Genomic DNA, 72,089 nt, shown 5'->3' with positions numbered 1-72,089 from the left:
ACATTATATGAGAAAATAAAATATCTCATTTAAGCCACCTAAGGAGGAGCCATACACAGGACTATTACCCAGTGTATGATGCCCTACAAGGAATACTCCCCAAGCACTGCTCAGTAGCTCACCTGGAAGGTTCTGCCAAATCTCTTGCCACTGTGGCAAAGAGGACCTTTCCCTTCAGCTTCTAGCTGTCCCTCTCCAGTGTCTTCACTTCATTACCAGCCAGACAAGGGATTCAGGATAAGCAGGAATGAGCAACAAGGTGGAGGACTGAGAGCATGGGGATGTCCTCTTCCTGGACTGTTGTACCTGGCAGGGTCTTGGTACTGAGAAGAGGAAACTGGACTGAGAGCTAATGGGTCAAGGGGATGAGTACTGGGGAGCTGTCTCAGGTGAGCAACAGGAGTGGACCCAACCTACAGGTCCTCCCGCCTCCCCTTCCACTCTTCTCCTCTCCTATAGAGTGAAGCCCCATCTCATACATTGACGGAGTCTGGAAAATGCATCCAAGTAAAAATGGGCAAAACTTAAAAATAGCCTTTCATATTATAAGGTGGGATCCTCTCCCAGAAAGACTATGAAATTCCTAAAGACACTTTGTCCACAAGCCATATTCTCCATTAACACAGTCTTAACAGTAGATGTATTCTTTATGTGTGAAGAGATTTTTAACCCCAACGAAAGTTTTATTGAGGATTTCTTAGGGTACTACTGGTAACTTTTTTTTCAGTACTGGAGATTAAAACCAGGCTTTCATGCATGTTAGGTAAGTGCTTGACCACAGTCCTTTTTTATTTTATTTTGAGACAGGGTCTTGTTAAGCTCCTGAGGCTGGCCTCAAACTTGCAATCCTCCTGCCTCAGCCTCCTGCGTCACTGGGATTACAGTTGTGGGTCATCATGCCTGGTTCTATTGGTAATTTTTTTTTTTCTTTTTTGGTACCAGGGATTAAACATAGGGGTATTCAACCTCTGAACCACATCCTCAGCCCTTTTAAAAATATTTTATTTAGAGACAGGATGTTGCTGAGTTGCTTAGGATCTTGCTAAGTTGCTGAGGCTGGCTTTGAACTCACAATCCTCCTGCCTCAGCCTCCCGAGCCACTGGGATTACAGGCATGCACCGCCACGCCCTGCATCTCCTGGTCATTTTAATCTTTATTTCCATTTTGTTGAATTTATGGGATCTACGCTTCTTATTACAAATATTGTTACTCTCATTTCTCTGTTTACCACTTATGAGAAAGAGAGAGAGAAGAGCAAGGGCAAGTATAATAAAATAAAAAGATGTAAAACAAATATTGCTCAACAAAGATGCAGTGCAGAAATAGATCCACTGGCTGGTGTGCAGGAGCACCATGAGAGGACTTGAAGTAATCATTCACAAAAGTCTGCATTTTTCATATAACAGACATTCATAGGAGTCCAGACCTTGTCTGGAAGAGAGAGATGTGCCCCGTTCATAGGAATGGTGGAAGACACTGCAGGTCCCATCAGGACACCACTTTTCCAGGATGCCCAGCAGTTCTGTCAAACAGTGGCTCCTGTGTGAAGGTGGACCTGGGAAGGTGGACAGGAACATTATGGGGTGGGACTACCCTGGGGAATCCCACGGGAGTAGCTTTGGGATGGGGGTTTGACTGCCTGGTTTCTAATGTTACAGGTGTGGATTGGTGGACTGTGGCAGAAGTGGAATGGACATTAGAGTAGTTCTTCTAGAACTCAGACCTCTTAGCTGCACTGTTCCTGGCTATTAGTAACCCAACTGCTTTTCTGTCTCTCCTCAAAGTTCTATATGCTCCTTAGTCATGCCCTGTAATCAGTGCTGTTGTGCTTTTGGTAACTAGGATTCTGTTGTCTGCAATTTGAAACCCTTATGAGAGAGCTCTCATAAGCTCTCTCATTATATCAGGCAGATATACCTGACTTCAAGTCAGAGTTGGGCATGAGCCCAAGGAAATGTGTTTTGACATTATTCTCCTCAAATTTCAAGTTGGGACAGTCTTCTGTTACCCTGTCTTCTAGTCTTGTTCATAGTTTACTTATTTATTTTTAATTTTTAATTTTATTTTTTCTCATTAGTTGTCCATGACAGTAGAATGCATTTATACATTTTGATAGATCATACATATTTTTCTGATTATACATATTGTAGAATTTTGACCTCTGTTCTGACTACTCTGATATTTCTCAGTCGGAGGGTTTCCTGCACTCCCTGTTTGTTGATCTTCATCCTTGATTTCCTCATTCAGTTCTTTGGAGGTATTCGTTTTGATATTTGCCTGACATACTTCCTTGGCACTTTTGTGGTCCCTCTGCCACCCTCGTCATTTGCATGTTTTCGACAGCTATTACCACAAAAGTGCAGACATCAGGGGAATGAAATACATTTACTTGCATAACTCAAAACAAGAGAACTGAGGACAAGGGCACATTGATCAGAGCCCACAGTATGGAATGCCACCAGAGTTCTTGTTGGTGACAGCATATGATGAATGCTTGCTGTACTGGCTGGTGGGTATTGTGAAAAATCCATGCCAAGTCTGCTCCTCAGTACTGTAGTCTCATGTGAATGCCACTGTCAGTTTTGCCTACAATACTAAGCATGGTACTCTTTCATCACACAAAAGGGCAAATGGTCTGAAATGTGAATGTAGGGAAATTGAATGCAATCTGGAGCTTTTCATGTCAATAGTACTGACTTGATAGTGAGAGAAGCACTTTATTAAGAAAGGCTGTGAAATCCATGGTTTGCAGCCTTGACTGCACATTAGAATCACCTGGATATCTATATCTATATCTATATCTATATATAGATATATATTTTTTAATGGTACTAGGGATTGAACCCGGGGTGTTCTAGTACTGAGCTACATCACCAGCTCTTTTTTATTTGTTTATCTATTTATTTAGCTAAATTCCCCAGGCTGGCCTTAAACTTGTGATCCTTCTGCCTCGTTTCCTAAGTCACTGGGATTACAGGTAAATGACATCATGCCTGACTCACTTGAACTTTTTGTAAAATATCAATATCCATGCTTGAACCTAGAGTAATTGAATCAGAATCTTTGTGGGTGGGGCACTGACAGATTTTGAGTCTGGGTGATCCTAATGAGCCTTCAAGGTTAAGAACCATGGGTAGTTTGTCTACTTTACCCTATTTATCCCTGTGAATATGGATTTTTCTCTTCTCTTCACAGGTGTCCTTTGAGGTTTTAAGCCTAAGTAACCACGGTGTAGGTTTTCCTAGTTAGTAGCATCTGCGGCTAAAGGAAAGCTTCTCATTCACACTGGTTTATTTTTTAATTTTTTTTTTTTTTTTTTTTTGGTACTGGGTATTGAACCCAAGGGTGCTTAACCACTGAACCACATCCCCAGCTTCTTCTTCTTCTTCTTTTTTTTTTTTTTAATTTTAAGACAGGGTTTTGTTAAGTTGCTTAGGTTCGCTAAGTTTCTGAGGCTAGCCTCGAACTTGTGATCCTCTTGCCTCAGCCTCCTGAGTCTCTGGGATTATAGATATGTGCCTCCATGCCTTGAAGCTCTTTCATTCTTAATGGAAACATGGAGAGTCGGCAAGATGAAAAATGAAAATTATGATTCTGTAATTGTTCACATAATAAAAACCAGGGTACGAGCTGGGTGTGGTGGCACATGCCTGTAATTCTAGATACATGGGAGGCTGAGGCAAGAGGATGGCAAATTCAAAGCTAGCCTCAGCTTCTTAGTGAGACCCTGTATCAAAACAAAATTTAAAAAGGGCTGGGGATGTGGCTCAGTGGTAGAGTACTTTGTTTAGTATTTGCAAGTCCCTAGGTTCAATCCCTAGTACCTCAAAACACCAACAAAGAAACACAGAAAAACCCATGATATGAATTGCTTTACAGTCTAGGGCAAAATCTTTTCCTGGGCATGAGAGTGTGAATGAGAGCAGATTTCTCCTCAAATGAGGTCATCCTTGACCACTTCACTTAACAGACTTTGGGGGAATTACCTGGAATGGCGTCTGCTAGCAAAGACCACAAGCCAAAAGTGCCCACAGATGCTGACAGTTCTATGCCTGTGGTTCTCATTCACGTGCTCATGAATCAACGGAGTGGGGAGCTTGCTAAATGCAGAATTCCTAGGCCCACCCACAGTTAGTCGTCATAGTGATTCTCAGGCTTGGCTGTACACTGGAATCCCTGGGCAGCTTTAGCCCCACTCCCAAGGAATTTTGATTATTTGGCTTGGGGTATGGGCTGGGCATGGAGATTTCCCTGAAGTTCCCAGAGTAGTCTACCATGCAGCTGGGGTTGGCAACCTCTGGCAAGAAAAATGTTACTTTGGACTTTTATTCCTGCTCTCCTTTTTCCTCCTGGAGTCTTCCTTGATGATTTTCTTTCACATTTCACATTGGAAATGTCTCTCCTCCTGGCAGAGGAGGAGAGACGTGGAACTCAGGGACCATTTAGTCTGACCCCTTTGGTTTACAGATGAGAAAATCAAGGCCAGAAAGGCCAGGAGAACAGTCCAAGGACAAACAGCCAGAGCAGAGTTAGCTGCAGGATGTGCGGCTGAATCATGTCACCGGTTGGGAAACAGGAGGAATTTTGCCTAAAGCAAAGTGCTATAAAATATAGGAATCTTTAAACCTTCCCATTGGTTTTTAACTTTCTATTGTCTTCTATATTTATAAAGGGATGCTGGGTACCAGAGGGCAATTGCTTATTTATTTTCAGGATACACTATTAAAAACAGATGTGCTTTTGTCCCTGGCTCCACTCTCAGCGGCAGATTGGATTGGGGTTCTGATGGATGGCTGACCTTCCAGGTAAGTATTGTAGCTGTTTATTGTTATTTTAATTTCCTAAATTTCCAGGAATATGTTTACAAGATATTGTGTCTCTTGGGCTTATGTCTTTCAAAGTGGAAGGTGCTCAGATCAGGGCATCCTGGACAATTTCTAGCGATGACTAATAATACATTGAGGAAGAGGTCCTGACATGACCCCTTCCCTGTGTGTATGTATGTGGAGGGGTTGGATAGTTAAGGAATGCTTGTTTCTCTGGGGGGCCCTGCAAGGTGGCGACTGTACATGGCCATCATTAGGCTCAGTAATGTACTGTCAGAGCTTCAGTGCTTCATTTTGTAGAAGAGGGTTCATTTTATGGAGAACAAAACTGATAACAGAAATCCTGCCACATATTTCTGCTGTCAGATTTAAACCACCTGTCAGCATCATCTGAGTGTCCTGTGGGAGTGGGGGACCAATTCTCATTCATTTCTCAGTCCTTTCCCTTGTCCCTCAGATGTTTGTTTTGTGCCTATTAATGTCATAAGGTAAGTGACATACTAGTTTCAGGATTAGACCACTCCAGAGGGAGTTGGAATTTTTTTCTGGTGTCTGGAATCTTTGCCAGGTTGTCCCTGCCAATGGGAAGAGATGATCTAAATGTTATCATGCTGAAATGAATAAGTTCATCGCACCTATCAGAATTTAAAAACATTTGATTTCAGAATTAGATATACAAGGTTTCCAGGATAAGTTCATTATTTCAAACACTTGTTCAATTTTGACTGCTAGTAAAAGGAACCTTAACCTTCTGAAAGGAGAAACTGTAAATCTACAATCAGTTTATACAGAATTGGATAAAAAAAGATGCACAAGAATGTCCAATTTCAATCAAGAAAATAATTAAATGCAATCTTGCATTTGTCACTCTTCATAGTGCAAATGATAACATGATTCTAAAAATTGTTGACCAAAGAAGGTATGCAAATGGCAAATGATCACATGAAAAGAAGCTGAGCATCTTTAAGCTTTGGGGAAATGCATATCTGTGTCAGAGTGAGGAACCACCCACTAGGATAATTGTAATGAAAGTATTGGTGAGGATGTAGAGAAATTAGAGCTCTTATACACTGCTGGTGGGAATGTAAAATAGTGTAGCCACTTTGGAAAATAGTTAGACAGTTCCTCACAAATTTAAACATGGAGTTACCATCCAACCTAGCAATTACACTCTAGGTGGAATTTTATGAATCTATATACCTAAGAGAAATTAAAACCTAGGGATATGCCCAAGAGAATATACTCAAAAGAAAACATCATACAAAAACTCTTGGGCTAGGGAGATAGCTCAGCTGGTAGAGTGCTTGCCTTGCAAGCACAAGGTCCTGAGTTCGATCCCCAGTACCACCACCAAAAAAAAAAAAATCATATGTTCATAGCAACATTATTCATAATAGTTCCAAAGTGAAAATAACCATCCAACAAGATGTGGTATGTCCATAAAATGGAATATTATTTAGCAAAAAAACGGGGTTGCTGGGGTTGTGGCTTAATGGTAGACCGTTTGCCTAGCATGTGTGAGGCACTGGGTTTGATCCTCAGCACCACATAAAAATAAATAAATAAAAAAGTTATTGTGTCCATCTAAAACTAAATAAAAATATTTTTTTTAAAGGGATTAAAACATGCTACATGGTATGTAAAATCAAAGAAGCCAGTTACAAAAGGCCGTATATTATATGATTTTATTTATTTGAAGTGTCTGGACTAGGCTAATCTTTAGGGAAAAAAAGTAGACAGTGGATTTCTGGTGCTGTAGAGGGTTGGGAGAGGACAGAATGGAGGGTGACTACTAATAGATGTGGGTTTTTTGTTTGTTTGTTTTTGGTTTTGGAAGTGAGAAAAACGTTTTAAATTTTATTGTCCTGTTGTTTGTACAGTTCTGAATACATTCAAACACATTGAATTATGGTTTTTTTTTTTTTTTTTTTTGTACCAGAGATTGAATCTAGAGGCGCTTAACCACTAAGCTACATCCCTAGCATCCCCCCTTTTTTTTTTTAAATTTTGAGACAGGGTCTCACTAAGCTGCTTGGTGCCTGGCTAAGTTGCTGCGGTTGACCTTGAACTTGTGATTCTCTTGCTTCAGCCTCCTGAACTGTGAATTATGCATTTTAAATAGTATGGTAAATTATATATCAATGAAGTTATTTTATAAAATAACTGAAAGCCAGGTGCAGTGGTGCTGCCTGAAAGACATGTCTCAAAAGGGCTGGGGATGTGGCTCAGGGGTTAAGCATCTTTGGGTTTAATCCCCATACCCACCCAACCCTCGACTCCCTGCCCCCTCCAAAAAAACAAAAGAAAGAGAAAAGAAAAAATTGCTGCAAACTAGAATTGACAGGTATCGTTGGAGTCCATCTTGGGCAACCCCTTAGACATCTTTAGTTTGTCTTATCACTAGTGAAATTCCAGTAACCAAAAATCCTCAGGCCACTCACCCTGTCCAGAACATTCTTTGTTCAAGGATTGAGATTACTGAGACTTATTCCCTGGGCTGAGCTTTGTAGCATAGTTTGTACTTGGCTTTCCAGGTTCAAACAATGGCAAATGGGTCAGGACAGTAGGGAAATGTCTTCTTTAGAGTAGGTGTTGGTAACTTTTCCCGCATAGAGTCAGAAAATAAATTATTTAACCCTTCTATGATAAGAGGCAAAATCAAGGGTATTGCATCAATTCTGGTGTAACAAGAGAAAACTTCTGCCCTGTCCCATCCTGTCCCATTAGGGATGGCCTGTGATGGGCCATCTCTAGCAGTGGACATGATCAATACCCAGTTTCCCCAGCTGGATATATTCTCAGCACAGAAAACGACTTGCATGATGGAGTGGGTCTTGATGTTGGCCATTGACTGGAGGTGAGGCAGATGTGCCAAGCTGCTGCTCCCTGGACTGAGATCCTATTGCTTAGTCCCTGGTAATTGCCAACAGTGAAGTTCCCAACATGTAGTTCCTGGGCCCTGGGAAGGGACATGACACAGCCACCAACCAGGAAAGCTGGCACTAGGAGCAGAGCCCAGAACCGTGACCAAAATTGCGTGTCTTTTATGGGCTCTTGGAACTTTTGAGTTTATGGGAATTTTTTCATAAACAAAGTTAAAAGTTTTATAACTGTGTTGGTATAAAGACAAATATAATCCAGGCTGGAATGTATTCTTTCTACTTTAAAAATAAATTGAGCTGGGTGTGGTGGTGGACACCCAGTGGCTCAGGAGGCTGAGGCAGGAGGATCACAAGTTCAAGGCCAGCCGCAGCAACTTAGCAAGACCCTGTCTCAAAAAAAAAAAAAAAAAAAAATTAAAATATTTTCATGGGCCAATAAAAGCACTGTGAACCCTAGGCCCTGTGAGTATTGTACATGGATAAATTAGCCCTGACATAAGTGAGGGGGATGTTTAGGCTTGCTCTCTGTGGCCTATGGTGCTGGTGTATTGGAGCAACACCCATAGGCCATAAAAAAATAGGCAGTGGGCTGGATTTGGCTCCTTGGCCATAGTTTGCTGACCCCTGCTCTAGATGACTAAAGTGCAATCAACTGAGAGAATTTCTGATGAGTCACAGAACACCCAAGGAAAGACATGGTCACCGGAAGGGAAGAGACTGGTAACCACTACACAGGGTTAGATCTTCTATCAGGTCCTAACTACCTCCCCAGCCCCATTTTCCCACTAAAGGAAAAGTACATAAAATATAAGTACACAATATAATGAATTATTACAAAGCAAACACTCATCCAGTTCTGATAATAGAACATTGCTAGCACTTCCAATGGCCCCTCTTGTTGCCTTCCTTTATCCTCTCCCTTTATCCATAGGATGTTGCTCAACTGACTCCTGATTCCAGATATCAGTTCTGTTGGATTTTGACCTGGAATAAATGGAATAAAACTGCAGATGCTACTGCTCTCTTTGACATATGACCTCTCTCAGTCCTGGCCATTACTATGCTGTTTCTGAAAAGATTGAATGGAAAGGTCTCTCAGTCATGAGATCTTGGGGCCATCCTTTTGACATGAGATTGATCTTAAAGGGGCTTGGCTGGAGGTAAGGAAGGTCAGTGAACAATTGAGCCAGACAGCCAGGTGCTCTGAGAACAGAGAGATAAAATGTATGTTGATGCTACAACTGCCTAGCAACAAAACGAGATGCCTAGTTATAGGAACGCGTGTGCAAATGGAAAAGTCAGCATGGCACAAAGCTGATCAAGGAAACTACTCTTTTTTTTGGTACCAGGAATTGAACCCAGGGGTGCTTAACCACTGAGCCACATCCCCAGCCATTTTATTTTTTATTCTGAGACACGGTCTCTCTAAGTTTTTTGGGGCTTCGCTAAATTGCTGAGGCTGGCCTTGAACTTGTGATCCTCCTGCCTCAGCCTCCCAAGTTGCTGAGATTACAGGTGGTGCATCACTGCAGTTAACTGAGTCAAACTTTTAAACTATAGCTTCCCTCCCCAGTCCAGGGCTGTCATGTACAACCATGAGATCTTCACACTGCACAACTGTGAGCATCATTCATGCAGAATACAATGTGAATTATGCCCCCATGGAACTACACAGTATGGCAGCTGTGCCAATGTTAACAGAATCAGTTACCTGAATGCAGACAATACTTTAACTTAGCATGTGGTTTAAATATAGAAACCATCATCTGTTATACATATTTGGGCAAAAGGCTCTTCTCAGTTAGTTAAATGTTCTGGTTAATACATTAACTAGAAATCTTCACCCTCTCTGCTTTTTTGGGTCCAACTCCTGATGAAAAAAATTCTGAATTGAACAAGCTAAAAACGACTGAACTGACTGAACTGAACTGACTGTGGATCTTCTCTTGTATGGCCTCCTTTGGGTATGTGGGGAGAAGGCTATAGTGAGTGTGAAGGTGGGCAGTGGTTACCTTCTGAGCCTCAATTCTCTTTACCTGAGATGCATTTATAAAAGGAAAAGATGTTATCATCCCAGGTATATGAAATGTGCAGAATAGGCACATCCATGAGACAGAAAGTAGATTAGAGGTTACTAGGGTCCAGGGTTTTTTCTTGGGGTGATGAAAACCTTCTGGAATTAGATTATTGTGCTAATTGCACAACTCTGGATATACAAAAAACCATGGCACTGTGCATTTTACAAGGGTTAATTTTATGGCATGTGGATTAGAGCTGTAGTTTGGGCTGGGGGTATAGCTCAGTGGTAGAGGACTTGCCTAGCTTGTGTGAGGCCCTGGGTTCAATCCTCAGCATGCAACAAACAAACAAACAAAAAACAAACAAACAAACAAAAAAAACAAAGAGAGAAAGAGAGAGAGAGAAGAGAGAGAGAGAGAGAGAGAGAGAGAGAGAGAGAGAGAGAGAGAGAGAGAGACTGAATCTTTACTGACCTACTGACCATAGGACACCCCTGAAGCTATTTTTTCAAAGAAGGAACACTTCTGAACTTCATGCATGGTTTTCTCTTCCCTTAAAGGCAGATATTGGGCATGATATGCCCTTGGTCCTGGAACAAATTTACCTGTTATAAATCACCCTAAGACTCCCAAGATCAAGTTCTATAATCTTACATTTGCTTGGAATCCAGACTAATGTTCTTGCTCCTGCCATGCTTGGGATGCAGTTTGAGTGGGACCCCTAAAAGTTCATGTGTTGAATATAATCCTCATTGTGAGGTATTAAGATGGTAGAAAATTAATCTAGTGATGGGTATTTCTCAGAGGTGAGGTCTTTAGGAGGTGATTAGGATTAGATAAGGCTGTTAGGATGGAACCCTCATGATGGAATCTTGTGACTTTATAAGAAGAGGAAGGGAACCAGAAGATGCACACACTGACAACCATGGAAACACACACACACACACACACACTCACGGCCGTGTTCCCTGTCTCTGCCATATGCTGTCTTGCACCACCTCAGGACTTTTGCAGCAAGAAGATCATCACCATTTTGACCTTTGACCTTGGATCTTTAGAACCATGAGTCAAAATAAACCTTCTTTATTTTTAACTCAGTCTGTGGCATTGTGGTATTAGCAATAGGAAACAGGTTAATATAGCTCCTAAGATAAATAACTTAGGTTTGAGGGTCTTACTTGAGAAATTTTGAAATATTAATTCCAATTCACAGAAAATGTAAAGACCCATGAGAGCTCACAGCTGTTTTCCTTCAAGGGGGGATATTTTATTTCAAATGACTTCCCTCTTGCTACGTGCTGCCTCACTCATGGAGAGCCCCGAGGTAAGGGCCTACAGATCAAGAGCCTTGAGATTGGCAGGCAGGTTGGAACCCAACACCCATGCCTGTCTTCACCTTCTCTGAGTGATGGTTAAGGGGCTAAGCACCGGCCAAGATTGCAAATCCCTGTCTGGAAGACAGCGTGTTGCTGGGAGCTGTCTGCATCCTGGAAGAATATAACTGAAGAGAGGAAATAGTGAATGGAAAGCTTCTTTTGTGAAGAAGGGACACCCAAGTTCGTCCTAACAAGTATTTACAAGGCCCTGTTCCTCGTAAATAAAGCAGTTGTCCAAATGCTTTTAGAATGAAATATCTCTGCACAGGGATGGATGAGCCAAGGGCCCACGAGTTGAGGTAGATTTTCCTCTCTATCTCTCCAAAGGAAAAGGGTCAAATGCACACATGCAGAGCTGGGCGTGGTGGTGCATGCTTGTAATCCCAGTGGCTCAGGAGGCTGAGGCAGGAGGATTGCAAGTTCAAAGCCAGCTTCAGTAATTTATTGAGGCACTAAGCAACTTAGTGAGACCCTGTCTCAAAATGAAACATAAAAAGGACTGGGGTTGTAACTAAGTGGTTAAGCATCCCTGGTTAAGCTTCACAAAAGAAGCTTTCCACTATTTTCCACTATTTCCCTGGTACTCCCCCCCAAAAAAAATAAATGCACATGTTTCTTATTGGGCCCAGGCACCAAGGGACACAGGCTGGTTGGGAACCTTTCTATCCACTGTGTTTGATTTGAAAGCAAACACTGACAGCAGATTTCATGTGCCAGTTGCTTTTCTGAGCATTTTACATGAACTCATTTAATCCTCACAAAAGCCTACATCATTGCTATAGTTATTATCCTCATCTTATTATATCATTCATTTATTTTTGCAGTACTAAGGATTGAACCCAGGGACACTCTACCACTGAACTGCCTCAGCCCTTTTAATATTTTATTTTGAGATGGGATCTTATTAAGTTGCTGAGGCTGGCCAGGATCTTGTGATCCTCCTGACTCAGCTTCCTAAGTAGTTGGGAGTATAGGCATGTGCCACTGTGCCCAGTTTATTAACCCCATTTTAAATCTGAGGACTGAGGCATGGAGAGGTTATTGTGCCCAGAGTCACACAGCAAGCGAGTGGCAGAGCCAGGACTGGAGCTGACAGTCCACTCTTCTCCTGGCTACATGGTTTATGCTGTTCATGGATGTAAGTGAAAGTTCCTTTGAAAAGGATTGTGACCTAACAGAGCAGCACACTTCCTGGTCACCTAGGCAGAGGTAGCTTAGTGTGTGAAACTGATGTTCTTGATTTGGCTACTTAAAAAAAAAAAAAGCTGAATCACTAAGCAGTAACCTAGCCTTCAAGCACTCTCCACAGGAGAGAATCAAGGCAACCACAGACCAGGGTAGGAATGCAAATAGCTATTTGTCAAAGGCCACACTAGACCTTTGATCTCTGCAAACTCTCTCTCCTCATCCTTTGTGCCTTGCCCAGAAATTAAAACTGGTTTCCTTATTATTTGACAAGCTGGAAGTGTCTAGGTTGGAACAGGCATCTGTTTCTTCAGAGTCCTAGTCTGGAAACTATAGCTTCCAGTATGAGCTTGCAGGATAATCCTTTTATTAGAGGCTTCTAGAATCCCTAATTTTGCTGGAATGTGGTGTCACTGACAACAGGATACAAAAGAATGGGCTGGGTGTGTTGGGGACCATGGCAGAGGCATGGACAACTGCCCACCCTCAGGAACTTTCTCAGTAGTTGTAAGACCTGAGGCATTCTTCTTTGTTGTTTCTGGCTTGGTGCTTGGCTTATGGTAGATGCTCAGTTAAGGCCTGTCAACCTTGTTGTTCTGACAAGACTTAATTTTATGGAGGTATGTGGCAAAACAACACACTTTTTACAAGAACCCTGCTAGTGTGGACAGGAGGCCCCAGGCAGCTTGATGTTCACCTGTGTAAGCTGGTGGTGACAGAAGGATCAGTGACACCTATCTCTGAAGCTTTGCCCACCTGAGCCAGGCTATCCTGCTTCCGGGGCTCATGCTGGCTGAAAGGAGCAGGAAAAAATTCTACTCAGTTCCCCCAGGCCACCCCTAAAACAAATGTCCCTTCAAACACAAGACAGGAACAAAGGACTCGCAGATGCCAGTAGAAATACTGTATTCATTTTTGAGGACTGTGCTACTTTTAAGGCAAGTGTCACATGTACAAAACAGAGATAAACAGTATTTATGACATGTTAGAAAGACAGTGGCAGGGGAGACACTTCAGACAGGGTGCAGTGGGATTTTCTCTGGTAGGTTACTCCAGATCACTGACTCCTCTGTGGACTGAAAAACAGGAGACACGGCACCTTCTTTGTTCTCATCCAACCTCCAAGGGGAGGGTCATCCACATGTCACATGGAAGCAGACTTCTCCAGAACTGTCCTTACTGTTGGGACATGAGTGTACAACCAATGGGCCTCATTGTCCAGCTCTAATCTCTGCGATTTGTAAGGTTCATCTTTAGAAATGGAAAACCAGGAAGCCAAAGATATCTACCTGTAGGTTAGTTCTCTTTCCAAACTCAAACCACTTTGGATTGGAGCTAAAACTAATACACACACACACACACACACACACACACACACACACACACAGAGTGTATATATACATACTAGTATACATACACATGCACATTTATACATGGAATAAAAAAAGGTTTACTGAAACCTGAAAGGTAGTAGATGTTAATTTACTGTGTGGAATCCAACAAGTGTTCCTGACCCTTTGAAAACAGAAGGCATTGGCAACAAGCTCTAGCCACAGGCTAGAAGTTTTGGGGCACCTCTGCTCAGTTCCTGGTCATTCCTGGCTTCATAGGACACTGGAGTGGTTTAGCTGTTTCAAGAGAGCTGACCTTCCTGCTGACCAGGTCATCTCTGCACCCCATAGCTTTCCCCACCCTTTCCACTCAGGCACAGAACCCCTATTTTAAAATGGAGGGGTGCTTATCTCGGTCCATCTGCCTTTCTCATGGTAATGGCAGACGCATCATAAAGGTGTTTACCTGTAAGACCTGGGTGACACAAACAGGAAAGCCAATAGTGAATGAGACTGAGCATTTGTGGACTTTTAATGGCCTGATATATATGGGAGGGGGGTGGACAAACCAGTGCCTGGGCCTGGGGGTCACAGAGAAGTCAGGCACCCAGAAATGTGGTGGGAGGTGGGGAACAAATTCCTCACAGCCTGAAGGATATCAGGAGAGGCTTTGATGTCAGCAAATAACTACACAGAAAACAGGTGGCAGGATATAGGTTCTAGGGCACAGAGCTGAACTGTCTCCACCAGAAGGTGGCCTTCACGGAAGAAAGTTGTCACTTAGGTAAAGAAGTGCATATGGGCTAGCATTTGCTCTCCAAAAACCAGAAATGGAGAAATGGTCGTTTTCATGGATTTCATCTGCCTCACCAGATACCTCTGAGGTAGGTAAGAGGCAGGTGATATTAGCCCCATTTTATAAATGGGGTAAAGTGAGGCCCCAGGACTTGTCATAGGTCACACTGTGAACACACCATCAGCTACAGTGAAGGAGCAGACTTGGGTCTTCCCACCTACCAGTAGCATACTCTCTTCTAAGAGATCTCTTCCCTGGACTAAAACTTGGGCATGATAACAAGAGGAACATGGACAATTTTGCTGGTAATTTCAAACTTTGATACACCAGCAGGAAAGCAGTCCAAATCTGTGGAAATCAGTCAAAGTTTGGGGACCAGGGAGTCGAGGCACCCTACCCCAATTAGTACAAGGATTTATTTGTGTGGGGGTTGTTTTTATAGTTTTGTTTCTTCAGTTGTGCAGTATTTTAGGGAGGGTCTAGTTAGATTATCATTAGATTAATAAACCAACATGGATTGTGAATATGATGACCACATCTCACCTCTCCAGAGAAAGAGGTCCCTGTAGCCCATTGTCCAGTCAGAGTGGTTGGACTGTCAGAGGCTCAGGTCTCTGAAGCAGAAAGGGACTTCAGGTCTGAGATGGGAACAGGACAAATGTGTTTGCCCTGTTCTCATTAGTGTCCCTGCATCTACCCCCCAGGCTGCATTCCCTTACCTTTCTTTGACCTTAGAAATTAAATGAGTTCCTTAGTGCTACTGACCAGAGACCCCAGCAGTGCTAACACCACCTGGAGTATTTGTCTTTTCTGAGGTACTGGGAATTGAACCCAGGGTCTTATGCAGGTTAGGCAAGCACTGTATCACTGAGCTACATTCCCAGCCCTGACCTGGAGTATTTCTAACTTGACAACTGGGCAATGCCTTGGGTCCTCTAGAAGCCACCCACACCTAGATGGAATACAAACTCTTGAAACACCCAAGTCACGGCTCAGCAAATTCCAGCCAAGTCTAAGAATTTGGGAATTTCTCCAATTATTACTGTCCATGAGGCAATGTGAGAGGTGACCAAAAAGACCCTTGGTTTGTTCAGAGAGCATCTGATGACGGCTGACCAGGGACAATGAAAAATAAATCTGCATTTTTCCAGGCTTTACCCAGAGGCTCCGGAGAGCCCATGATCTTCCCAAGCCTGAGCTTGAGTGGGTGTTTCCAAACAGAGCTCTGGTGCCAAATATCAGTGTCCTGGTCCATGGGAACCAGTTCTTGCTGGGGAGCCCAATGCCTGTGCTGAGGTAATTCCTCTAACCAGTGACTGGGCCAAAGCATTGCTTGGGAAATTAAAAGTCCATGAGGGCTGTGCCTGTATCAAACAGGCTGGGAGCAGGGCTGGGTGCTGGCCCTGGCAGGCCAGCCCATGACCCAGGTCCCTCACAGCACCGACTCCTTGGATTCCAGTTCTGGGGCACTGGCTACAGGTCCTGCAGGATTCTGGTGTGTCACCAAAGGTGACGTCTCTTCCTCAGACTTGGAGTTGGGGATGGCTTCCACTTTCACCTCGCTTAATTCCTGCTCCCCTCTCTTCATCGCCTTCTGATTCAGGTGGTGAAGGATGCCCGCACCCAGGGCATCTCCTTCCACATTCACCACAGTGGTGGTCCGGTCCCTGGTGGAAAAAGCAAAGGGCAAGCATCACATCCAGTACCACCACTGAGAGTTAGCAGGGAGCTGGCCTTGTCACAGGCAGGCTGGACAGTCCTGGGGAAGTAATGATGAGGGCAGCTACTAAGGGTCTTGTTTTAAATTGATTTTCTTTGAATGATCTTTATTCCTATAAAAGTAATAGACCCTCACTGAAGAAAACCTGGAAAAAAGAGAAGTAAGCTGGGCATGATGACATATGTCTGTAATCCCAGAAATCTAGGAGGCTGGAGTAAGAAGATCACAAATTTGAGGCCAGCCTCAGCAATGTGGCAAGACCCTGTCTCAAAATAAAAATAAGGACCAGGGGATGGGCGTGGTATGCACACCTGTAATCTCAGTGATCCGGGAGGCTGAGGCAGGAGGATCACAAATTCTGAGGTTCTGAGGATCACAACCTCAGCAACTCAGCAAGGCTCTAAGAAACTTTATGAGACCCTATCTCAAAATTAAAAATGAAATGGGCTAGGGATGGAGCTCAGTGGTTAAGTACCTCTAGGTTCAATACCCAGTGCCAAAAAAAAAAAAAAAAAAAGAAGGAATAAAAAAAAGAGAAGCAAACAAGTTACACATATTCCAGAACTCTGAATGAGTCAGGAGTAACAATGTGATCTAGTTCCTTCCAGACATCTTTCTATAAATGTCTTTTAGATGTAATAGACACCATCATATAAATTGTATAAAGCTGGGAGAAGAGAGTAGCTATGGCTTTGTATTCAACTCTTTTTCCCCTCAGCGTCACATTGAGCTGTTCTCATTTTGGCCTAGCTTTACTAATGGGGACCCTCGCATGCATTCCATGGCTGTTGGCAAACACCCTTTCACAGAACAACAACACCGTCCTTTCTAAAAGCTTATTTACCACAGATGAGCCCAATATCTATCCCCGCTGTCCTGGAAGCTCAAAGAAGGTACTGGGCCCATTTTGAAGAGAGGGGAAAAAACATGATCTTCCCAAAGGATACTAGAGGACAAAAACCATGGGTGCAGGATCAGAGGGCATGGGTGGCTGGAGGGTTCGGGTGACCACAAGTCTCAGGTGACCGCAGGTCTTGGTGGCTCAGTTGGTGTGGGCCCTATTTCCCCCCTGGCCAAGTCCCTCTTGATGCCCTTTCTCCTTGCACCAGAGACATCTGCATGAGGAAAGAGATGGATCTCTGATAAGACTCTGGTCCTATCCAAGTTGCCAGCTTAGGGATGGGGTTTCTTTTATGGAGGATCTGGACAACAGGAGTCTATAGGACATTTTACTCTCATTTCTCTGAGGACATTAAGTTGGAAAAACTGATTCCAACCACCCAACCACCATGGGTAGATCTGAGAGTTCAGTGCTAGACACCTGTGTTCACTTGTGACTAGCTTGACAGGAATGTCTTCACTGAATCTATCAAAAGCTTTCCCACGTGCCCAGTGTTTTGTGTGTTTTGCATGGCTGATTAATGTAACCCTCACTGCATTTGTGGTGAAGCTTCTGTTATGATTCCCATTTTACAGAGGAGCAGACCAAAGCACAGAGAGCTTCCATTACACACTGCTAAGTGGTGAAACTGGGACTTGAATCCAAGTGCCTGGGCTTCCGGATGCTATAAGCAAGTTCTCAGTAGTGGCATCTCATGGTCACTCATGTATGTTCCTGGGCATTTGACTCTCATATTGTTTAACTTTTCCTAGTTCATCCTTGCGTATGTGCTCTCCTATCTCAACATCAGCACCTCACAGACCCTCCCTATATAGCAGATATTAATTATACCTGCAAAAGGTATCACAAGACTCAAGAAATCAACATCCAGAAACTCTTCTGGCTTTTGCAGTAGCTCTGGATCACCACTTTGTTTAACTCCTCCTTTGCTGAGCCTGAACCTCAGCTGCTTGCATTATCAGGTTCACCTTCTTTCCTCAGAAATCACTCCTTAGACATTTCCAGGTGATGGACAATGATTCCTGAAGGATCACTATTTCAACTACTTATCACTCATCTGCAGCCAACAATCTCCATAGACCCTTGTGCCCCTGGGGCCTGTGGTGGGGGCCTTGACCCTGGATCCTCACTTTACTGGATGTTACAAGTATGTTCTCAGTACTGGCGTCTCATGGTTATTCATGGATGATCATGGGTATTGGATCTCATATTGTTTAACTTTTCCAAGCTCTGAATCTGGGCTTGCCAGTTTAACTGTAGGATGCTTCATTAGGCAGGGGGTGTGTTTTAAGTTTCTTTGCATGCCCCAGGCCTAGTGGAGAGTCAAACTCCTGGGAAACTCAACAACAGTTTTCTGGTTTTGGTGTCCTTAGCACTCACTACTTACACAATCCAGTCCACAGCTAGGATCAGAGAGAGGTCATGAGTTGGCAGCCCAATAGCCTCCAGGATAATGGCGATGGTGAGGACCCCTCCAGCTGGCACACCTGCTGCTCCAACACTGGATGCTGTGGCAGTCACTCTAGGGGATGGCAGAGCAGGGTCACCATTAACATAGATAAGCAGGGGGCACAAAGAAATGCAGAATGTGGCAGCCATAGTGTAGAAATTGAAAACCACACCACCACCATGGATTCTGAGGGGCTGAAGAGATGAGCCACTCTCTTCAAGTACAGTCAGCTACCTTAGGCACAGGTTCTGCATCCTTGGATTCAACCAACCACGGATCAAAATATGTATTTTTAAAACTTTCTTCTTCACTGAACATGTAGACTTTTTTTCCTGGTCATTATTCTCTAAACTCTATAGTCTAACAATTAATTACATAGTCTAACAATACTTACATTGTATTAGGGATTGTAAGTATTCTAGATGATTTAAAGTAGATGGGAAGCCAGGCATGTTGCTGAATGCCTGTAATCCCAACAACTCAGGAGGCTGAGGTAGAAGTATAAATTTGAGGCCAGCCTCAGCAACTTAGCAAGATCCTGTCTCAAAATAAAAAATAACAATAAAAAGGGATGTAGATGCTTAGTGGTAGAGCACCCCTGGGGTTCAATTCAGTACCAAAAAAAATTATGGGAAAATGTGCATAGGTTGGGTGCAAATATTATGCCATTTTATATATGAGACTTGAGTTTGATGGAATTTGGTTATTTGATCTGATTGGCAGGGGGTTGTGGGGATTGTGGGGGAGTGGCCCTGGAACCAATACCACCCAAGATTATTGAAGGATGATTATAATGAATCCAAATTGTACACACTTCACAAATGAGATGCTGAGTTGCAGTAAACTAGTTTTTCAAAGGAAATCACACACACACAAAAAAAAAACCCTCAAGTTTTAATCCAGGCCCCAAATGAGGGAAAGAATAATGAGCTTACAGAATTGTGAAGATCTGTCCTGCATTCAGGTCCACATTGTTGAGCTGGGCAATGAACACTGCAGCCACACACTGGAAGATGGCCGCTCCATCCATGTTCACAGTGGCCCCGATGGGGAGAATAAACCTGCTGATCCTTTTGTCTACACCATTGTTTTCTTCAATGCACTTCATCATAGAAGGAAGCGTTGCTGAGCTAAAAATGGCAAAAACCAACCAATTGTGAGAATAGTTCCTTCAGACCAGGTTAATATATTACTCATCTCAGATCCTGGAACACAGCAATTAGTGCTTAAGTTTCTGACTTTCCTTCCTTAAAATAAGAAGGAAAACCCAGAATTGTTTCAAAGTTTCTGGCATAACACAAGGCTTTGTTAACTCCCAGTTACTTCTGCATTTACCTGTTAAATTATTTTCATGGATTCACCTGTTCCAAATTTCTCAAGAACCACATATTGCCTCATAGTACAAAATGTGCACAAGAAGAAAAAGAACTGGTTGTGCATCTATATCCGTGATCTCACCTGGTTCCATACTGATATGACTGCAGCAGTCAAGGCCCTCCAATCCCACTCACCTGGAGCAGGTAGCAAATGCTGTTGCAAATGGTGTGAGGAGGCCCAGAAGGAATCTGAATGGGTTTTTCCGTGTGAAAACAAAATAAACAAGTGGCAGAACAATTCCTCCATGAATAACATGGCCTAAGATAGATGCAAAGATATATTTCCCAAGGCTGGTCACCAGCACAATGATGTCCTTCATTTCCACAATCTTGCTTCCGACCAGGAACATAATGCCCACAGGTACGTACCTAGGGGATAGAACACAGGGTACTTATCAGGAAGGTGGTAAGGAGGGACTGAGAGATGATGGCCCTTTCTGATACAGAATGCAGGAACTTTGAACCAGTACATCTTCATCTTGCTCTAGGATAACCCTGAGAACAGATAATGATGGGGGTAGATTATGTCCATTTTACTGGTTGTGAGACTGTGAAACAAAGTTGTTCACTCACCATAAGAAATGGAGTCAGTACCAAAACCCAGACTTCTTTCCCTTGGAGACATATGTTCTTAACAGATGGATACTACCAACCACAGGGGCTCCCAAGTAGGAAAGCCAGGAAATCAAGATCAAAGCCCCTGGGACTATGAACTTGACTTTCAGCTTTGTTCGGGCTCCTTCTGAGAACACAGAAACACGGAAGACTAACATCTATTTCACAGAATTGCTGTGATACAAAATTGAGCCAGAGCTGTGGGACTTCTGTGAAATTTTACATTCTTTGTGGTTTGGCAAACATGATCCCGTGGGAAAAAGTCATTAACAATGATACTCTGGGAACACTCCTGGAACATGAAGATTTTTTTTTAAGGCAGAAAGGGAAGGAATGAATTATGGGAGCTGCAAAGAACAAAAGTCAGTTTTTAAAATTTAAAATAAATTCAGGAAGAATTTGATAATTTGATTACTTTTGGCTTCTTTCACCTTACAGTGAAAGAGTTGGATTATTGAAATAGAGACTGTATGGCTTGCAAAGGTTGCTGACCTTGTGTTTGATCCATCTAGAAGTTATTTCTGTGAATATATAGGGTAAATGGGCAAGGGCTGAGGTTTTAGAGTGGATCCCTCCCATGCGTGGTTGAGATCCTTAACCAGCTGAGGCATTTGAAACTCCAATTCTATGTGACTTGGGTTTTCTGGGCAGCTGATCTCCCACTGTAGCTACATACCCTGCAAGACCTCCTTCAATGAAATACCTGCTTACATATCCAGCACATCAAATCGAAGGAATGACTCAATGAGTTTCCAGATTGATAACAAATGTTCTAAACTGGGAACATTACTTTCTTGCATAGGTTTTTTTTTTTTACATCCAAACTGGAAGGATTTTAGATTCAAAAAATAAGCCAAGAAAAGAAAGTTGACATCTAATGAAAGAAAAGTTTCATTTTCGAAAATACCAGTTCTCTCATATGAAGAGGCAGACTCTGAGATCTTCAGATGGAGCAAGAGAAACACACTGAGGGTGCTCTAGAGTTGGCCTCTCTGTTTCAGACATCTCTGAAAATTAGTCTGGCTATCACCCAATGCCATCTGATTGTGAAGTAGTTCTAGGATTTTTTAAGTGTTGACAATAAGGAAATTGTGCACAAAAGGATAAACAAGTTCTTAACGACTAACGGGTAAAAGCTAAAAGCCACAGAGGTCTGGCTTGGGGGAAATGCCAGGAAAAGCTTATGAGGTCTCTCTCTCTCTTTCTCTTTTTGGTACCAGAGCCACATCCCCACTCTTTTTTATTTTTTATTTTGAGACAGGGTCTCTTTAATTGCTTATGGCCTTGTGGAGTTGCAAAGCTGAGGCTGGCCCAATCCTGTGATCCTTTTGCCTCTGCCTCCCAAGTTGCTGGGATTACAGGCATGCACCACCAAGCCTGGCTAATTTATGAGGTCTGGGCACTGGATTTGATGTGATTTCTGAGTTGTTTGGAGGGAGTTGGTAAAACTTTTACTTTTTTAGCCATGAATCAATCTATTGCTTTCTTACTAAACAATCATTTTTCCTTTGGTATTATACAAAAAGTAATTTACGAAAGTATAAAAAAAAAAAAAAAAAACTTATGAAAAGAAAGACCCCAATCCAAGTTTTACATATGCCTGGGGTGAAGATGGACTGATCATCCATGTTGTGAAATACTATAGTGAATGGTCCCTTAGAAGTTAGAAATATATCCTTTTGAGATAAATCAGGCATATTTTATGTGACCAATGGCAAACTAATGAAACTCAATGGTCTACACAATGATGTGGACAGCCCTTATGGCATGGGTTGATGGTGGGAACTTCTAAATAGATTACAGAGACAAAGCCACCAAAGGGTCATTGGGGGCTTGCAGGGGTGACTGGTAACCATGGTGCGCACCTAATTTCCTGAGGTCCTGGACAAGAGGAGAAGCTGTCTCTACCTTTATCCCTTCCTGTACCAAGACTGGCCTGAGGTCCATCCACCACAAAAGAGCCCTGAACCAAGTGGCCCTACAGGAAAACTAAGAATGGCAAAGTCAGATTATTTTCTGGACGTCAGGGGAAATGAGAGAAGAGGAGGTGGGCAGGGTGACACTCACCACATAATCCACGACACCAGTACCATTGTTGCCTCATTGAAGGAGTTGAAGAAACGGATGAGCTCTTCTCCCTCAGAGCCTAGTTTCTTTAGGGCAACTCCTAACACCAGGGCAAACAGGACCAATCCCAAAATGTTCATCCCTTCAATCTCAGTGCCAATGGGAATCTGCAGGATAGGAGGAGACAGAATAGTTCAAGTTCACAAAAGAAGAGAGAGAATTTAGGGTGTATTATGCTTGGCATTTCCACCAGACTATGTCCCAAGTAATAAAAGTCTCATTATTTTCTTTAACCTTTAGTGGTTTCATAAATAAGGAAAACTTAAGGGGAGATGGTGTTTGAGGATACAGAAAGTAAATAAGTAATTTTACCTCTTTAACTCTGAAGAGTTAAAATATATATAGCATAGGTTAGAATACAAAGCAATGAGCTCCCTGTCACTGGATATGTTCGGGGAGGGGTTGGATAACCACCTTGATGGTTACTTTTATTTATTTTCTTTACCCTTTTTCTTTCTTTTTATGTGGAACTGAGCGAGTACTCTACCACTGAGCACTTGCCCAGCTTTTTTTATTTTGAGACAGGGTCTCACTAATTTGCCCAGGCTGGCCTCAAACTTACAACCTCCTGCCTCAGCCTGCCAAGTAGCTGGGATTGCAGGTGTGTGCCAATATGCCTGGCATTCTTCCAAATTTTCATCACAAAACATTTCAAAACTAATAGAAAAGCTGAAATATAGGATGATGATCACCATATAAAGTGCTTTTGTTTATGCTAAAATATAAATGTATGAGTGACATCTATGTGACATATAGAGTCACATCTATGTGACATATGTGATATATGATATGTGATATATGTCACATATGTGACATATATGTCACATCTATGTGACATATATCACATATGTGATATATATGTGATATATATGTGACATATGTGATATATATGTCACATATGTGATATATGTGACATATGTGATATATGTCACATCTATGTGACATATAGAGGAGCAGTAGTATTAATAATTATGGCACATCAACTTTGGAGCCTGACTTACACTACACTTGCTGGTTGTGAGTGTAGGTAAGTTAGTTAACTCTGTGCCTCAGTGCCCCATCTATAAAATGGGGACAATAACAGTAGCTAGCATATAAGGTTGAAGATTCAGTATATTAATAAATGTAAAGTACTTAGATGGTGTTTGGCAAATGAAAGCCTACAAGAATTTACCACTGTAATTTTTTTAATGGGATATTTTGTTGGAGAGCATTCTAGGTTCATTTTATCTGGGCAGTATTCTTCTTACAAATGTTATTGTATTACTATAGACAGTAAGACTTCTGAATATCACTATGTTCTCCTGAGACTTGGTATATTAAAGTTGTAGGGCTACAGGTTAAAGAGCTGTGGAGGAAGAAAACCTGGATTATAGTGCTTGCTCTACTGATAGATTTTGTGTGATGGGTGGCCAACTCTAGAGAAGTGAGCACTACCAGGATTTTATGAGCTGCGGGGCTAACACTTGGTAGTGACCTCAGGGCTATCAACTCACATTTTTTGTCCATGTCCCAAATCTTAACTGGAACGGAAGATCAAGAATCAATGTGTTATGGTTTGAATGTGAGGTGTTCCCCCACAATGCAAGAAGGTTCAGAAGAAACCTGAACTGCTTCCCTCTGCCACACTCTTTCACTATGATGTTCAGCCTTGCCTTGAGCCCTGAGGAATGGAGACAGCCTTCTGTGAACTAAGACCTCTTAAACCACGAGCCTTCAAATAAACTTTCCTCCTCAACAGCTGTTCTGGTCAGGTCCTTTGGTCACAGCAGCAAAAAAAGATGACTAAAACACAATGCAATCAGAGAACTCGTCTGCTAACCAAAAATTGGTTTTATGGGCTGGGGTTGTGGCTCAGTGGTAGAGCACTTGCCTTGCATGCGTGGGGTGCTGGGTTTGATCCTCAGCACCACATCGCTCCACATTGCTCTCATTTATCTTTAAATTTAAAAAATTTGTTCTAATTAGTTATACATGACAGTAGAATGCATTTTGACACATCATACATAAATGGAGTATAACTTCTCATTCTTCTGGTTGTACTTGGTTTTGTATAGTCTTGATCAACCTCAGAAGACAATCATTTCAAGTAATTTGTAGTGGGACTATTAACCCCTACCTCACCAGGCTGTCCAAAAGACTCAAATGACATGTCAAAGAAGTTTCTGTGCCATGAAGGTGGCATACAGAGGTAAGCCATTTACCTAGAGAGCCCACATCCCAGTGAGCCCAGCTGTGACAACCAGGGATTGGCAGAGGGACCCAGCTGGACCTACAGCCACCTTCTCTGGACTTTTAAATTAAGGACTGATGATTAAATCAACATTTATGAACCAGGGGAGTTTTATGAGGGGTACTTTGATAGTCATTTGTGCTGTTCTTCTAGGAAACCGCAGACAAGGATCTTAAGAATCATAAATGTTCTGAAAGGATTTTACATATTTTAAACAAAGTGCAGGTTCTTCTACACCCCACAATTTTCTGAGCATCCCACCAAACATAAACACAGGGGAAGTTGGGAAAATCCTACTTATGGATCTGAGCTAGAGCTAACTCCATTGTATATGTAAATAGCTTCTTTTTTTTTTTTTTTCTGCACAGTTTTAACATCCATTGGACTCCCAAAGAATATCAAGTCAATGAAAACTCAAGGAAAACTGTTTTGTTCTAGGGTTGTTTTTCATTTCAGAAGTCATGTCACCAATAGCCAACGTGCTAATATCCAAGTCACCAGTACAACACAATGTCAACCTGCTGTTGTAGCTGTCACATTCAGGGGGATTCCATACATGGATACAAAGAAATATTAGCACTTATGCAAAAGAACAAAAAGGAAAAAAAAAAAAAAAACTGCAACAATGTTTAGTTGAGTTCTGTCTCACTGCTTTTATTTATGTATTTATTTGAGAGATGGGGTCTCAATATGTTGCCCAGGCTGCCCTGAACTCATGGGCTCAAGAGATTCTCCTGCCTTAACCTCCTGAATAGCTGGCACTATAGGAATCTGCCACCATGCCCAGCTCAGTCTCACATTTTAAACCAAATACATTCAAGTAGATGAAAATATCTGAAAACTTCATTATGTCTTATAATTGTGCATTTACATGGTGAAGTATAGATTGCTTTATTATACATTTTTATTTCTTCCTTATATTATATTACTTTTAAAAAAGTTTTTATGTGTAGGAATTGGTTGAATCACCTTTTAATTATATTTCAGAATAGTATAGGTGTTATAAAATACTTTACAGATTCTCTAAGGATTTAGTGCCACAAGTCCTGGCATTTGGCCATGTTCATAAATAACCAAAGAAGTAAACCTAACTTATTAGCTTTAACCAGTCATTCAAATCCCAAAGTTTCAACCCTGCTGAGAAAAAGACACATCACAAATCTTCCTTAATTAAGAAACATTATTTGCTTTATGAATATTCTATGAACGTGATCTTGTAGAGAGATTTACCTTTTCATGGGTCACGTTTCCAAAGCTGGTGTTGTGAGTCACCACTTTATAATCAGTTGCATACTATAACGAAGAAGAAAAACCCATGGTTAGTGCCCAGGCAGAGCCCCACCCAGAGGAACCCAGGCCATGGCTAGGCCTCTCACTCCTCCAGCATGACTTGCACTGAGCACTGTGGGCAGGCTTCCCTTGGCTGGCCTGATAAAATCGCACAGAATTTACATTAAGAACAAGGTAGCATGTCCTTCAAGAGGCCTCTGGGTCACTTAGGGACCCTAGGAAAGAGGGAGAATTTCTTCCTGTTCCTTAGGCAATGGTTTGGAGAAGATGTGCTCAATTTCCTGCTGATAGTTTGATATTTCCAACAGCTGAGACTTCATGTTATTTAAAGAATCTTGGTACTATTTTTGTAAGGTCAAAGTTTACTTTCAAATGTGTCATTTTATTTTCACTAATTTATTTATGCCTTACTTTATTACAAAACTTATTTGAGTGTGACTGCTCTTTAGCATCTGTTTCTAGTCTAGCTTGAGCCTATGCTTTCCAAAGCAAGGAACTTTAGGCAAGATGATGTCTGCTGTTTGAGTCTTCAGGAGACTCATAATTCAGAAGTGAGACATCTCTGAAGGGTTGGTTCTAAGGTTGGTTGACCTTGCAATCCTCTGCATGGTGCACATAGGAACCTCCCCATGTCAGTCCATGCTGCTGAGTGGACTCTGTTAGAGCCCGTGCCTTTCTTACCCCTACCAAGAATACTTGGCTCCAGAACTGTCTAGAGGAGCCCATTTTGAAGTACAGACCTGGCAACCTGCCTTGTGCCTGCCTCTGATGAGTTCTGGATTCACCCAGCTTTGTTTTATCAAGGGTTCAAAGAGGTAGAGGTGTTCAGTTATCTCATGGTCAAGGGTGGCAGGGAGACAAAACTCACTCTACTCACTCTGTAACAGGCACTGAAAGCTCCATAAATCTTTTTCTCCTACCTTACTATATATATATATATATATATATATATATATATATACACAAGGTTGCTTCTGTGCTTATATGCAGATTAAAAAAACAAAACAACAAAAATGAGAGGTTGTAAGTGGAAACAGAAATATCTCTGCTAATAAAAAGCAACTGTATTAGACCACCTAATCTAACCTTTAGAATCCTTCTCTGTCAAGAAGAGCCATAGGAGTGTATTTTGATGCTTTGCTAAAAACAGGGGAAAACTAGTAACAACCCTGAATGTCCATCAACAGGGACACATGGAGGAAAACTGCGCTATACTCTTAACTAACACAGCATATTCTATAGCCATTAGCATTATGCAGAGAGATACTTATCTATATGGGAAAATGCTGATCATGTACTGTATTAAAAAGAACAGGTTTAAAAGAGCAGGGCTGGGAGGGTAGCTCAGAGGTAGAGCACTTATCTAGCATGTATGAGGCACTGGGTTCCATCCCCAGCACTGGGAAAAAAAAAAAAAATTAAAAAAAGGAGCAGGTTATGAAGCAATATGTGTGGTATATATACCTACTAACAATAGGTATAGCATACTAAATTTTCAATGTGTACACACAAAGAAAAAACATGTTAATGGATATCTCTAGGTAGTGACTATGGGTGATTTTTGTTTTCTTCCACGTTTAAAAATTTTACTTTTGTATTTTTGCAGTGAGTACAATATTGCCTTTCCAATCAGAAAAAAGGTGTATTTTAAAAAGTTTTATAATATTTAAGATATCCCCAAAATGTGATTTGGGAATATTTTTTAGATATAAAGGATGTTGGGGTCTTTGGGACATTGTAGAAAGTTCTTTTTTTGTTGTTGTTCTTTATTTTTTTGTTTGTTTTTATTTTTTAATTCTGGGTGCCCATCTATAAAAACTTGGGTCAATGTTACCAAGATTTGTTAAAAACACAATCCCTCCCTGATCTTACCTTACCTAATTCTAGAGCTGTGATTTATATTTCTCCTTTATCAAAGTTTCATATTTTTGGCAAAGGATCAAACCTTACCGTACGGAATGCTGCAACCACAAGATTGGAAGGAAACAGGTTTCTGTAGGAAATGAAAGCATTTCATTAGTATTCTTAACATTCAGTGTGAAAAAAAAAAAAAAGATTCAGTGTGCAAAGTGTCTGTTTTGAGGTGGGCATTTGCTTTTATTTTTGGTTGTTTTTTTGTTTGTTTGTTTTGGGGTACTAGGATTAAACCCAGGAGTGCTTAACCACTAAGCCACATTCCCAGCCCTTTTTATTTTTTATTTTGAGACAGGGTCTCACTAAGTTGCTTAGGGCCTTGCTAAGTTGCTGAGACTAGTTTTGAACTTGCTAAGTTGCTGAGACTAGTTTTGATCCTCTTCCACCTCAGCCTCTTGAGCTGCTGAGATTACAGGCATGCGCCACCATGTACAGATCGAGATGGCCTTTTCTAAAAACATAACTGTTGTCTCTCCTTCCACCACCAGCAGTTCTCTCTTGATCTAGACACCCCAACACCTCAGTTGCTTGACCACAATACTTAAGCACTCCACCTCTAGGCAAGTGCTCTACCACTGAGCCACAGGCACAGCCTGACTGCACACAACACTTCTTGATCTTTAGGTTTAACTGAATCCAACTAAGTCTTGATAACTGCATTACTTTGTAGTGGTTTGCAATGGCAAGTGGTGCTGCCCACTAGCAAAATCCTAGGGGTCTTTTGCTGTTATGATAAGGGACAGCCATTTCTAGAACTGGGGGGGACAGTGTGTTTGGGGAAGTGCCAGGTCCCAGGCATTCATCCTGATAAATGCAGTGCAGTCCTGTACAATAACTGTCTCAAGGTCCTTATCATTTCCAATGTTCTGCACAAGATACCTGTAGACAAAAACCTTATTTATAATTATGTGAGCCTGGATTAGCTCCAAAGGAAGAGTTTACTTTTTTGTTTTTTATGTTTGCACCTTGAACATGCACTGAATTTTCTAGAAATACAACTTCTGTAGAAATTATGGGGTGATGATTTTTTGTTGTTGTTTTGTTCAGGAAGTTCCAAGAATTATTCATCTTCCTGGAAAATTATACCACTAATGGCAAATTATAGATCAGAGTCCTTAATACTATGCCTCAGTATTAAGTATCCACCTGCCTTGATATCTAACTCATTAGCAGTGATTCCACATCCAGGAACAATCAACCCCTTTGTTTTGGAGAATCTACATATTGAAACACATTTTTTTAAACATAATTATTTCCCTTTTGTCTGTTCTATTAGTTAAGTCGTTATGTTGTTTTAAAATTATTTGGTTAGGTAAATTCTGTTTCTAGATTTTACTTTAGGATGAAGGCTATTATAGAGCATTTGTTACAAAAGAAGAGCAACAGACTTGAATTCAAAGTCTATTCACATAAACGGTTTTTATTAAGTGCCTCCTTTGGGTCATGCTCAGTAAGATGCTTATCTTGATATACAAGAAATTATATTCCAGCCAATAGTCCATTTGTTCTACCCATTTCCTGCAAGAATAAGAAGTCTGGAAGAGCAAAAAACTCAGGATCATCCTTTACAATTTGTGTCAGATTTATCCACTGATTCTTATTTCTGTCATTGGATTGTTTGCTGGGGTGCACAGGGTTTCAGAGGTAGACAGGTCTGGCTGTGACCCAATGGCAGGCAGAATCTAAGCTGGGTTCCTGGTATTCACACCTTTAAGTAAACCTCTCTCCTTGAGTGTGGGTAGGGTCTGTGACCTGCTTCTAACCAACAGTATGCATGTGCCTTCCATGATTTGATTACTTAAAACTGTAGCTTCCATCTTGCTGTCCTAGTCTCCTGATTGTCTTCTGGGATTGCACACATTGAGAAAAGCAAGCAGCTGTTGGAAAAGCCCACATGACAAGAAACTGCTGGTGGTCTCTAGCCAAAATCCAACTAGGAACCAAGGCAACCAGCCCAAACTTCAACTAACTGAATTCTGCCAACTACCAGGTGAACTCTGAAATGAATCCTTCAGTCAAGCCTTTGGATGAGATGTTAGTCCTGGTCCAACCCATGACTGTAGCCTTGTGAGAGACTCTGAAGCAGAATGCCAAGATTCCTGACCCACAAATACTCTAGGATAATAAATGCGTGGGATTTTTAGCTGGTACATTTATAGTAATTTGTTTTGTAGCAATATAAAACTAATACACCAGCCGACAAGGTTCATGAGATGCAAAACTACTTCATTAGAACACTCAGGGCCAGCCAGGTTCTGTAGTGCATGTCTGTAATCCCAGTGGCTCAGGAGGTTGAGGCAGAAAGATAGTGAGTTCAAAGCTAGCCTCAGCAACAGCGAGGAGCTAAGCAACTCAGTGAGACCCTGTCTCTAAATAAAATATAAAACAGGGCTGGCGATGTGGCTCAGTGGTCAAGTGCCCCTGAGTTCAATCCCCAGTACCCTCCCCTACAAGAAAAAGACCATTCAGGGCCCTCTCACAGGATGGCCAGCATTTAGCAGTTGCAACACAGCGTTTCCCAAACTTGTCTATGAAACCTGAATTGGCTTTTAACATACAGAAGACCAGCAAGTACATGCCTGCATTTAAGCTGAAAAAAGGTGATCTTTGGCTGAATTAATGGTCGCAAAATTGTGATCATAAATTTGATTCTTATCATTTGTATATTCACTTTAAAAAAGATGGGGTTGGTGGGAGACTAGCAACTTTTATTGGTTAGTCTTTGGTATATAGGTGAAGAACAACATTTGCCTATTATTTCCATTATAAAACAACTCTCTTACCTATTTCAATCTTGTGGGCTAGGTTTGGTTTCTCATTTTTGTTTGCTCCTCTGGTCAGAAACAGAAAGTGCCTCATGCCAAGATTTTCTTATTCTATATCCATCACTTAACAACTCTCAGTAGTTTCCAGACTGAGCTGGCCACAGGATTCTCTTTCTGTGAGGACAGGTAAATTAAGGAAACAGCCAAGTTCAAAAACCTCCATCTTTCCAAGGAGAACAATTTCCCCTGCAAATTCCTCACATCTTTCAGGGATTGAGCTGTTTCCTCAATTGATGCAAGCACAATCTTTCTCACAACCTGGAAATGCACTCTCTTCCAAAAAGCACAACACTATTTTTTAAAATCCTTTTCTGTCCTGCCTGATCTTTTTATCATGCACCCTAACCCAGAACTTGTTTTCAGACCAAGACAAAATCCAATGGAAACAGAGGCAATGCTTCAGGTGAAACAACAGCTTCTGCCAAAAACAATTAAGTCCCTAAGAAGAATACAATGCATTTTAGCAGTTCCTGATAAAGTTAAACATATACTTACCATATGACCCAGAAATTCTACTCCTGGAATATTTACCCAAGAGAAATGAAAATAAATGTCTGCACAAATGGTGCATACACATAATAGTACTATTCTTATGAGCCCCAAACCCAAGTGTCCATCACAGATGAATGGATAAACAGACTATGATAAATTCATACAATGGAATACCACTTGGCAATAAAAAGGAACCAACTACTGATATGTACAACAACATGGATAATTGCTGCAGCATTGTGCCAAAGAAAAGCACGTACTGAATGATTCCACTGATATGAAACTCTAGAAAAAGAAAACCAAACTGACAGTCATAAAAAGCCCATCAGCAACTCAAGGCCAGGGGAGAATGGAGATTTCTGAGAAGAGTGATGAGTGAGGGCAATGTGTGTGTGAGCACGTGCTACTAGGGATTGAATTCAGCAGGGATGCTGCACCACTGAGCTACATCAATAGTCCTTTTTTTTTTTTTTGGAGACAGGGTCTCACTAAGTTGCCCAGGGTGACCTCAAACTTGTGATTCTCCTGTCTCAGCTTCCTGAGTTACTACAGTTATAGGCGTGGGCTTCCACACCTAGTGCATTCAGTGTCTTGATTGTGGTATGGTTACATGAGTTGACTATTTCTCAAAACTCACTGTACCGCATATGGGTGCCTTTCACTGTATACAAATCATACCTCAAATTTGCTTAAAAAGTGAAGACAGTGATAACTGAGAAGGAGATTCTACAACCTCAAAATACAGGCACTCAATTAGAGAGTTGAACTGTTTTCAAATATCAATTCCTAGGAAGGACTTGCCTGGGAGCAGTGAGCCAAAGCTGAAACACTCACAAAAAAAAACATATTCCATTCATTTGGTCCCCGGTTGTCACAGACAAGGAGCACCAATAGTTTCCTTCTGCCAGATAGGAGCTGAGGCTGCAGGAGGAAAGCACATCCTCTGACTCCTTCTTAGCCTCATCATTCCAACACAGATGTGACTGTGATCTCTGGCTCTTCCTTCCCTGGAACGTTCCTGTACACAATGATTAGCTGTTCACCAGCCAAACAGTTCTGTTCCTCAGAGCTGTTTCTAGGGACTCCTCCCAACAGCTCACATTCACACAAAAACTAACTTTATGAACTTTCAAAATTATAGACATAAAGCTGGAAGCAATTCTGGAGGTGATCACTCATTTAGCACATGGAGACCACCCAAGCCTGGAGTCATGAAGTTGATCCATCTTCCATCATGCTCCATCTAGACCAGCACTGCCAATGGAAAAGTCTGTATTTGTGCCATACATGTGGCTACTGAGCTCTTCCAATGGGGCCAGTGCTACTGAGGAACGGAATTAATTTTATTTACATTTAAACTAATTAAGTTTAAATAGCTTTGCATGCCTAGTGTCTGTCCTGTGGGACAGCACAGATGTGTAGGAGATCTGGAGCCTGGAGGTTAGGAACGAATTATCTTCCTAGGTTTCGCTCTGTACATGGCTCCCTGTTCCTAGGCATTAAAGGATTTCCAACCCTGGAGATCTTTGTCTTCTTCAAGTTGGCAAATACTTCCTCTTTCTGTTGTTTGATCCTGAGGGATTTACTTGAATTACATAATACCATATATGTGTTAGACTAAGGTTTCTCAAGCATGAGTAGATCACAAAATCAATTTATTGGTTTTAACCATTATTTTATTTTATTTTGGTACTGGGGATTAAACCCAGGGGTGCCACATTCCTAGCTCTTTTTTACATTTTATTTAGAGACAGTGTCTCACTGAGTTGCTGAGGGCCTCTCTAAGTTGCTGAGGCTGGTTTTGAACTAGTGATCCTCTTGCCTCAGCCTCTTGAGCCGCTGAGATTACAGGAGTGCCCACTGAGTCTGGCTAATGTTTTATAAATATGAAACTCATTAGACAGGATGGAAACTATCACTATGAAAATATTGTTTGGTGGAACCTGTTTCAGCTGCTGTATGTGATGGTGGGGGGATGTATGTATGTGGATACCTCAATGTAAAATGTATTTTTTACTGTGGGTCAAAGTGAAAAATTGTGTGTAAATGCCAAGATATTATTACTAAGCCACTAAAACCAGTGATTCAAGTTATAATGAATGGACAACTTTTCAGTGCTGTATGAATCTTGGGATACATAACTTTTTTTTTTTTAAGTTGTTTACTTTATTCATTTATATATATACGGTGCTGAGAATCGAACCCACTGCCTCACACATGCTAGGCAAGTGCTCTACCACTGAGCCACAACCCCAGCTCTGGGATACATTACTTAAAACCAACAGGAAAACAGGTGTGAGGTGAGGCCAAATTAGCAAATGCAGAGCTGCTGTTGGGGTGCTATATGGGTTCATGCAGCTCAGTGTGAAAAACTTCAAAAGTGTTCCCTCTTTATATAGCTGGTGCTGTGTGGTCTTCTGATCCTATTGTCAAGAGTGGTATGTGTTTTCCTGTTCTACATGAGAAGAATGCAAAACAGTTAACTTTTGCTTAGGTATATATTTTTGTTCCAGAAGTATTTCCTTTGTTTAAGTTCAAAAATTCTTTACTTGATCTATACAAATTTCAAAGACTCCAGAACAGGATATGGCATGGTATGTATATTTGGTAATTATTTATTAGCCATTGTGTTTATTATTTCAGAGCCAGTTAAGAGGATTTTCCCCTTTCAGATCTTGGTACCCTCTACCAGTCTGGAAGCCAAGGGGAGGCTGGGATAGTGGGTTTATGCTCTGATGATGGGTGTGTGTGTGTGTTTATGTGTGTATTGTCAATCTATCTTCTCTTTCAGGTCTATATCTACTTTTACATCCTAGCCAGAAAAGCTAGGACTGAACTCCTGGGGGTACTTTTGGGGGAACATGGTTAAGAATAGCATTCACTCTCTGTATCAAGTAGCCCTCAACTGACCCCAGAGGCTGGGATACATTAGAATACCAGCAAGACACTCAAGTATTAACTCATATAATCCTCCAAGAAATTCTAAGGAGTAGGGATTACTATTAGCCTCATTTTATAGAGAAGGAAACTGAGGCATTAGAGACTAAATGGCTTGTCTGGGATTTAAACCCAGGTTGCAGGTGGCTGGCTTTAGCGCTGCTCTTACTCATGACCTAGATCACCTCCTTGGATGTTCTTTTCATTTTTGTTCAGTTATCCTCCTGTGTGACAGAAGAAATGGTCAAGTTAAAACCTGTTTTTCTTTTCCTTTTAAATTATGAACTTCTATTTTTTCCCCTCAGGATTCAGTTAGGCTAAGAAATCTCTGTTAATTTGTTTCATTCTGCCTATAGAAAAAGAGTCACAGGCATAGTTAAAGCAACCTGTGGGGGCAATACTTCAAAGAACTTATTCACAATTCACTCCTTTGTCTGTGTAATTCCTATTGTGTGTGTGTGTGTGTGTGTGTGTGTGTGATATATATATATATATATATATATATATATATATATATATTTTTTTTTTTTTTTTTTTTTTTTTTTTTCGTGCCAGGGGTTGAACCCAGGGGAACTCAACCACTGAGCTACATCCCCAGCCCTTTTTGTATTTTATTTTGAGACAGGGTCTCACTGAGTTGCTTAGGGCCTTGATAAGTTGCTGAGGCTGGCTCTGAATTTGTAATCCTTCTGTCTCAGCCTCCCCCTATGTTGAGATTATAGGTGTGTGCCACCCCACCCAGCTCCTAGCTAATATTGATTCCAGTCTCCAATAGGTTTCTCTGCACCTACTTGAGAAATGTTTTCTTGGCAGTTTGAGAGGCATTGTAAATATCTGTGCCAATCCTTGGGAAGGCAAGTAAGTCCATCCTGACTCTCTGTGAAGGGAAAGGCCGAAGTATTGTCCACTATTAAGAAAATAAGTACCAAGCAGAAAAAACTTAGAAAACTAGGTGACAAAAAAAAAATTCTACCATGCACTCTTGCTATGTGACTGCACAACAGTGGCCCAGGGCCTTTCTTCTGGCTGCTGGTGTAGACAGGAGCCCTGGCCCAGGTCCTGTCACTACCTGTCTCCTTTGCAGTTAAGCCTCTGGTTCTCTTTTTGAAAATTACAAACTTTAGAGCCCAAAGGCATGTTTGAAGCCAGTTGTCTCAATCCCTTCAATTTATAGTTCAAGAAAACTGAGGTCAGGCTGGAGATGTGACTCAGTGTCAGAGCACCTGCCTAGCATGCGCAAAGTCCTGGGTTCCATCCTTGTGAAAGGAAAAAAACCAAACAAACAAACAAACAAAAAAAACCCCAAAAAACAAAAAACTGAAAACTGAGGTTGATTCTGGAGACCATGCACATGTAAGACAGAGGAAAAAGAAATTGGAAGGTCAGTGAGGATCTGTGAGGATTTGCCCCATTTCAGAATGGCTCTTCAGTATTTAGTTTTACTTTTCTTCATCCTGCAAATTTCCCATAGTGTGATCCTATTAGACCAGAACATAGTCACTGCTGGATTCTCTTCTAGATGCCACATGGTTCTCCATAAAGACTACTTAGCTTCGAGTTATCTTGAACTCCCCTAAACAGTTTTTTTCTTTCCATTTATCTCAGATTATAGAAAAAGGGCCAACCTGATTAGACCATGTGAACTGGAAAAACCCAACCTCTCTGTTGTATTGATCCATTGCAAGTGCAAGCAGATATTAGGCCAGCCCTGTTGTAAGACTTTATAGACATAACTCATTTAACTCTCAATACAATCCTATGAGGTAGGTACTATCACAATTCCTCCTATAAAGATAAGGAAACCAAGGAATGGAGAAGTTATAGACATGCCTCAAAACCAATAAGCATTGTTGGGGATCAAGAAGTTCTACAATGACTAGTATCCTGACAATCTATTTGTCTCTTTGGTGCCCAAACCATGTTATTTTGGATGAGAAGTCACAAGTCAATCACTTGGGTCACACACACAATTTTGGAAGTCCTGTACTGTTCCCCATTCCCAGGCAGTGGAGCTCTGGGCTGCTCAGGAGGAAATTGTAATTTTCCTACCTGCCAGTTGCTACCTGCCATCACTTCTCAGCGCTTCTAGCACCAGCCTCCTCACTCTAACTTCTCATTCTACTTTGTCATTCAAATCCATTGTGTGGGAAATCACAGTTAACTCATGAATCACACTGTCTTTTAATATAATTATAATGTACTAATTGAAAATAATAATAAAAGGGAGATCAGTAGAGTAGAGCAAGCTGATGGGGGAGGAAGGGCAGGGAAAGGAAGGTAATGGCACCAGCTTGGGAGGCTGAGGCAGGAGGATTGCAAGTTCAAAGCCAGCCTCAGCAACAGTGAGGTGCTAAGCAACTTAGTGAGATCCTGTCTCTAAAGAAAATACAAAATAGGGCAGGGGATATGGCTTAGTGGTTGAGTGCTCCTGAGTTCACTCCCTGGTACCAAAAAAAAAAAAAAAAAAAAAAAAAAGATTGATCAGATTATGTATGAATATGGAATAATGAATCCCACAATTAGAATGCACCCATGAAAAATATTTAGTTAAGTATGATGATCATCCCTCAGAAAGGTTTGAGCATTTGCCTATGTGCTCACTGCACAAGATTGAGGCAAGATTCTCAACTATGCCTGTCTGACTTCAAATCTTTTGTTCTCTGCACCACCTCCAAATTACCAAAAAAGTTCATTCTTATATCAATTCATTCATTAATGAAAAGTGTATAAGATTTGCTCATTCAATTCATATTATACATCCAGCTCCTGGGTCCACATTATGTAGCCCAAACAGGAGTTTACAATTTTCCATAAAACTTTACTTCTGAAGCTGGAAAGCCTTCAGTCATCTATTGATCCACATATAGGAAGAACAAGGAGATACTGGGCCAGCCTGTTCTAAGAGCTTTACAGATGTAACTCATTTATAATTCTCAAAACAGTCCTGGTAAGGTAGGTACTGTCACGATTCCACTTTGTAAAAACTGTGCAGTCAGTCTCCTGGTCACTAGACAATGAAGGACTGTCCGTTGCAATGTACAGTTTCTGATCCCACACCTGATGCTCCAGACTTGGTTGTCCTTCTACAATTTATGTGCGTGTATTGTGTTATTATTTGTTTAAATAGATTGATATCACTCTCAAAAAACAAAACAAAACCCTAAAGCCCCTCAAAACTCTATAGTTTTCTTGTTTATAGGTTATCTATAGATCAGAAATAGAAATCAAAATTAAACAAAAATATGGTGAAACATGCATGCGCACACATACACACGTGTGCACAAATTAACATCTATTGGCTTTCTCTGACTGGTAGTTTCATCTTTACAAGATAAGTTAGAAATCATGACAGACCCCTTGGGAGTTCTGGGTACTTCACCATCAGGAAAGGCCATGAACTGGAGTGCAAGACCTTGGTGGCAACTGTGCCAACTCACCAGGGAATTTTTCTAGTCTTCCAGGTGTTTGAATTCTGGACGGTTGTCAGGCAAGGGTCTGGAGTAAAAATGAGGTATTCCCTAACTGTCTTGTTTCATTCACCTGCCCACAGGCAGAAAGGGCTGGGTCCTGACTCTCTCTGTTGAAGAACAAGTCCAAAGGCATATCCAATTGGCATCCATGATGTTTGTTGAAGGAAGCAAATTTTAAAAATTGACTCAGGGAATCTCTAGACCCAGGAAGCATTTCTAAGGTTGCTCAGGCCTCAGTTTCCTCACAGGAGACACTCAGTATGAAACCAAAACTGAGCAGGGATTTGCATATTTTCCTTCATTTAAGGGGTTCAGCCTTGAATCCTGGTTAGAGGAAGTGAGGTTTTGACCTGGTCCAGTCATAGCTGACCTGGTTCCTTTTATGGCCCAAAGCAACTATTTCTGGAACAGTGACATTAAACTACAAGTGTGACATCATTACTATAACATGTTGACTTGGGGGAAGAGAGAGCAGGATAAATACAGAGCCCCAAACTATAGGACAGGAGAGCCACAGTTCTAATCCATTTTTTGATAAACCACTCCATGATTGTGAACAAATTGCTTCATCTCCATCTCAGCTTCCTCAGCTGTAAAACAGGATCATATCACCTGCCCTCCCTTTATCCATGAGCTGCTGGATTAAATGAAGTTGGCCTTTGGAAGCACAATAAAACACTGCTTATTCTAACAAGCCAGGACAAAGCCTCTCTTAGCCCTCCCAGGCAGGTGTGGCCCAAGTCATTGAGAAGTGGAACCTATACTGACTGCTAAGCTATGATACTGGGTTACCTTCCTTCAGAAGCAGGAGCTACAGGGGCTTAGATCTAAAACCATGTCCAGGAAACAAGAAGTCCTTTCTGGGGCTGGTGAGAATGAGGTGTCCTCCCCTATCTTAGCCCTTGTCACCATTTTATGGCCACCATTTATCTTTTGGAAAGAGACCAGCCCGGCAGAGCTGAACCTCATACTTTCTCCTTGGATCACAGATCCCTGCAAAAAAGAATCCGTGAACTCCTCCCTGCAAGAGCTGACTGACACCTGAAGGCAATAAGGCAAAGGTGCTCTCCATGTTAGCAGACTTTTTTCAGCACCTGAAAGTTAGTCCTCGAACTTTAAAAAATCTCTAAAGACTCCAAATATCAAGCTGCAACAGAAAAAAAAGGCTGTGATTTCATCAAAGTTCCTATAGGCCACCCCTACTTGACCTTTTGGCAAGACTTCTGCTTCTCCTCATCATTTTTTTTTTTTTTTTTCTTTTCCCTGTAGAAATGTCCTGGATTTTTGGTTGTAATTAATGCTTTAGATGAACAATTTCTTTCTTAAGTAGCAGACAGTCATCACATTTTCCAGACAGAGAAATAGAAATGGCAGAAAAACAAGTCACTTTGCCCAGAGTTTGCTGCTTTTTAGTCTCAGCAATGAGGAGCTTTGCCTCAATGACTCAAGATCAAACCTTAGAATCTAAAATTAGCAGAAATCTGGAGGTCCCCAGTTGAACACCTCACTCAACCAAACCTGGTTAGATCAGTAAATGCTTGTCTGCTGTTGTTTCCCCATCTGTGAACTTTGGATTATTGGAGAAACCAGAGGTGAGGCTTTGGAAACAACATCTCAAGGGATGGAATGTAACTTCTGTGAGCCACCCAAAGGAAGCAAAGTTAAGTGAAGATGCATCTTTGTTCCAACCCTCTGGAACACACACCTTCTCACAAAAATGTCCTTTGAAATTCACTATACTCTTCAGTGGTCCTAACTGGAGTAGAGAGCAATTTGTCCCAAGTTCTCAGGGAGGCACGCTTCTAGACAAGGACCCCACACAGCTCCTCAGCCCTGTTATGCTAGAGTCCACCGACAACTCTTCAGAAAACTGCCAGCTTCCTTCACAGCCCAAGGGCTTAATCAGAGAAGGCCCTAAACTGCAAGCAGGAGAGCCCAATAGGCAAACTTTAACCAGTGCTCCCAGAAGGTTTTGAGCACCATGGGTACAAAATGAGGTGAAGATTCTGGTCGTGGTGGAAACATTTTTTAACCAGTTGAGGGCAGACTGAGTGTAAGGAGTTAAGTATAGGTGGAATGGCATACTGTTCCCTAACACACACACACACACACACACACACACACACACACACACACACACACTCATCTAACGGTAACACTCGTTCTTGATTAAAAATGCATCCCTTCTCATTGATATTGGCCGGTGGACTCCAGCTGTTTTGCAAAGAAGTGGTGAGTGAGCATGCAGACTCCAGACGCTATTTGGACATTAAAATAAAATTTATAGGCCACCATAGGCCAATTAAGAATTAAACTAGGACATATGTGTACGTGTACCATCTGGATGGAGAAACCCACTTCGCCTTTGGCGAGATGGGCTGCATTACCTGACCAGGTCAAGGAAAGAGTCCACCGTCTCTTTGGGGACCGGAGGAGGCCCCGACTCCTCCAATCCCAGGTCGCTGGACTGAAGAGTCTGCGCACCGGATCCTGGCTTGATGATGAACGCCAAAGCGACAGCAAGCGCCGATGCACTAAGCGTTGTGAGGCCAAAGTAGGCAACAGCTATGCCACCCAGACGCCCGAGGGAGCTGGCGTCGAGAGAAGCAGCGCCCGACACCAGGCTGCAGACCACAAGCGGCAGGATGATCATGCGCAGCATGCGGAGCAGCATCTCTCCGGGGAAGGCCAAGTAGGTGATCTGTGTGCGATTTAGCTTTAACTCGCGCAGCGCAGCACCCAGGCCGGCGCCAGCCACCACCCCTGACACGGTCAGCAACACCAGCGCGTGTCGCCGCAGGAAGTCAGCGCAGCGCCGCGCGCGTCCCCCCGCGGTCCCTGGCGCGCCAGACCCCACTGCAGGCCCTGCCTGGGCGCCGTCGAGGTAGCCGTTGGTCTCACTGCTTTTCTCCATGGCGCTGCCAGGTGTTCCAAGCTGGAGGAGGCAGGGGACTTGGGCTCTGAAAAGACAGGCTCCCAATGAATGGATCGGGCGGAGCTAGCGGAGTCTGCCAGTTACACCCGGCAAAGTCTGAGAGGCGGCCCCAGGGTCTTCTGTCCGGGCGGTGGAGCAGGTGCGGAAAGGGCAAACAGAGGCGTGGGTTGCGAGCTGCAGTTGGGAACAGAGCGGACCGCGCCGCGCCCAGCCTTTTCACAGCAGCCGCGGGCTGGAGATGATGCAACGCGGGAGCAGAGCTGGAGGAAGCAGAGGAAGGAGGGAATGGGCAGGAGGCGGCCTGAGCCCACCCCGCCCCGCCCCTACCCCGCCCCCGGCAGATCTGGCCAATCGGAACCCGAGAAGCACCGCTCCGCCAGCCCCTGGCCACCTCCAGGGTTGTCCTGCGCGGGGTTGGGGATAGGCTGGGCCTCGGGGCTGGCCAATCCTGGCTTCCGCCGCTGCCTCCCCGCCCAGCTAACGGAAGCTGGCCCCCGACAACCGTGGGAGGTGCGACCTGGGGGGGATGGCCGGGTCTCATTGGCACCCGCCGGGCCACTCCGGGCCAGCCGGGGTCTGGACCCTCGGGGACAGAGCGCCAGGAGAACGTAGAACGACGCGGCGTTCTTTATCCAGGAGTTGGGGGTGGGGAAGGCTTCCCGGCAGGGTCTGTGCTTTGGCTCTCCGCGTGGCCTGAGTTCTCGAGATCTAGTCAGACTCCCCCGAGCAGGGGCGTGAGCGGTGAAGGGTATACAGGGCGATCATCCCGCCACGTCTTCTTCCTGCGTAGAATCTTGTTCTTTATGAGTCTTGTGGGGGTTGGGGTGATAAAGCTCTCTATGGTGCCCGGTAGAATCCCCGGCCCGGAGACAAAAGAGGGGTGGATGGGTGCATGGATGGATGAGAGAAGTCTAAGCACAAGCTCATTAAAGGCTCCGGTGAAGCTTTACCCATAAGTGAAAGGGGGGACTCGCGGTGGCGCCAAATCCAGTGCCCCGCGCGCCGGGGCGTTTGGGACCGCTCGGAGGTACCCTGAGTCCCTCGGCAGTTTTCCGCGGTATGCGGGCTGAAGGCTTAATAGAAGAAAGAGCTCTCACACCACCACTTCCAGTTGCGTTTGCCACGTAACCGCAGCTGAAACACAAGCCACTGGATTTTTAACCTCTTCATCCCGGGGACCCGCCCTGGCGCGAAAGTATTGCGGGCAGCAGTTTGGCCAGCCCGAAATGTGGTTCCTTATTGTTTACATTCAATTAACTTCCTTTTTGTTGTTTCCTTTATTTAATATCTACTCTGGCCACCGCAGATATAAGAGGAATCTCTACAGTTTGTTTACTGTGCTACGGTTATGTTTTTATTTTCTTATTCTGCTTTTGAAAAGAATTGTTCTTTTAAGATGTCTGTGAAGGTCTTAATATGTGCCTAACCTAAGTTAAGGAGGAAGGCAATATATTATCGATTTCTTGCATAAAAAAGAATAATCTTAAAACATGTCATGACATATTTGTGCAAATTAAGATTGCCTTCATAAGGAATTTACGGAGCTGTCCAAATTTTGAGACCGTGCCTGGTTCATTACCTGAAGCAATTAAGCTGTTGGATGGAGCTAGTAGGGGGTTTTGGTGGTTGGGAGGGGATGTGTGGTGAAGAGGCTACATATTTTTATCTCGTTTACCAGAATGCAATTTATTTTTCGGTGCACTGAAGAAAGAATAATTCCTACACACACACTATTTTGCCCATGAGCTCCTCCCTTTGATTTGACTACTCCTTTTTATGCAAAAGTTCTCAAGTCATGCTCTAGAGATAACTTTCTAACTGCTGCTTTACATTTCCGCCTGGATGTCCTGCAGGCACCTCACCTCAACATACTCAAAGACAAATTTATGGTTGCCTTCCTCAAGCTTGCTTGTTCATCTGACTCCCCTGTTTCTGTTACCAACATCATTGAGGACCCAGTCACCTCTGTGTGAAATTTCAAAGTGAACATTGGTTCTTCCCTCTGGTGTCTTCTCTCATCTGATCTGTTGCGGAGTCCCACAGACATTCCTTTCAAAATATTTATCACATTCCTCCCTCCCATCCATTCCCATTGCTACCATACTGGCTCAGTTCTTAGTTCCTTACTTCTTATCTATGTTATTGAGTTCTCCTAATCAGCCTTCCTGCCTCCAATATTCCTCTTGTTTCAGCCATTCTGTAATTTGCCTTGCCCAAGGGTAATCTAGGAAAAAAAGGAGCACTTAGAGCATTCATTCTCCCTTTAAGAACACATGTAATCCCAGCTATTCAGGAGACTGAGGCAGGAGGAGTCCAAGTTTCAGGTTAGCCAGGGCAATTTAGTGAGACACTCTCAAAATAAAAAATAAAAGAAAAAGTGCAGGGTATATGACCTAGTGGTAGAGCACTTCCCTAGAACCTAGAATTCATGAGGCCTTGTGTTCCATAACCTGAAAACAGTTGGGGGCAAAGAGAAGGGGCCATGGAGGATGATGCAGGGTGGCATGATCCCAAGATTGCTTACATTATGTGTCTTATATTTCTTATAGAGAATTTAGTCAAAATGACCATACCTAGCTGCAAGAGAAGATAAGGAGATATAATCATCATTTTGCACAGGCATGCACTCAGTTAAAAATTGAGGCTGACGTTGCTAAAGAAGCATAAAAGAATGATACTGGAGGACAACTCCCTCATAATACTTTTTGTTCAAAAGCTTTTATTGGCTCCCATGGAAGTAAGAATGTGTTCTGGGCACAGTGGCACACACCTGTAATCCCAGCAATTTGGGAGACTGAGGCAGGAGGATTGCAAGTTCAAAACTAGCCTGAGCAACTTAGTGAGATCTTGTCTCAAAACACAAACAAACAGACAAACAAACATAACCCCCCCCCCCGCCCAAAAAAAAAAAAAAAAAAAAAAAACCATGAAAAGGGGCTGAGGAAGTGTGGAGATTCCTTAGAAAACTTGGACTGGAACCACCATTTGACCCAGCTATCCCACTCCTTGGCCTATACCCAAAGGACTTAAAATCAGCATACTACAAAGATACAGTCACATTAATGTTCATAGTTGCTCAATTCACAATAGCCAGATTGTGGAACCAACCTAGATGCTCTTCAATTGATGAATGGATAAAGAAACTGTGGTATATATATACAATGGAATATTACTCAGCCATAAAGAATGATAAAATTACGGCATTTGCAGGCAGATGGATGAAATTGGAGAATATCATGCTAAGTGAGCTCAAAAAACCAAAGGACGAATGATCTCACTGATAAGTGGATGATGACACATAATGGGGGGTGGGAGGGGTTAGTGTTAGGGTTAGAGTTAGGGTTAGGGAGGGGGGCAAGAATGGAGGAAGGAAGGACTGTACAGAGGGAAAAGAGGGGTGGGAGGGGTGGGGGGAAGGGAAAAAATAACAGAATGAATCAAACAACATTACCCTATGTAAATTTATGATTACACAAATGATACGCCTTTACTCCATGTACAGAGAACCAACATGTATCCCATTTGTTTACAATAAAAAAAAAAAAAGGGAGCTGAGGATGTGGCTCTGTGGTTAAATGCCCTTGGGTTCAATCCCCAGTACCCCGCCCCCCCACCCCGGCCATAAAAAGTAATAAGAACGTGTTTCTCATCCTGTCATTCAAGGTCTGCCATGATCTGGCTTCCGCTTCCTGTCTAGTCTTGTGCCCTCTATTTGTGAAACAAAAACAGGATTGTGTGCTGCTCCCACATTTTTTTCCCCCTTTCTATCCAGTCCCAGTTCAAACACCATGTCCTTACCATAGAGTTTCTGATTTCTCTTTTTGCCAGCTCTGCTTGGAGTCAGTAATTTTTTGTTTTTGTTTTTGTTTTTGTACCAGGGGTTGAACCCAGAGGCACTTAACTATTAGATCACATCCCTAGCCCTTTTTTTATATTTTACTAGAGACAAGGTCTCACTGAATTGCTTAATGCCTCCCTAAATTGCTGAGACTGGCTTTGAACTTGTGATCCTCCTGCCTCAGCCTCTGTAGCCACTGGGATTACAGGGGTGTGCCACCATTCCTGGCTTCCTAATTTTGTGTGTTGGCATAAGATAACCACCATGCCAAAACAGAGTGGCATAAAATGACAGTCCTTTTCTTATGCTTATGATTTTGTAGACCAGAAATTCAATAAGGCATGGTAGCAGAACTCACCTCTGCTCCCTGATGACTGACACCTCAGCTGGGGTGGCTTAATGGCTGTAGATAGATAGAAACAGCTCAAGTGGTGTTGTATGCCTGTGACTTTTGTTCTGGTTATCCACTAGGATTCTTGTTTCTTTCCCATTGTAACATTTAATGAAGCTGGAATCTTTGAGATGGCTCTTTCATTCACTTGAATGGCACCTGGAACAGCTGTGACTGGCTAGGCATTTTTCTTTGTCAGTTTGGCTAGATTGGGCTTCCTTGTGGCCTGGTCATCTTAGGTAGTCAAATCTCTTACATAGTGGTTGACTTCCCTCAGAACGAGTGGTGTAAGAAATCTAGGTAGAAACTGAAAGACTTCTGACCTACCTGCAGAGTCCTAGGATATTATTTCTTTTCCATTCTGCTTGTCAGGCAAGTCACTAAGGCCTGCCCAAATTCTAAGGAGGAGAATTAAACTCTACCACTCTACGGGTGGAGTAGCAAGACACTTTCAGCCATCTTTGATCCCCAGTAACATTCCTGCTTAAGTGTTTATATGTTGTAGGCCAGAGTAGCATATATAACCAGAAATTTGCCAGCTCGGGAATCTCTTTGGACAAGTCTATTGGGAAGTTCTTTTGGACAGTCTGTTCCATAAATGATGCTGGGGCAATTAGATATGCACTTACAGAAGAATGAAATTACCTGTGCCTCAAACCATATACAGAAATCTACTCAAAATGAATTAACAACTTAAATTCAAGACCTGGGACCATAAAACTACTAGAAGAAAATATGGGGGTGTTGGGCACAGTGACAGACACCTGTAATCCCAGCGACCCAGGAGGCTGAGGCAGGAGGATCTGAAGTTCAAAGCCAGCCTCAGCACTTTAGCGAGGTCCTGAGCAACTCAAGAGACCCTGTCTCTAAATACGATATAAAACATGTCTGGTGATGTAGTTCAGAGGCTAAGTGCCCCTGGGTTCAATCCCTGATTAAAAAAAAAAAAAAAAAAAAAAAGAAGGAAAGAAAGAATGAATGAAAAGACATTGGTCTAGGCAATGGTTTTTTAAATTTGACTCCAAAAGCACTGTCAACAAAAACAAAAACAAACAAGATTACTTCAGACTAAAAAGCTGCTGCACAGCAAAGGAAACAACAGAGTGAAGAAAAAAAATCTATAGAATGGGAGGGTATATTTTCCAAAATATAATATGACAAGAGGTTAATTTCCATAAGAAATTCCACAACATACACATATTAAAATTTAAAATATGTTGTATGCCATAACTATACCTAATATTTACCTGTCCATTAAAAATTTAAAAATAGGTCCTCTTGGCACATTTAGTCATGATCTTGAAACAATCACTGCATCATCTATCATGAAAAGGAATCTATTTCCCCCCTCATTACAGCAATGGCTATGGGTTTTACTTGTAATGTGATAACAATGGTGTTATTCCTACCTTGTCAAAGTGACTGGTTGTCACTCCCAATTTACTTACGTATCTGAGAATAGCTTGTGTGACACACCGACATACTGGCTTCTACTAGTAAAAGATTATCCCACTTCTATTTTCACATTCGATGACCAGTTCAATTTTTTTTCCTTTTAGTACTGGGGATTGAATCCAGGATCTTGTGCATGGGGCCGGAGGGAAGTACTCTACAATTGAGTTATGGACACAACCCTTTTTAAAAAAATAAAAATTTTATATATATTTTTAGTTGTTGATGGACCTTTGTTTTATTAATTTACATGCAGTGCTGAGAATCAAACTCAGTGCCTCACACATGCTAGGCAAGAGTTCCCCCACTGAGCCACAGCACCATCTGGGCCCTTTTTGTTTTTAGTTTGAGACAAGGTCTTGCTGTGTTGCCCAGGCTGGCCTTAAACTTGTGATTCTCCTTCCTCTGTGTTCCAGGTAGCTGGAATTACAGGTGTATACCACCACACTGACCTATTGTGTTTTTTCCACATTATTTCACTAGAGTCTCTGGAAGCATCAGTGGAATCACACAGTAGGAATTATTTTCTTGTCATCATAGACAGAAAAAAGAAAATTATATTCTGTATCATGGGCAAATTTGGATTCTAGAGTACTTTTTTATTTAAGAGTACTTCTTTACTGAAAGACATCAGATAGTTTAACAATTATGTTTTAAAAAAAGAATATGGACTGGGGATATAGCTCAGTTGGTAGAGTGCTTCCCTCACAAGTACAAGGCCCTGGATTCAATCCTCAGCACCACACACACACAATATATAACACACACAAAAATATATTTATTTATTTTGGTACCAGGGAGTGAACCCCAGGGTGCTTAACCACTGAGCCACATCTCCAGTCATTTTTTATATTTTATTTAGAGACAGGTCTTGCTGAGTTGCTTAGGGTCTCCCTAAGTTGCTGAGGCTGGCTTTGCACTCACAAACCTCCAACCTCAGCCTTCCGAGCCACTGGGATTACAGGTATGTGTGACCATGCCTGGCAGAATATTTCTTTTGAAAATACATTAGATTACTCAGCATTCAGAGTAAGCAGAAAAAATTCAAAATAATAAGTAAATTCTTTTTACCCCCATGATGAACAACTTAGTATATACTGGCATCAAACTTCTAGTTACTGTGTAATCTGTAGGCCTTCCTTTAGGGTCCTTCAGTCATCGCTACCCATTAAAAAAAAAAGTAAGAGAGAGAAAAGTGAGGGAGATTGTAAAGATGCCCCTAGAACCTAAAGGTCATCTCAGATTCAGATAAATAATTTTTTTTTTTTTTTTTGTAGTGCTGGGGATTGAACCCAGGGCCTTGTGCTTGTGAGGCAGGCACTCTACCAACTGAGGTATCTCCCCAGCCCCAGATAAATAATTTGAATCAACACTAAACAGGGATTTTGTCAGAGTAGTAGCAAAAGGCAGAATGAAACAGAAGCAATGGTTCAGAGACTGGCTAAAATATGTGAACAGACGTTTTTTTTCTTAGAGAAGCCGAGTGAAATAGGAATATCCAAAGTCATGATTTCAACAATGGAAATATAAATTAGTTTGGTATCTAGGTTTTGTGGACAGTATTTTGTAAGATTAGGGATTTAATTCAACAATACAACCGACAAGTCCCCAAGCCAGCGGAGACATCCGACACGCAAGCAGCTTCTGGGACCAGGGCTGGACAGCCAGAGACCTCTCCAGGCAGCCTTGTCCCCCTCCAGCTGCAGGCTTTTTCCACGGGGTGATCCAAGATGGCGGACTAGAGGGTGACTGCATCTCCAGTCACCCCAGAACCCAGGATTCAAGAAGGGGAGGTACTGAGAGACTCGGACTAAAATAGAACCATGGGGTGAGTCTCCCCCACCCAGCGAAGCTCAGCTGGGCGGTAGGCCCGGATTCGAGTGGCTTATTAGAGTAGGACAGGGCAGATAGCGTCTCCCCCAGGCAGCTCTGTGCAGTCTGGCGGTGGGCTCCTCCCACAGGGACAGATCCTCCAGCCTCGCGGAGCAGGCCCCCCAGTGAGAGCCCTTCTGCACAGAAGCAGCACGGCCAGCTCCGGCCCACCCCGCTGCCAGCTCCGGCCGGCCCACAGGTTGCTTCAGAGACCAGCACAGGGTGCCAGGGACTTCCCCAAGCAGCCCAGCCCCCTCTGGCAGGAAGCGCCTCAATAGGCTAGCTTCTCGGGGCAAACCACCCAGTGAGAGCCTGTCTGCACAGAGCCAACCACAAGTCCCCAAGCCAGTGGAGATCTCCGACCTACAACCAGCCTCTAGGATCAGGACTGGGCACCAGAGACCTTTCCAGGTCTCTCTCCCTGGAACCAGTAGCGGGCTAGGGGCAGCGTTCTTCGGAAGCACTGCATTATCAAATTAATCCAAGACTTCTGGCTATTGAAGGCTGGTAGGTGATACATTGGAAATCTACAGGGAAACTATAAGCCAATAGAGGAAATCTACAATATCACAGAGTCCCACTGACATCTGACCAATATGAGAAAACAAGGGAAGAAAATGTCCGAAACAAACCTAGATACTATATCAATAAAACCCAATGACAGCACAGAAGAAATGTCTGAAAGGGAGTTCAGAATGTACATAATTAAAACAATCAGGGAAGCAAACGAGGAGATGAAAGAACAAATGCAGGCATTAAATGAACGCACCAATCAACAGTTAAAAGAGCAAATAAGGGAGGCAAAAGAGCATTTCAATAAAGAGTTAGAGATATTGAAAAAAAATCAAACACAAATCCTTGAAATGAAGGAAACAATAAACCAAGTTTAAAACGCCATAGAAAGCATAACCAATAGGATAGATCACCTGGAAGACAGAACCTCAGATATTGAAGACAAAATATTTAATCTTGAAAACAAGGTTGACCAAACAGAGAAGATGGTAAGAAATCATCAACAGAATCTACAAGAATTATGGGATATCATGAAGAGGCCAAATTTAAGAATTATTGGGATTGAGGAAGGCTTAGAGAAACAAACCAAAGGAATGAACAATCTATTCAATGAAATAATATCAGAAAATTTCCCAAATCTGAAGAATGAAATGGAAAACCAAGTACAAGAGGCTTATAAGACTCCAAATATGCAAAATTACAACAGACCTACACCAAGGCACATTATTATGAAAATATCTAACATTCAAAATAAAGACAGAATTTTAAAGGCCGTGAGAGAAAAGAATCAGATTACATTCAGGGGGAAACCAATAAGAATATCAGCAGATTTTTCAATCCAGACCCTAAAAGCTAGAAGGGCCTAGAACGACATTTACCAAGCCCTGAAAGAAAATGGATGCCAACCAAGAATTTTATACCCAGCAAAACTTACTTTCAGATTTGACGATGAGATAAGATCCTTCCGTGATAAACAAAAGCTAAAGGAATTTACAAAAAGAAAGCCAGCACTACAGAACATTCTCAGCAAAATATTCCATGAGGAAGAGATGAAAAACAACGATGTAAATCAGCAACGGGAGGAACTAGTGTAAAGGAATAGCCAAATAAAGGAGAAACCAAATCATGTCAAAAAACAAAAATGAGTCCAATGACTATGAATACAAATCATATGACAATAATAACTGTGAATGTTAATGGCCTGAACTCATCAATCAAAAGACATAGACTGGCAGATTGGATTAAAAAGAAAAATCCAACAATATGCTGCCTGCAAGAGACCCATCTCATAGAAAGAGATACCCATAGACTAAAGGTGAAAGGATGGGAAAAAACATACCATGCACAGGGACACAGTAAAAAAGCTGGAGTATCCATCCTCATTTCAGATAATGTGGACTTCAAGCCAAAACTAGTTAGAAGGGTTTAAAGAAGGACATTACATACTGCTTAAGGGAAGCATAAATCAGCAAGACATAACAATCATAAATATCTATGCTCTGAACATTGGCTCATCCATGTACGTCAAACAAATCCTTCTCAATTCCAGAAATCAAATAGACCACAACACAATAATACTAGGTGATTTTAACACACCGCTCTCACCGCTAGATAGATCGTCCAAACAAAAATTGAATAAAGAAACCATAGATCTCAATAACACAATCAATAATTTAAACTTAACCGACTTATATAGAATATACCATCCAACAAAGAACAAATACACTTTCTTCTCAGCAGCACATGGATCCTTCTCTAAAATAGACCATGTTTTATGCCACAAAGCTACTGTTAGCAAATACAAGAAGATAGAGATACTACCTTGTACTCTATCAGATCATAATGGACTGAAATTAGAAATAAATGACAGAATAAAAAACAGAAACTTCTCCAATACTTGGAGATTAAATAATACACTATTATACGATGAATGGATAACAGAAGACATCAGGAGGGAAATTAAAAAATTCTTAGAAGTAAATGAGAACAAAGACACATCATATCAAAATCTCTGGGACACTATGAAAGCAGTGCTTAGAGGAAGATTTATTTCATGGGGCGCATTCAACAAAAGAAGTAGAAATCAACAAAAAAATGACTTAACATTACAGCTCAAAGCCCTAGAAAAAGAAGAGCAGACCAACACCAAAAGTAGTAGAAGACAGGAAATAGTTAAAATCAGAGCCAAAAATCAAGGAAATTGAAACAAAAGAAACAATCGGAAAAATTAACAAAATAAACAGTTGGTTCTTAGAAAAAATAAACAAAATTGATAAACCCTTAGCCATGCTAACAAAGAGAAAGAGGGAGAAAACTCAAATTACTAAAATTCGGAATGAACAAGGAAATATCACAACAGACACGAGTGAAATACAAAACATAATTAGAAGCTATTTTGAAAATCTATACTCCAACAAAACAGAAAACCTCGAAGACATCAACAAGTTTCTAGAGACATATGAATTACCTAAACTGAATCAGGAGGACATACACAACTTAAATAAATCAATTTCAAGCAATGAAATAGAAGAGGTCATCAGAAGCCTACCAACAAAGAAAAGTCCAGGACCAGATGGGTTCTCAGCCGAGTTCTACAAAACCTTTAAAGAAGAGCTCATTCCAATACTTCTCAAAGTATTCCATAAAATAGAAGAGGAGGGAACCCTCCCAAACTCATTCTATAAAGCCAATATCACCCTGATACCTAAACCAGACAGAGAACCGTTGAGGAAAGAAAATTTCAGACCAATATCCTTAATGAACATCGACGCAAAAATTCTCAACAAAATTTTAGCAAATCGCATACAAAAATATATTAAAAAGATAGTGCACCATGATCAAGTGGGTTTTATCCCAGGGATGCAAGGTTGGTTCAACATCTGGAAATCAATAAATGTCATTCACCATATCAACAGACTAAAAGAATCACATGATTATTTCAATAGATGCAGAAAAAGCATTTGATAAAATACAGCATCCCTTCATGCTCAAAACACTAGAAAAAATTGGGGTATTGGGAACATTCCTTAACATTGTGAAGGCCATCTACGCTAAGCCCATGGCCAATATCATTCTAAATGATGAAAAACTGAAAGCATTCCCCCTAAAAACTGGAACAAGGCAGGGATGCCCTCTTTCACCACTTCTATTCAACATTGTTCTTGAGACTCTAGCCAGAGCAATTAGACAAACCAAAGAAATTAAAGGGATACGAATTGGAAAAGAGGAACTCAAACTATCCCTGTTCGCTGATGACATGATTATATATTTAGAGGAACCTGGGAATTCCACCAGAAAACTCTTAGAACTCATAAGTGAATTCAGTAAAGTAGCAGGTTACAAGATCAATGCTCATAAATCCAATGCATTTCTATACGTAAGTGATGAATCTTCAGAAAGAGAAATTAGGAAAACTACCCCATTCACAATAGCATCAAAAAAAATAAAATACTTGGGAATCAATCTCACAAAAGAGGTGAAAGACCTCTACAATGAGAACTACAGAACACTAAAGAAAGAAATTAAAGAAAACCTTAGAAGATGGAAAGATCTCCCATGTTCATGGATAGGAAGAATTAATATTGTCAAAATGACCATACTACCAAAAGTGCTATATAGATTCAATGCAATTCCAATTAAAATCCCAATGATGTACCTTACAGAAATAGAGCAAGCAATTGTAATTCATCTGGAAGAATAAGAAACCCAGAATAGCTAAAGCAATCCTCAGTAGAAAGAGCAAAGCAGAAGGTATCGCAATACCAGATCTTCAACTCTATTACAAAGCAATAGTAACAAAAACGGCATGGTATTGGTACCAAAATAGACAGGTAGATCAATGGTACAGAATAGAGGACACGGACACAAACCCAAATAAATACAATTTTCTCATACTAGACAAAGGGGCCAAAAATATGCAATGGAGAAGTGATAGCCTCTTCAACAAATGGTGCTGGGAAAACTGGAAAACCATATGCAACAGAATGAAATTAAACCCCTATCTCTCACCCTGCACAAAACTCAACTCACCAACGGATCAAGGACCTCAGAATCAGACCAGAGACTCTGCATCTTATAGAAGAAAAAGTAGGTCCAAACCTTCAACTTGTTGGCTTAGGAGCAGACTTCCTTAACAGGACTCCCATAGCACAAGAAATAAAAGCAAGAATCAACAACTGGGATAGATTCAAACTAAAAAGCTTTCTCTCAGCAAAGGAAACTATCAGTAATGTGAAGAGAGAGCCTACAGAGTGGGAGAATATCGTTGCCACTCCTATTTCAGATAGAGTGCTAATATCCCGAATCTATAAAGAAGTCAAAAAACTCTACACCAAGAATACAAATAATCCAATCAACAAATGGGCTAAGGAAATGAACTGACACTTCACAGAAGAAGATGTACAAGCAATCAACAGATATATGAAAAAATGTTCAACATCTCTAGTAATAAGAGAAATGCAAATCAAAACTACCCTAAGATTTCATCTCACCCCAATTAGAATAGCGATTATCAAGAACATAAGCAACAATAGGTGTTGGCGAGGATGTGGGGAAAAAGGTACACTCATACATTGCTGGTGGGGTTGCAAACTAGTGCAGCCACTCTGGAAAGCAGTATGGAGATTCCTCAGAAAGCTTGGAATGGAACCACCATTTGACCCAGCTATCCCTCGCCTTGGCCTATACCCAAAGGATTTAAAATCAGCATACTACAGAGATACAGCCACATCAATGTTCATAGCTGCTCAATTCACTATAGCCAGATTGTGGAACCAACCCAGATGCCCTTCAGTTGATGAATGGATAAAGAAACTGTGGCATATATATATACAATGGAATATTACTCCGCCATGAGGAATGACAAAATTATGGCATTCGCAGGCAAATGGATGAAATTGGAGGATATCATGCTAAGTGAGATAAGCCAATCTCAAAAAACTAAAGGACGAATGATCTCGCTGATAAGCGGATGAGGACATATGGGGGGGGGTAGGAGGGGTTAGTGTTAGGGTTAGGGTTAGGTTTAGGGTTAGGGATAAGGAAGGTGGTAAGAATGGAGGAAGAAAGGAATGTATAGAGGGAAAAGAGGGGTGGGAGGGGAGGGGGGAAGGGAAAAAATAACAGAATGAATCAAACAACATTGCCCTATGTAAATTTATGATTTTTATTAAAAAAAAATCAGTACTCCTTGGGCTTCATATGTAGCTCAGAGGTAGAGTGCTTACTTGCCTAGCGTGTACAAAGTGCCAGGTTTAATCCCCATTATGCCAAAATAAATAAGTACACAAATAAAATCAGTAATTTTTGTGAAAAAAAAAAAAAACAATACAACCAAATGTTTACAGAGTTGTTTACTAAGACAAAATCATTCTTCAAGGCTCACGGAATTAATACATAAAAAGAGATAAGTATTACTTGTGTAGCTGGTTAAGATGCATATTCTGGAGCTTGGAGCAGAGCCTGCAAATCTGCATTTCAACAAGCCAGTTCTTCCCTTCCTTCCCCACGCCATCGTTCATTCAAGAAGTGTATATAAAGGCAGTGAATTAATAGTTTAAAAATTAAAAAAAGCCCAAGATAAGGTCTGGGGATACTGGAGAGTCTCTCTCTCTCTCTCTCTCTCTTTCTCTCTCTCTCTCTCTCTCTCTGTCTCTCTCTCTGTCTCTCTCTATCTCTCTCTCTCTTTTTTGGTACCAGGATGCTTAACCACTGAGCCACATCCCTAGCCCCTTTATTTTTTATTTTGTGACAGAGTCTCACTGAGTTGCTTAGGGCCTCACTAAGTTGCTGAGGATGGCTTTGAACTCCTGATCCTCCTGCCCCAGTCTCCCAAGCTGCTGGGATTACAAGAGTATGCCTTTGACCCCTGCCAAGGAGATAATTTTTCAAGGGCTAGAAATCAAGTTCTTTCCACGTGCAAGCTAAGAGGTGAGAAGTAGCTGGCATTCGAGAGGAGGCAGATGATAGGGTGGAGAAGAAATGGATATCAATTAGAATGAGTTGTGGATCTCACAAGAATTTATTGTGCTTGGCTCAAGAATTCACCAAAGTGGATTCAAATCTATCTTAAGAAAGAGAGCTGGATTCCTGAAAAGATAACTAACCTTACAACGAAGCGTACTGGTCCTGAACTGGACGCTTATCAGAGTCATCTAGAAAAAGTCTGCAAAGGATAGATTCCCCGGGTTCCACCCTGGAAATGTCTTTTTAATTCTGGGGTAGAACTTAGATATCTCTCTGTATATTTATTCTTCCAGTTAATAGATTAATGAGATAAAACAATCAAATGGGATGGAATCCGAAAGAAAGAAAGAAAATGAAAACATAATTGTGAGACAGTTTTGAAAATTTTTGTGTTGACTATATGTTGAATTTAAAATATATTAGAATGTGTACTAGATATGGCCACAGTGTTTCAGAGAATAGAACAATAGCCTCATTCTTGGAAGACTGTGAAGAAGAGTGTAGGGGTTAGGTATCACAGCTCTCAAGGGTCCTGGAAAGGGGGAATGTGTGTAAATATGAAGAGGGCAATGCAGTGGCACAGGCCAGATGTGAGTAGCTAGTGAAATCGGATGTTGAGTGTATGGTTGTTCACTGTTTTGTTCTGGAAACTTTTCAGTGGGTTAAAATTTTTTGGAATTATAAAACATTTTTGTTACAAGAATGTGTAAGTGGTGTGGGAGAGACTTTCTATTTGATTTTGTGGCATGCACAGTTGAGTAACTTTGGCAGAGGTATAAATATAGAAGCTTACAGCAGAAACGTCTCTATGGCCTATGATTGTGGTTCTCCACTTATTTTCTGGTGGGTCACACATGACAATTAATGCCATTCACAGTGTCCAAAGCCACGGGCATTGGATATAATTCTTGGCTACTCAGGATTAGGTCTAATTCCTAGCTACTGACCTAGAACACAACAGAGTTTCCTCCCACTTAAGAATGTTGGCCTATGAGTAAGTGATGTTATCACGGGATAACTTTGAATCTGTTTGAATTTATAGAAAAAAATAAATGCACTTTTGTGTGGAAGGAGTTTCAAAAATCCGATAAGAAAATGTAGGCTCTTTGCTATTTGTGGCTGATCTAATCTTTTTCACAGGCAGTCATGCACTGGGTCATTGCATGGAAGAGAAATTGGCTTTAACTCACCAGTAACTACAATGGTAGTCTTTCCCAGTTTAAAGAATAAATATTCAGGGTTGGGGTTGTGGCTCAGTGGTAGAATGCTTGCTTCTCATGTGTGGAGCACTGGGTTCCATCCTCGGTACCACATAAATAAATTAAAAAAAAAAAAAAAAAAGGTATTGTGTCCATCTACAACAACAAAAAAAAAGTTTTTAAAAGAATGAATACTCAGAATTTCAGACTTCCTCTCTATATAAAAAAAAAAAAAAAAGTGATGGTATAATGATGTGGGGTGGGAGAGCTTGTCAGAAGGCAATGCCCCTGAGGGAAGTCCACCTGAGAGAGTCCCCCTGAGAAAGAAAGGTTGGTTAAAACATCCTGGACTGTCATGCAAAGGAAAATGCAGCAAAGTTGTTGGGGAACCTCCAGGCAGACAGTTGTACCCTGAGGAGTCTGGAAGGTGCTTTCTTGTGGTACTGAAGTTCCATAGCATTTTTTTGGTTAAGACAACTGCCAGAAACATGGAGCCTATGCCTGTAGAAGGGTTGTTCTTAATATAGGCAGTACTGCCTCCTAGGGGACATTTCGGGAATGTCCAGGGGGCATTTTTTTATCTGTCAATGATTGAGGGAACCTCCGGGCATTTAGAAGGCCTGAGCCAGGAATGCTCCAGATCTTGCAATGCCCAAGCAGTTTTCCTGTGCCCTCCTTGATTTCCAATGCCATAGATGATATCCACAAGGAGAATTATCTGTTTTAAATGATCTGATCCAAGAACCCAATTCTGTTTTACCCAGAAACTTTAAATACTTTTTGCCCAATGTAAATGGGTATCAAATTTCTAAGATTGTAATTGCTGTGGACATTGAAGAAATACTGCTTTGCTTCAGACTTTGTTAAGTGTTGGTTACCCATTTGGGGAGATCATACCACCAAACAAAGCTGCTTGTAGTATTTAAATCAGTAATACAATACTTCTGAGATAGTTGACATTTGTGGGCATGGTCACCATGGCAATATGCAAATATCTGGTTATTTTGTTGTAATTCCCCTGTGTGATCATTCCCGGACACTTAAAATGAAACACATATCATTTGGTTATATTAATTTTAAGATACATGGTGTATCATTTTGGGATGAAAGAAGATGCTAGGTCTGACATGGCAAAGGACCTCACTTATAGGAAGAGGGCCAAAAAGCTATGTAAGGATTATAAAAGAGAAGAAAATATATACCATTGTCTTGTCCATTTTGTTGCTATAACAAAATACTCAAGACCAGGTAATTTATAAAGAATAGAGATTTATTTAGCTTATGGTTCTGGAGGTTCTGGAGCTTAATGCCAGCATCTGGTTGGCATACAAGGACCTTTATCCTGTATCACAACATGACAGAGGGCATCACATGGTGAGAGAGAAAACATGTTAGTTCTGATCACCCTTCCTTTGCTTAAGAAGCCACAAAAGCCATTAGGGGGAACTGTACCACCTTTATGATCTTATTTAATCCTAATTATCTCTCAAAGGCCCATCTCCAAATAATATTAACTTATGTTTGGGAAGTAAGTTTGCAACATGAACTTTTGGGGGAAATATTCAATCCATAGTACCCATGTTCATAGCATTACTCACAATAGCCAAAATGTGGAAGCAACTCAGGTGTCCATTTATGAATGGATTAAAGAAAATGTAGTGTATTCATACATTTTCCCAATAGTACAAGCTCGCACCCAGCTCCACCCGCTCATCAGAGGGCAGAGCACCACCTGTGCATGGAGATGTCTGAGCATCAGCCCTCTTCTCTGAAGTCCTGGTTCTATTTATACCACCTCTTCCTTTCTCCTCCCCAGTCCTAGATGTGGAAGCTGCTACCCTCAGTAATCTGGCTTGCTGTAGCATTTCCTTTTTGTGTTTCCTTCCAGTTGTGTGACATCTTTGCAATCAATTACTTGTATTATATCTCTTTCATTGGAAATTCCTAGTGTGATTTCTATTTTCTCTGACTAATGAAACCTCTTAAAAATATACATCTCTGCATGCTGGTAATCTTAGCTGCTTGAAAGGCAGGAAGAGTGAAAATATGAGAATAGCCTGGGCAACTTAGCAAGACTGTCTCAAATTAAAAAATAAAAAAGGGCTAGGGATGTAGCTCAGTGGTAGAGTGTCCCTGGGTTCAATCCCCAGTAGCACCAGGAGGGTGGGGCGACGGGTTTGATAAGGCAATTATTTCTCTTTAGTGCCCTCTGAAACTTCATTTCTAGATGTCTGAGTAGAGATGTTGAGTCAGCATTTGTGACCTTTTTCGAGAGTTGAGAAGTCTGGGTAGATAAGTGTGATGTCCAAGGTTACAGGAACAATTGCAACATCTCATTGGATTAACAAAAAAGTTTGTCACATGTAGGATTCTGTTCCATGTTATTTCCCTTCTGGGTTGCAGAATAAGAGAATCTCAACCATCTGGGCTATTGCTATGGCCAGATGAAGAAAAGAACAGGAGTCTCATGCCAGTAATGAAATACATTGACTTTGAAGTGACCCATTGCTTTTCCTTGGCCCAAGCCAATCACATGGCCACAATTAACCTCAAGGGAGTGAGGAAGCACAATTCTATGTGTCTGGGAAAGGAAGATCAGAAATAGGGGTGCACAACACTATTGCCTCCTGGAGCTAGCTGAAGGTATGCAATAGGAAGTCATTGGCACATAGATGGTATTTAAAGCCATAGGACTAGATAATGACTGGGTGATAGGAAGTTCAAGGACAAGCCCTGGAGACCCTCAGTATCTGGAGTTCATAAACTCAACTGATTTAACAAACCTAATATGGCAATTCTATTCCCTTGGTTACACAAGTAATTTGTGACTCCTGGATGAAGTAATAAATTAACAGCATTGACAACTTAGTGTAAATTGTGTTTATATAAGTATACTTAGAAGTTTTAAAGTTTTTGTACTGCTCATATGTTTTTTTTTTTCCTTTGTGATGCTTTTGGTGATTAAGATAATTTGGTTTATTTATTAAATTTGTAAATCTGCTTTCCAAGGTTTATGACTCACTTAAATAATTAGGAGATTTTACTTGCTAGATTTGTAAGTCTGGTTTTGATGTTTGAAGCTCTTAGGAGAATTCACATATGCTATATTTGTGACTGAGATTTGGAATTGCTAAAGAAATTTAATTAATTATGTTTGGAAATGTATTAAATGTTTAGGGAGAAATTCATCTATGAAATGTATAAGCTTATTGAGAATAAATTGAAAAGAAAGCAAAAGTGAGTACTTTTTATTTTAACACAAGAAATCACTAGATCTATAAATATAAAAAATTCATATGTTAAGCTTAAAGTATTTTGAAAAAAATTAGGTTTATAGGTTTATAAGCTAGTTCCATGTTAACAGAAACATGAATAATATCTAGTGTTCTTTTCCACACATAATAGCATTCCATGGATGCTGAAACCCAAGTGGTCTTTCTCCTTCTAGTCCTTCTCATGATGGTGTAGGAAGGGTGCCTAAGTGACCCTGTGGTGGTATAGGGGTCCCTTGGGCACTTACTCCTCTACCTTTTGGGACCTTCTCAGGACTAATGCTTTACCCCTCCTAGTTGTCTATAGCTGTGACTGTCCTGATTAGCCTGTCCATCCTAATGGATGGATATTTTTTTCTGATGAGTTGAGACTCAGTTAATTATTCAAAATTCTGAATATTTTTGGCTATTTTGGATCATGATTATGTTCCATAACATTTCCTTTTGAAAGACACAAATCACTTCCATTCACAGTTCATTGGCCAAAACAAATCACATGGTAACTTTTTTTGGGGGGGCTGGGGTTGAACCCAGGAGTGCTTTACCATTGAGTCACATCCCCAGTCCTTTTTATTTTTAATATTAAGACAGAGTCTCAGTGAATTGCTTAGGACCTCGCTAAATTGCTGAGGCTGGCTTTGAACTTGTAATCCTCCTGCCTCAGCCTCCCAAGCAATTGAGATTATAGGCGTGTGCCACTGTGATTGGCACCTGGTCACTTTTGACTACAACAAAATGTGTGTATTGGAGGGAAGATCCCACAGGGAGGTATTGGAGTATTTAGCAGATAGGAATAAAACCTGAGTCTCTAGCCTGGTGGTCTTCAGCTTGAACTACAGATTTGGACTTCAGTCTCCATATTCCACGGAGACAATTCCTTAAAATAAATAAATCTCTATTGCTCTCTCTCTCTTTCTCTCTCTCTCTCTCTCTCTCTCTCTCTTTCTCTGCCTCCTATTGGTTCTATTTCTCTGCAGAAACTGATTAATATGCCATGTAATACTGGTCCTTTCCATTTTGCCCATTTTTCTTCACAAACACAGTCTGACAAAACATTCAAAGAGGGGTTTAATATCCTTAACATTCAGCATGCCTAATGATCTCCATCTTTACCTTAAATAAAAATATAATCTTTAAATTATTAATTGGCATCCTGATAAAGGTGATGAAACTACAGACCAGCCACTGGCTGGCAAGCAACTCTGCCATGAGATTGTTGGGAATATTCATTTTGCCATCTGATGCATGAGAGACTGCATTTAGCAAATAATGTCAGTGCAGGACATTAAAAGGAAGTTTGGTTGTTTCAAAGCCCAGTCATTACAGCTGAAGACGAGCTATGCCATGCAGTAGTGAGGGATGAGAAGTGCACAGATGACTTTAAAGTCAGACATGACAAGTACCTGAAAAGGAGCTGAGGAAGAACAGTGAGAGGACAGGTCATGCCTGCCTTGGAAGAGGAGACATTGGGGCTGGCATTTGCTCTGGGTCTTAAAGAATGAGGAGAGGGTTTGATGCATAGACAGTAATTGCTGACGTCGTAGAGAGTCAAAGAAATTACATACCTTTTTTTCTTCCTTTTGAGTCTTGGATTATTTGAGATGCACACACAGAAGTCTGGCAATTGGAAATTTAATCACTTTTACTATATATAAAGCTGCTAAGAGAACAAGGCTAAGGCCTACTGCCAAGAGGGACAAATTGACATTCCTGGTCAGGGGACCCACTAGGCAAATGATTCATTTTTGTATGGTAGAGATGTCAACCAGGACATAGGTTATACCTAAAGCAGAGCAGAAGGGGCTGGGACCAGCATGCCAAGATCTTTCTCTCAGTCTTGCCTATCAGAAGTCACCTTTGAAAGGAAGACTGAGAAAGGAGAGGGAGAGAGGCCAGGAGTGGAACTCAGGTGGATCTTCCACAGGAAACATGAGAAGTGGGGAACAGCATTCCTTGCAACAGTATCCAGCTATTTGTTCTCCCATTGCTTTGGGTTTCTCTATTGAGCATGTCATCACCTGCTTGGCGAGGTGGCATATGCCTGTAATTCCAGTGGCAGAGGCTGGGGAGGTTGGATCACAGGTTCAAAGTTAGCCTCAGCAACTAAGTGAGGCCCTAAGCAACTCAGCAAGACCCTGTCTGTAAATAAAATATAAAAAGGACTGGGATGTGGCTCAATGGTTAACAGCTTAGAGGGAGTTGCTCCCACCTTCTGATACTGAAATGGACCTCTGAATGTCTTCTCAGGACCACTGCTAACCTATGGATGTTTTATCTCAAGAAGAGGGAGGCAAAGACAACCTGAGAATGAAAGGGTCAGATAAAAACATAAATTAAATCAATTTTGTTCCAGTTACAATTGCTGCATAATAGACTCCTCCAATCTATTGTTATTCTCTCTCCCAGTTCTGAGTTCAGAATACAGTTGCTCTTTGCAGAAGCTGGGCGGACTCTTTGCAAAGTCTTCCTTTATGCCTGAGTCTCAAAATTCCCCCAGCACCCATCCTGCAGTCCTCAGTCTCTGTACAGTGACTCTGTCTACTCTATCTCTTAATGGGAGAGAGTGGCAAGGTGTGGGGAGAGCACATGTGACTGGAAACAGTACTGTGGGTCATTTTCCCCCTTTTTAAAAAAAATTGTGGCAAAACATACACAAGTTAAAATTGGCCATCTAAACTCTTTTATTTTATTATTTTTTTTCTTTTTTGCCATGCTGGGGATTGAAACCAGGTGGAGCCCAGGGCTTCTCACATGCTAGGCAACCATTCTACCACTACATAGCCTGTGGGGTCTATATTAGAAAATAATATTTGCCAGATTAAGTTGGGAGAAAGCTAATTCTATTTCATATCTAAAACTATATCTGGCCACACTAATACTGCCCTTCATTGGATTTGCAATCAATTAAATAGCAAAAAGATGCTCTGATAAGAAAATTCTAACAGAGAGGGCCCAAATTTGAACATTAACATCTCTGCAATTATCAAATTCCTATGGGGGTTAGAGTCCTAGAATTCATTGAATTCAGTCTAATGAACTCAGATTCCAAAAGTTCTAAGTTAATGTCTAAAAGTAATTAGGTTTAAAATAAAATTATCTTATCTTATGAATTAAAGTTCCAATTCCTTAAACAAAATTAAAGTTCATAAATTTTAAAGTCTGGTGGGGCATGGTGGGGCATGGTGGCGCATGCCTGTAATCCTAGCTATTTGGGAGACGGAGGAGGATTACATGTTCAAGGACAGCCTCAGCAACTCAGTGAGGCCCCAAGCAACTTAGTGAGACCCTGCCTCAAAATAAAAATAAAACAGGCTGGAGATGTGACTCAGTGGTAAAGCGCCCCTGGGTATAGTCCCCAGTACCCACTCCCCAAAAGAGTACATTTGGCAGCCATCATTTGGAATTAACTTTAAATAAATAAGATGCTTATAAGTCATTAGACATTTTCTAACTTGCCATTTTCATCTAAGTTGGTGCAGGGTTAGGAAATCAGATCATTTATCTTGGAATTGTATTAAAAACTGGCATAACAAGTATTTACACAATGCTCACTGTCAGTAACTGTTCCAAGTGCCTCTGTGTGTCATTTCCAGTTTATTAGACCCATTTTACATACAAGGAAACTGAGGCTTGGAGAGGTGCTGCTACAAATGTTGGTTTTTAAATCAACAATCAAGCCAAAATAATTCTTAAAAATAACCTCCTAGTAATCCTATTTAAATGAAAACCAGAAACCATTATGTAGCTGGAATATCACTTAAGAGAATCCCCTGTTCCCTGAGGAAAAACCTGGTAAAATTTGGGAAGCTGTCCTATCTTTTTTTTCCCTCCCCAGTTGTGGTGATTTTTGAGTTCTGGTCCAGGGCCTTATGCACACTAGGCAAGTGCTCTACCACTGTGCTACATATCCAGTGTTATGGAAAAAAAATTAAATTTTGAAACAGGGTTTGGCTAAATTATTGACCAATCTGGCCTTGAACTTGAGAGATCTTTGTGCCTCAGTCTCCCTAGTAATAGGGATTTACAGGCATATCCCACAGCCGTCCTAGCAGGTGACACTTGTTGCCCACCCTACAGCGGCTTCCCACTTCCCTCACCTGACACTTTCTTCCCTGCTGCTTGGCTTTATTCCCTTCTCCCCTGACCATTTTGTGATACTCTTTAAGGAGAAAAGGAAATGGCTCTTGATTGACCTGAGCTTATCGTGGCTGACACATTCCTAGGTTTCTGTGTGATTGTTTAGATAAAGATACAGATATGATTGGGACAAATGAGATTGGAAGAATATCTGCAACTGGTTTCTGGGAAGATTTTCCTCACTTTCAAAAAGGAATAGATAATAAGAACATTTTCTTTTTCTATCTCGGGATGCCAGTCTATGAGTGTGTGATGCAGCAGCTATCTTGTAGCCAAGAGGGAACAAGCTTGGAAACAAGGGCCAATCACTGACCACGGAAAAACAGAAAGATGGAGAGAACCTAGTTCCTTGATGATGTCAATGAACTTCTGAGTTGAGACCAGGATTTTCCTCACCTCTGGACTTTCTTGTTTTGAGAGACAATAATAACAATTCTTATCTTAAAGCCACCTGCAATGGGTTTTCTATTTCTTTTTTTTTTTTTTTAATATTTTGTTTTAGTTGTAGGTAGACACAATACCTTTATTTTATTTTTATGTGGCGCTGAGGATGGAACCCAGGGCTTCATGCATGCTAGGCGAGCACTCTACCACTGAGCAATAACCCCAGTCCCTCCATTTCTTATATTAAAAGTAATCTTAAAAAAAATCCTAAAGGATACATATTCAAGTTCCTGGAAGAAACATGTCTTTCAAGGGTAACAGAAAATTTTCAGGCACAGAACAAAATTATTATTGATCTAATCATTCCTGAGAAATATTGGTTCATTCTCCTTTCTTATTCTTCAAAATTTGGTGCAAACTAGATTCCAGCAAATTCATCTCAGGTTCAAAAGTCTGGAAACATCATTTGGAATGAGATGCAGGATGGGCTATGCTTTTGTGGTGATGTCGGCAAATTCTGCTTTCAATCCAAAGTTCATGAGGATAGAACAAATGAAGGAGCAATGAATGGGTAGGATTAAGATAGAAGGTATGAGAAAGTTCTATTACGAGAGGCTAGAGAATAAGCAGACGGTAAAACATGAGACGGTGCATCTAGGAGGTTTTTTGTTTATTCTTGGATGTATTTTTCTCCTCAAAGATTACTATATTTTAAAATCTTACAAGCAAAGATAAAAAGAATTGCAAATTGAGTGTATATAATGCTTCTTTTAAAACCAGAAGGGTACAATATGCTTGTCAAAAGGAACAGGCTAGATTATTTAAAACATTTATTAGTGAAATGATCCTTCCGAAGGAATTCTACATTGCACCCAAATTAATAAAATTAAGTGTTCATATATTTATATGGAAAGATATGCAAGATATATTAAGTGAAAAAAATTGAGAAGTATCTGTAATGTAGGAATAAACAATGGTTCAGATTTTCCAGGAACGGAAGAGATTCCTGGGATATGGGGCTTTCAGTCTTAAGACTTGAAAAGTTCCATGAAGAAGATTTTATTTCTGCAATAATAACAAAAACATATATGCTATCAATTTATATTTGTTTATTTAAATTATTTTTTTATTTTTAGCTGTGGATTGAACCCCTTGCCCCACACATGCAAGGCAAGTACTCTACCACTAAGCCACAACCCCAGCTCCTACCCTATTAATTTAGATGTCTTTAGCTGCAAAATCCAGGAAAGTGGATCTGAGAGTGGATCTGAGATTTGACGTAAGAAATGAGGATATTTGTCTTCATAAGAAGTTCACATTCAACATGTTAGTTTGATTTTCTAGTTCATTCCCTTGGAGACAGTTTGGGTTTTCTTAATGTAAAATATATCCATCATCAGAAGAGATTATCTCGGTATTAAATTCAAATAAAGCAACATTCAACAGAAGAAGAGGGGCTGCCTCTGCCTGGAAATACGAAGGGTCTTTCCCAGAAATCCCCATCAGTTTACAAGTCAGTTGACAAATTCTGCTCCTGCCTCAAAGTTTGGAGCAAATGTCTTCGAGGTATTGTCTCACCTCCTATTAAAGACAGATTATTACACAACAAAGATATTTGTTGAGTTGATTTTTTTTTTTTTTTACATTTGTACTTTTCCATAATGAAATTAGTATTCCTAAGTAGTAAATGATAGGCTTGGAACTGAGATCTATAAGAACTTTTAAATTTAAAATTGTTTAAATCTAAGATATGGATATTTTAAAAAGCACTTTCAAGTGTTTCCCAGAAGCCCTAGGTGACTAGTTCTCAAGTCTCATTGACCAGAATCATGGCCTGTGTCCTTAAACCAATCTGTGGCATAAGAAAGAGCTTGACTTTCCTGAAAATATGGGTATTTAGAAAAGAACAAGGTTGGATGTTGTGTAGACAGTCAATAATGTCTTCTATGTATATTTTTTACATATTAAAAATATATGTGCTTGGAACTGCAAGAATATAAATAAGGTCAACTGTTTTGTTGTTATCATTTTTTTTTTTTTTTTTTTTGGACCAGGGATTGGATTGAACTCAGGGGCTCTTAACCACTGAGTCATATCCTCAGTACTTTTTATACTTTATTTAGAGACGGGTCTCTCTGAGTTGCTTAGGGCTAGCTAAATTGATGAAGCTGGCTTTGAACTCATGATCCTCCTGCCTCAATTTCCTGAGCCACTGGGATTGCAGGCATGCACCACCAGCCTGGCAGTTCAGCGGTTTTCTGAGAGTGGATCTGAGCTAATACATAAATGTTTGTGGTTTTTTTTTTTTCTTTAAACAATAAGTTTTTTTTTTTTCTTTTTAAGTAACAAGCATTATTTTTACATTTAAACATGAAATGAGTGTAGGAAAAGAGGATTAATTTCACCCAGGATAGGGACCCATGCAGAGTAAAAACGTTCATGATTATGGAAGGAGAGACCTTCAGCTAGAAGTTCAACTCCATCCTGAGGTGGACAATGATTTCCCATGAGACTTTTTTTGTCCTCAGGGCAGATCATAAGTTGTTTAAAACACCTGAGAATGCCAGACAGAAGCAGGTACTACAACTCAAATGAACAGGTTTTGTCATTATTTTTAGAAGAGTTATCCAGGAAGTGTACAATATGTTACTATTTATTCATTTCAAACTTGGAGGTGAAAATTAGTTGTCCTAAGTAGAGCATGGTAGGTTTGAAACTGAGATATATAAATAGATTTTTATATAAAATTTAGAAAAATTTTTTTTAGTCTAGGTGTGCATTTTTAAAAAACACCTTCAAATAAGGTTTGGGTTTTCTTTTTCTTTCTCTGAGCTATTCCCCTAGCACATTTTATTTTATTTTGAGACAGGGTCTCGCTGAGTTGCCCAGGCTGGTCTCGAACTTGTAATCTTCCTGCCTCAGTTTACAGAGTTGCTGGGATTACAGATATGTGTATTGATCCATTATTATAATTAACTAAAGTCCATACTTTATTCAGATTTCCTTAGTTTTTACCTAATATTCTTTTCTGTTTAAGGATCCCAGGATATTGCTATATATCTCTATATTTTGTCCTTATGTCTCCTTAGGTTCCCTTGAGTTGTGACAGTTTTTGTTTTTGATGACCTTGACAGTTTTGAGTACTGATTATACGTTTTGTAAGATGCCCCTCCATTGGGATCCTTCTGTGTTTTCATTCATGACTAAGCAGGAATTACAGGTGTGGCAGAGGAAAACTGTAGAAGTAACGCATCATTCTTATCACATTGTGTCAAAGGTGCACATTATCATCATGACATCACCATTGATGTTGACTTTGCCTCTCGTGTAGATTTAGCCATTCTTTATATTCTGCTTTTCATGTCAAGATAAGAATCTGGGGGTTGGAGTGTAGAGCACATGGTTAGCATGCACAAGACCCTGGGTTCAATCCCCAGCTCAAAAAAAAAAAAAAAAAAAAAATTCAATAAAACAAAAATAAGTACCTGGTCCTAGTTTATAACTGCCAATGTCTCCAGTTAGCAAGGACTTGGACAGTATGATTGATTGAAGAGTGACAAGTGACCTTCACACTGACCCTAGGCGTGAGAGAAGGGTGTGGGGTGAAGAGGAGTCAGGAGGACCTGCCCAATTTTGCCACAAGCCAAACCCACAAAGGATGCTTGCCGAAGGCCAAGGTCAACTGCCAAGCAGGGTCAAATGCCCACTCCTCTTCCTGTTGACTAGCAATAACCTTTCATGGTGCAGCTTCAAGTGTTCCACTCCCTCTTTTCTGCAAGTGCCTTCCTGTGGATGACTCACTCCCCAGTGCAGATCAGCAGTAGTATGGATCCAGGCAAGCTGGCCCAGAGTCAAGGGAGGGAAAAAGAAAACAAGGAATTAGGTCTGAAAAATGCACCAGAAAAGTGTCTAAATTCCTCTTCATTGTACTGCAAGGTTTTACTTGGATTGTTCCTTGCATTATTAGAACATGAACAAGAATTCAAATTCTTTGTCCTTGGAAGGAATTTTTTCTTTCTTTCAATACATTAACTAGTTCATGCAACTGAAGTAGACCTCACAAAATAGTATAATTATTTTAGTTAACATTTATTAAGCATTTCATAGTATATCAGGAAATGTGATAATTGTTTTATGTGCCTGGTTCATTTGATTCTCAGCAACACTGCAAGGCTGCTAGCCATGTTTTATAGAGGATAAAATGAGGCATAGAAAGGTTAAGGGGCTTGTCCAACTGAGATCACAGAGCTAATATGTGGCAGAGAAGGTCTAAACAAGTCTGATTCACACCTCACTGCACACTGCTGCACCATTCTACCAATCTATACCACGCTGCTACATCATTCAATGAAACACTAAGCTAGATGACTCCACCCATCGCACTCCATACTGCTGGGTCATTCAACAAACCACTACTCTACATGACCTCCTTCACAATATACCCATGTCAACAAACCACCACACCATAATCTACACTCAGCAACAGAACAGTATGATCAGTACAATATCTATATCTGGTATAGTGTGGAGGTTTAGTGCAGTTAACCATGACACCATGGTGCTACACCATCAAACAAGTCTCTACATCTGACAGTAGTGTCCACAATGCTCCCAGCAACTTGCAAAGTTCTGACAGTAAGAGGGTGAACGAACTGGATCCCAGTACAGGGGATCTCACTGTTGGTTCACTTAACCCTAGAAGTGCAGGGGATCCAGAAGTTCCCATGTGATGGTGGGAGACTTAGGGCTGCTGGAGAGCTGGCTGTGTACAGGGGACCTCCAGACAGGATAAAGAACTAGCCAGGTGTGGTAGTGCATGCCTGTAATCCCAGCAATTTTGGAGACTGAGGTAGGAGGATCACAAGTTTGAGAACAGTCTGGGAATTTAACGAGACCCTCAGCAATTTAGTGAGACCCTGTCACAAAAGAAAAAAAAAAAAAAAAAAAAAAAGGGCTGGGGATGTAGCTAAATGATCAAGTGTCCCTGGGTTCAATCCCCAGTACTGCAAAAATTAATAAATAAACAAATTTGAGAATATCCATTGCACTAGACTGGATAATTTTTCTCAATCTCTTGGCACAGAGTTATATTCAGTTTAGTGAACATAAAAATGAATCAGTGATATTGTTAATCATTTTTGACCACAAACTGGGTCCTTTTTCCCTCTTTGAATCTCAGATTCAATAAATGAGACCAGGTGACTGAGCAGGGAAGGAAGTTTCATTCTTGGTCAAGAACAGAAGAAGCAGGAGACAACCATGGAAGTCAACTTTTGGAGGCTAGGGAAGTCACAGATATAGGATTAAAGAAATGAGGTGGGTAGATAGGCTAATAAAAGGGAGGATATTCATGTCTTTCTGGGAATTGGGGCACTGCCTCTTTTATTCCTTTTATGATTTTTTTTTAGGTCATTGTCATGGCAATTGTCCACTGTCAGGGCACTGGGGGAAACCCCCTGTCATTTATCATGCAGATAATATTATAATGAAGTTAGAGGTTGTGTGGTGGTCCTTCTGGCCAGCCATCTTGGATCCAAACTCACCTGAAGAGGAACTTCTGACTTTTAGGCATCCTGTCCTCAAAGACAAATAAGATTAGGTGGGATAGAAATTTAGCTGGTCACTAGGCAATACGCTGGGTAACAGTAGAAATTACATGATAGGAGGACGAGTCAGGGTCTCCTTCTGTATGGCCAAATTCTCCATCTGTCAGTTTACTTAGAAGAGGTGGTAGTCTTTTTCAGCTAGTTCTCTGTCAGGTTCCTGCTCTTACTGAGCACGGTAGTGTTCCATGTTTGGCTACTGAGTGCTCAGTAAGGCACTGACCTATAGCCTGACTGCTGCCCCAGACTCTCCAAACCCACAGACCCCAAAGTGTCCTTGCCAACTTTCTTGTGGTAGCAGGAGCCCTTTCCATTTTGTCTTTGTTCTGTGTGTTTTCCCCTTTGTTCGATTTTGGCCAAGGAGAGAGTCTCTTGGACTCCCCAGGAGGGCTTTGTTCTCTGACCATTCCCTGTGGGTTTTCCACAATGCCTCATACATGCTGGGAAGTTGCAGGGTCACAGTTAGCTGCAGTCAAGTCAAAGACGTGCAAATTTGCTTTACAACATTTAGGCAAAAGAAATAACATAGTTCTTTTTCTTTAAAAAAATATTATCCATCCAGCTGTGAGCATCTTCGCATCAACTGATGAGAAGCCAGAGGAAGTTGGGGCTGCAGCTGACCCCTTCTGCACGGGACCCGTGGGAATCCTGGAATTTACTTGATGCCAGGAAGCTGTGATCCTTGGTCTAGGAAATGACCAAGCAGTGCAGTCTCAGGTCCCCACTTCCCCAGCTCACAGGGAACCTCCCCACAGGTCTCCAGGCCCCTCTCCCAAAGCTCTCAAGGTTGCACATGGCCAGCCTTGGTCCCTGCTGTACCCCTCCTCTAGAGTCTAGGTCCCCTGTCTCTAGAGTCCTTTTTGCCATTTTGGGCAGTTGTGGCCTGCCCTTGAATTGTTAACCTGGCTTCATGCCTCAGAGACCTTTGAGACAGGGCTTTAAAAGACAAAAGTCCATTAATTGTGCCATGAGGCAAGTGAAGCTCCTCCTAACAGGACATAGACATTGAGGGAGTGATGAGCTCAAGCCCCCCTATACCAGGAGCCCACAGGGGCCCATTGTCCTCCAAGTCTTCATCATCCCTGACCTCCCACCCTCAAACGTTACAGATCTCCGTATAACCCAGTGAATCAACTTCCTTCTGCTCCAGGTTATTTATTCAAGTGCTCAAGTGAAGAGAAAAGATAAAATTTTTGCCTGACATTTTCTTGTGGCCCTGTGGGGAGAAAGGACTTGTGATGCTGCACACTATTGGTACCTGCCTGTAATACAAGTTATTTGGGAGGCTGAGGTGAAAGGATTGCAAAATTGAGGCCAGCCTTAGCAACTTAGTGAGACCCTGTCTCGAAGTAAAATAAAAAAGGACTGAGGATGTAGTTCAGAAGTCCTGGGTTCAATCACATATTGGGAGGGGTGGCAGAGGAGAAAGCACCTGTGATGTTTTGTATCTAAAATGAGGCCAAGGTAGCTCAAACTCCAGAATCATGTGAACCAATGGTTGGGTATGCCTATGAGCCTCCAGTGAATGGGCATTTGCTCCTGAAATGAATCCCTGTGCTTGGACAGGCCAGAATTGAGGCAGCATCATCTAGCAGATGGAGAGGTTTCCTTGAAGAGAGAGAGTCCCGTTGTTCCTTACCAGTTAGAAACACATCACTGTCTGAACTCTCATTCTTCAAATGTTGGCTATAAAGACTTGGCAATATTTCTACTCGAAATTTGCTCTGTGAATTCAAAACATCTGTTATAATCTGTACTGTGACAACTTTGGGGATCTTGGTTGGAGGGTAGAAGATGCACCTTAGTGCTTCTCAACTTTTCTGCAGAAATGCCTCCCTTCTATATATCATTCCTACATAGGGTGAAAATGTAAAAAAAAAAAAAACCTGGAAAAGCCTGTGAATAAAGTAGTTGAAACTTTTGGCTTCTTAAAAACCCATAAATTAAAAGAAGAAAAGTTGAAGAGTGATAATACATATCAAAACAGGCAAAAGCATGAGTTGACATATAGCTGTGGACCCATCTTGGTATCATGTATGTAATCTTTATGTGCATCCTATGCATTAATATGGGATTGTTTTCTTTATAGAGAAAAAATATTTATTAAGCTCATGGTTCTAGAGGCAGGAAAGTTCAAGATCACCCAGTGACATCTGATTAGTGCTTCATACAGTATCATACCATGGCAGATGGCATCACATGACAGGAGCACATGTGAGAACAACAAGCAGCACATGTAGAAGAAACCAAGCTCATGGGGTGGCTCAACTTTATAACAATTTGCTTTTGAAGTAACTAATTCAGTCCCCTGATATCTAACCCACTCTCAAGAGGCAGGTACTGATACCTTCCCAAAGTATGCCCCAATGACTTAATTATCTCCCACTAGGCCCCACCTTATAAAGGATGTACCACCTCCCAATACCATCACATTGGGACCAAACTTCCAGGATATGAACTCTTAGGAACAAACCATAGTCAAACCATATAAACCACAATGCCTTGCCATCCTCATCCACAGAAGGGTCCATACATTTTATGTTCATTTGACAAACCCATCCTCAGGAAATGCTGATGCTAGTCCTAGAGGCCACTTTACAGAGCAGCTCCAGACTCCAGATATGAGTACATAATGCGTCCCCAAAATGAGTCAAAATGAGCACCATGACATGAAACTTAGAAATAGCAAAACTGCTTCTACGTTTCATATGCACACTTGTTTTCCAAAGTATTCTAGATTTATTCTGCATGAACATGAAATAGT

The 72,089-nt window shown here is 41.3% G+C and overlaps 1 protein-coding gene across 1 annotated transcript; it reads right to left on the bottom strand.

Moving 5' to 3' along the window:
• Positions 1-13,177: 13,177 nt before the first annotated feature.
• SLC1A4 (solute carrier family 1 member 4) lies at positions 13,178-40,973 on the bottom strand. The gene is made up of 8 exons (XM_079109713.1): positions 40,153-40,973; positions 28,078-28,120; positions 26,068-26,130; positions 22,545-22,711; positions 19,998-20,231; positions 19,422-19,616; positions 18,424-18,558; positions 13,178-16,082 (listed from the first exon to the last, which is right to left on the bottom strand). The coding sequence occupies exons 1-8, from the start codon at positions 40,677-40,679 to the stop codon at positions 15,848-15,850; spliced, it is 1,599 nt and encodes a 532-aa protein (XP_078965839.1). The 5' UTR covers positions 40,680-40,973; the 3' UTR covers positions 13,178-15,847.
• Between the last annotated feature and the right edge of the window lie 31,116 nt (positions 40,974-72,089).

This window comes from Sciurus vulgaris (genome assembly GCF_902686455.1).
Source record: "Sciurus vulgaris genome assembly, chromosome: 14".
In the NCBI taxonomy this organism is placed as follows: domain Eukaryota; kingdom Metazoa; phylum Chordata; class Mammalia; order Rodentia; family Sciuridae; genus Sciurus; species Sciurus vulgaris.
The sequence above is the reverse complement of the archived record's forward strand: the minus strand, read 5'-3'. Positions and strand labels throughout refer to the sequence as shown.

What these genes read in the sequence shown, in the direction of transcription:
- SLC1A4 (XM_079109713.1), bottom strand. Translation starts at nt 40,679, where the DNA reads ATGGAGAAAAGCAGTGAGACCAACGGCTACCTCGACGGCGCCCAGGCA. An exon ending in GAAACGTGACCCATGAAAAG is followed by an intron (nt 22,712 to 26,067) that starts GTAAATCTCTCT and finishes CCTATCCTGCAG; the next exon opens with ATTCCCATTGGCACTGAGAT. An exon ending in GGACAGATCTTCACAATTCT is followed by an intron (nt 18,559 to 19,421) that starts GTAAGCTCATTA and finishes GCCATCCCCTAG; the next exon opens with AGTGACTGCCACAGCATCCA.